General features: G+C 40.6%; 1 long non-coding RNA gene across 1 annotated transcript; it reads left to right on the top strand.

Moving 5' to 3' along the window:
• The first annotated feature begins 21,577 nt into the window (after positions 1–21,577).
• LOC135361695 (uncharacterized) lies at positions 21,578–36,870 on the top strand. The gene is made up of 3 exons (XR_010405377.1): positions 21,578–21,798; positions 33,704–33,946; positions 36,795–36,870. It is a non-coding gene; the product is annotated as an uncharacterized LOC135361695 (long non-coding RNA).
• Positions 36,871–72,089: the final 35,219 nt, after the last annotated feature.

The following is a 72,089-nucleotide window of genomic DNA, read 5'->3' on the forward strand; positions in this document are numbered from 1 at the left end:
CTCCCTACTCCCCGCTCCCCTATCTCCTGGCACTCACCACTCTGCTTTCTGTCTCTCTGATTCTGACTACTCTAGGTACCTCATGTAAGTGGAATCTACAGCATTTATCCCTTAGTGACTAGATTATTCATTCAGCACAGTGGCCTCAGGGGTTCTCCGTATTGTAGCATGTGTCAGACTGAATACTATTCGGCTGTTTGTAAAGAGCGTTTTGTTTATCCATTCATCTGTCAGTGGTCATTTGGGTTACTTCCTCCTTTAGGCTATTCTGAATAATGCTTCTATGAACGTGGGTGCACAGATATCTCTTCAAGTCCTGCTTTCAGTTCTTTGGGATATAGACTCAGAAGGGAATTGCTGGGTCATATGGTAATTCCATTTTTTTAAATTGAGATATAATTGACATATAACATTTCATTAGTTTCAGTTGTACAACATGATGATTTGGTATTTGAATCTATTGCAAAATGATCACCACAGTAAGTCTAGCTAACAATCATCACCACACCTAGTTATAACATTTTTTTCTTGTGATGAGAACTTCTAAGATCTGGGGCGCCTGGGTGGCTCAGTCATTCAGCGTCTGCCTTCGGCTCAGGTCATGATCCCAGGGTCCTGGGATTGAGCCCCGCATCGGGCTCCCTGCTCAGCAGGAAGCCTGCTTCTCCCTCTCCCACTGCCCCCTGCTTGTGTTCCCTCTCCGCTGTGTCTCTCTGTCAAATAAAATATCTTTTTTTAAAAAGAGAACTTTTAAGATCTACTCTCTCAGCAACTTTCAAATACCACTAGAGTATTATTAACCATAGTCACCATGCTGTACATTACATCCCTGAGATGACTTGTTTTATAGCTGGAAGTTTATACTTTTTAACCTGCTTCACACATTGTGACCACCCCCCCATGACATCCCCTGTCACTGCCTTTGGCAACCACCAATCTGTTCTCTGTATCTGTGAACTTGGTTTTTGGTTTTGGTTTGTTTTTTAGATTCCAGATAAAAGTGAGATCATACAGTATTTGTTTTTCTCTGACTTACTTCATTTAGCATAATGCCCTCAGGGTCTGTTTATATTGTCACAAATGGCAACATTTCCTCCTTTTTTAAGGCTGAATCATATTCCACTGTCTATATATGCCTCATTGGTTTTATCCATTCATCCATCCTTGGGCACTTAGGTTGCTTCCACATCATGGCTATTGTAAATAATGCTGCAATGAACATAGGGGTGCATGTATTTTTTTGAGTTAGTGTTTTTGTTTTCTTCAGATAATACCCAGAAGTGGAATTGCTGGATCATAGGGGAGTTCTATTTTGAATTTCTTGAGAAACCTCCATACTGTTTGCCATAGTGATTGCACCAATTTATATTCCCATTAACATTGCCCAAGGGTTCCCTTTTCTCCACATCCTTGCCAATACTTGTTATTTCTTGTCTTTTTGAAGATAGCCATTCTATGGCAATTCTGTTTTTAATTTTTTGAGGAAAAATCATACTTTTCCACAGTGGCTGCACCATTTCACATGCCCATCACCAATGCATAAGGGTTATGATTTCTTCACATCCTTGCCAACATTTGCTATTTTTTTAAAGATTTTATTTATTTGAGAGAGAGAGAGCGCACAAGCAGGGGGAGGGGCAGAGGGAGAGGGAGAAGCAGACTCCCTGCTGAGCAGGGAGCCCGACACAGGGCTCCATCCCAGGACCCTGGGATTGTGACCTGAGCCAAAGGCAGATGATTAACCGGCTGAGCCACCTAGGCGCCCCAACATTTGCTCTTTCTGTTTTCCGTTTGCTGTTGTTGTTTGTTTGTGTAGCGGCCATCCTGATGGGTGTGAGGTGGCCCCTTTGCTTTTGAGCCTAGCACTCAGCTTGCTGGGTAGCCGGAGTGGTGATATCTTCGATCTTATCAGAAGTTTGGTAAAACTCAGTTTACCTCAGGCTTCAAATAGCTTGAAGCTGAGTTTAGGCCCCTCCTTTAAGTAGAACACAGACCAAACACTATAAGAATTCTAGACCTCAGATCTGGTGGGCCTTGAAAATCTTAGACATTCTGATGACAAGATCAGGATTCAGCAACACTGGCAGTTGGCCAGACAGGGAGACCATGAAGACAGTAGGACAGGGGGCCACCAGTCTGCTGGACGCTGAGGTTGAGGGAACATGAAACCATGAGGCCACGAGACATGACAGTAGAAATAGTCACATTTCAAGATGGCAACAGGCTCTAGTGCAAGAACATAAGATTTCTTTTTGAGCACAACTCTACCCTTCACCTGTGTTTACTCATCAAAATTTCCAAGAACCTTACTTGGGTGAGGGAATCATCTTTGCATGTGTGGCTCCTCCTGATTCAAATTTAAGTGTTGGCCCACAGGTTCATCAAGTTTGGCTGTTTTCTATTTGTTCAAGCAAAACGAGCCCATCTCCAGCATGATTGCTCCTTCTACCTGTCCTGCCCTCCCTCAATCTTAACAGCTGGTCCCTGGAATGAAAACATCTGCTGACCTTGCTCACCTAGGAGGAGCTTAGCCCTCTGGAGTTTTGCTTCTAGATTTCTTTGTATCCACATCTATTTGACGGCTTTACATAAAAGTGTGACCTTTCTCCTTTATGTCTCCAGTGGTTTCTTTTTGAATGGCATAGAAGTCTTCCCTATCCTGCTCTGTTTTTGATTTGGTCTTGTTCGTTTGAAAGTAACAGAAATCCTTTCAAATTAGTTTTGGGGGAAAAAAAATGAATTTGTCATAGTACACCTAGCTGCGTCAGACTTCAAGGGAAAGGGAAACCTAGGTCTCCTGAGCAGCAAGAGTAAGGAACCAGAAAACCATCAAGAGGCAGGGAGGATGCTCGTTCTTATTTTTCTATCTCTCCTCGTGGTGGACTGAAATCATTTCCCAGCTTTTGTGCCCAAATTGAGCAACATTCTAATGCACCATTCCAGATCCTCAGGAAGCAGAATCTGATTAGCACGGTGTTGGCGAGGGGGCCACTCCTGGACCAATCTGTTATTTCCAGGAGGTCAGGGTCCTTTAGTATCACTGTGGCCACAGTGACTCACTCCTACTGTGAGATGGCTCTTTCCAGACCTGAAGGATGTGACATGTACCATCCAGATGCTCCTAAAGGTGATTAAAAATCAAGCCCTCGGGGTGCCCGGGTGGCTCAGTCAGTTGAGCGACTGCCTCTTGATTTCAGTCAGCTCAGGTCGTGATCTCAGGGTATGAGATTGAGCCCGGAGTCAGGCTCCACGCTCAGTGTGCAGTCTGCTTGAGATTCTCTCTCTCCCTCTCCCTCTGCCCGTTTCACTCATGCGCTCTCTCTCTCTCAAATAAATAAATAAATCTTTAAAAAAAAATTAAAAAATAAAAATCAAGCCCTCCAACCCATTTAGCTCCAACCACATGCCCCCTAGACAAGGACTTAATGTAAAGTCATATTTGGACATTATTGCAGGAAATAATAGCATGCACCTATGAAAAGCCTGACATCCATTGGTATACATATTAAATGTTGATCTTATTTTCAAAAATTAATTTGGAACTTTCTAACCAGTTATCTCCTCCAATAACCAAAAACGCCTCTTACTAATTTTATTGAATAATCAGAAAGCAATTCTCATTTATTGCCTAATGGTTAGATAATTAGACACAAGTGGCAGTGGTCTCTTCCCGTGTGTGCTTGTTGAGGTTATAACATTTTTCACTGGTGGATTTTTAATTAAGAAAACCGTGGAGAATCCATATGAAATTATTATTATAGGTATCTTGTTAGGGCCCCAGGGGCAGAGAACAAAGTATGTAAGGTGGAATGAATGGAGAGTGAGTGAGTGTATTCCTTGAAAGTCTCAATTTAAGTTTGGGAGGATCCATTTAATAATTTATTAATAAAGAAATTTGCCTAGATGTGGCTTTCATCCTCTGCTCATTCAATGGTCCAATACCTAGGGGTGAGATAGAAGGCCCTGTCTTCTCAGGGATAATCAACATAAATTACTTATCGGCTTACCTCCTCTCAGAACACTTGGCAACACTGAATCCATGGGGTTGGTAACTAGCTTAATGGTACCCTAATAAGCTCCCATACAAGAAGGAAGAGATTTATATCCACTTAATGCCAGGAGCAAAATAATGTGTCTCTTCAGTCAAATCCTTCTGGAATTGGGAAGTTTCCTTCTGGAATCTGGAATGCCCCATAAATCAACGCAAGGCCCCAAGCACTGAGGTCACTACAGAATTATTGGCAAAACTTTGCATTTGAATATAACGGAACACGAGCCACATGCATGTCCGTAAAATGGAGCCCCCATAGTTCAGCAGTTACAAGCCCAGAGTGCTACCCACCCAGTGACAGTTTTCAAGATGGAGAGCTGTATAACTCAATGAGGTACTAAATGTATCGAAGATTTAGAATTGATCTATAGTCCACCGAGGCCCTTTGATTACTCACTTATGTCAGCATCATTGGTGAATTGTGTGTCTGTGTGTTCCCCATGAATATAAATCCCAATCTCTCTGGTGTAGTTATATGTAGTTAGATCATTTATGTGATGACATTCCCCATGTGCTGAAGGGGAAAGGGAGACACTTTACAGTGTTTAAAAAACATGAACAGTTTTCTGGAACCAAGGAAATTATCAAGGGCCCAGAAAAACACAATGTGCTTTCTAACTCCTGTTAAAATTACAATATGTCAACTTAAACCCTAACAATAGTTTTATTTCAGATCATATTTGCCTTCCATGCTTCTCACCTTCTGCATCGCTTCTTGCTACATTTAGGGGGTAGTCTTTTTTTTTTTTCTTTTTTCTAAGTGTGCAAATACATTTCTTTTTTTTGTTATTGAGAATTTTTTATTGTTACGTTAATCACCATGCATTACATCATTAGTTTTTTTTTAATTTATTTTTTATTCTTATGTTAATCCCCATACATTACATCATTAGTTTTAGATGAAGTGTTCCATGATTCATTGTTTGTGCATAACACCCAGTGCTCCATGCAGAATGTGCCCTCCTCAATACCCACCACCAGGCTAACCCATCCTCCCACCCCCCTCCCCTCTAGAACCCTGTTTGTTTTTCAGAGTCCATCGTCTCTCATGGTTCGTCTACCCCTCTGATTTCCCCCGCTTCATTCTTCCCCTCCCGCTACCTTCTTCTTCTTTTTTTTTTTAACATATATTGCATTATTTGTTTCAGAGGTACAGATCTGAGATTCAACAGTCTTGCACAATTCACAGCGCTTACCAGAGCACATACCCTCCCCAGTGTCTATCACCCAGTCACCCCATCCCTCCCACCCCACCGCCCACTCCAACAACACTCAGTTTGTTTCCTGCGATTAAGAATTCCTCATATCAGTGAGATCATATGATACATGTCTTTCTCTGTTTGACTTATTTCACTCAACATAATACCCTCCAGTTCCATCCACGTCGTTGCAAATGGCAAGATCTCATTCCTTTGGATGGCTGCATAATATTCCATTGTATATATATACCACATCTTCTTTAGCCATTCATCTGTCGATGGACATCTTGGCTCTTTCCACAGTTTGGCTATTGTGGACATTGCTGCTATAAACATCGGGGTGCATGTACCCCTTCAGATCCCTACTTTTGTATCTTTGGGGTAAATACCCAGTAGTGCAATTGCTGGATCATATGGTAGCTCTATTTTCGACTTTTTGAGGAACCTCCATACAGTTTTCCAGAGTGGCTGCACCAGCTTGCATTCCCACCAACAGTGTAGGAGGGTTCCCCTTTCTCCGCATCCCTGCCGACATCTGTCCTTTCCTGACTTGTTAATTTTAGCCATTCTGACTGGTGTGAGGTGGTATCTCATTGAGGTTCTGATTTGGATTTCCCTGATGCTGAGAGATATTGAGCACTTTTTCATGTGTCTGTTGGCCATTTGGATGTCTTCTTTGGAAAAATGTCTGTTCATGTCTTCTGCCCATTTCTTGATTGGATTCTTTGTTCTTTGGGTGTTGAGTTTGATGAGTTCTTTATAGATTTTGGATACTAGCCCTTTATCTGATATGTCATTTGCAAATATCTTCTCCCATTCTGTCGGTTGTCTTTTGGTTTTGTTGACTGTTTCCTTTGCTTTGCAAAAGCTTTTTATCTTGATGAAGTCCCAATAGTTCATTTTTGCCCTTGCTTCCCTTGCCTTTGGCAATGTTTCTAGGAAGAAGTTGCTGCGGCTGAGGTCGAAGAGGTTGCTGCCTGTGTTCTCCTTTAGGATTTTGATGGACTCCTGTCTCACATTGAGGTCTTTCATCCATTTGGAGTCTATTTTTGTGTGTGGTGTAAGGAAATGGTCCAGTTTCATTCTTCTGCATGTGGCTTTCCAATTTTCCCAACACCATTTGTTTTTTGTTTTTTGTTTTTAAAGATTTTATTTATTTATTTGACAGAGAGAAACACAGCGAGAGAGGGAACACAAGCAGGGGAGTGGGAGAGGGAGAAGCAGGCTCCCTGCCGAGCAGAGAGCCCGATGTGGGGCTCGATCCCAGGACCCTGGGATCATGACCTGAGCCGAAGGCAGACGCTTAACAACTGAGCCACCCAGGCGCCCCCCAACACCATTTGTTGAAGAGACTGTCTTTGTTCCATTGGACATTCTTTCCTGCTTTGTCGAAGATTAGTTGGCCATAGAGTTGAGGGTCCATTTCTGGGCTCTCTATTCTGTTCCATTGATCGATGTGTCTCTTTTTGTGCCAGTACCATGCTGTCTTGATGATGACAGCTTTGTAATAGAGCTGGAAGTCCAGAATTGTGATGCCGCCGGCTTTGCTTTTCTTTTTCAACATTCCTCTGGCTATGCGGGGTCTTTTCTGGTTCCATACAAATTTTAGAATTATTTGTTCCATTTCTTTGAAAAAAGTGGATGGTATTTTGATAGGGATTGCATTGAATGTGTAGATTGCTCTAGGTAGCATTGACATCTTCACAATATTTGTTCTTCCAATCCATGAGCATGGAACGTTTTTCCATTTCTTTGTGTCTTCCTCAATTTCTTTCATGAGTATTTTATAGTTTTCTGAGTACAGATCCTTTGTCTCTTTGGTTAGATTTATTCCTAGGTATCTTATGGTTTTGGGTGCAATTGTAAATGGGATCGACTCCTTAAGTTCTCTTTCTTCTGTCTTGTTGTTGGTGTATAGGAATGCCACTGACTTCTGTGCACTGATTTTATATACTGCTCCTTTACTGTATGAGTTCTAGCAGTTTTGGGGTGGAGTCTTTTGGGTTTTCCACATAAAGTATCATATCATCTGCAAAGAGTGAGAGTTTGACTTCTTCTTTGCCAATTTGGATGCCTTTGATTTCTTTTTGTTGTCTGATTGCTGTGGCTAGGACTTCCAATACTATGTTGAATAGCAGTGGTGATAGTGGACATCCCTGCCATGTTCCTGACCTTAGGGGGAAAGCTCTCAGTTTTTCCCCATTGAGAATGATATTCGCTGTAGGTTTTTCATAGATGGCTTTTATGATATTGAGGTATGTACCCTCGATTCCTATACTCTGAAGAGTTTTGATCAAGAAAGGATGCTGTACTTTGTCAAAAGCTTTTTCTGCATCTCTTGAGAGGATTATATGGTTCTTGTTCTTTCTTTTGTTAATGTATTGTATCACATTGATTGATTTGCGGATGTTGAACCAACCTTGCAGCCCAGGGATAAATCCCACTTGGTCGTGGTGAATAATCCTTTTAATGTACTGTTGGATCCTACTGGCTAGTATTTTGGTGAGAATTTTTGCATCCATGTTCATCAGGGATATTGGTCTGTAATTCTCCTTTTTGATGGGGTCTTTGTCTGGTTTAGGGATCAAGGTAATGCTGGCCTCATAAAATGAGTTTGGAAGTTTTCCTTCCATTTCTATTTTTTGGAACAGTTTCAGAAGAATAGGTTTTAATTCTTCTTGAAATGTTTGGTAGAATTCCCCTGGGAAGCCATCTGGCCCTGGGCTTTTGTTTTTTGGGAGATTTTTGATGACTGCTTCAATTTCCTTAGTGGTTATAGGTCTGTTCAGGTTTTCTATTTCATCCTGGTTCAGTTTTGGTAGTTGATACATCTCTAGGAATGCATCCATCTCTTCCAGGTTATCTAATTTGCTGGCATAGAGTTGCTCATAATATGTTCTTAGAATTGTTTGTATTTCTTTGGTGTTGGTTGTGATCTCTCCTCTTTCATTCATGATTTTGTTGATTTGGGTCATTTCTCTTCTCTTTTTGATAAGTCTGGCCAGGGGGTTATCCATCTTGTTAATTCTTTCAAAGAACCAGCTCCTAGTTTCGTTGATCTGTTCTACTGTTCTTTTGGTTTCTATTTCATTGATTTCTGCTCTGATCTTTATGATTTCTCTTCTCCTGCTGGGTTTAGGCTTTATTTGCTGTTCTTTCTCCAGCTCCTTTAGGTGTAGGGTTAGGTTGTGTACTTGAGACCTTTCTTGTTTCTTGAGAAAGGCTTGTATTGCTATATACTTTCCTCTTAGGACTGCCTTTGCTGCATCCCAAAGATTTTGAACAGTTGTGTTCTCATTTTCATTGGTTTCCATGTATTTTTTAAATTCTTCTTTAAGTTCCTGGTTGACCCATTCATTCTTCAGTAGGATGCTCTTTAGCCTCCATGTATTTGAGTTCTTTCCGACTTTCCTCTTGTGATTGAGTTCTAGTTTCAAAGCATTGTGGTCTGAAAATAGGGAATGATCCCAATCTTTTGGTACCGGTTGAGACCTGATTTGTGACCTAGGATGTGATCTATTCTGGAGAATGTTCCATGGGCACTAGAGAAGAATGTGTATTCCGTTGCTTTGGGGTGGAATGTTCTGAATATGTCTGTGAAGTCCATTTGGTCCAGTGTGTCATTTAAAGTCTTTATTTCCTTGTTGATCTTTTGCTTAGACGATCTGTCCATTTCAGTGAGGGGGGGGTTAAAGTCCCCCACTATTATTGTGTTGTTGTCGATGTGTTTCTTTGCTTTTGTTATTAATTGCCTTATATAATTGGCTGCTCTCATGTTAGGGGCATAGATATTTACAATTGTTAGATCTTCTTGTTGGATAGACCCTTTAAGCAGGATATAGTGTCCTTCCTCATCTCTTATTACAGTCTTTGGTTTAAAATCTAATTTGTCTGATATAAGGATTGCCCCCCCAGCTTTCTTTTGGTGTCCATTAGCATGGTAAATGGTTTTCCACCCCCTCACTTCCAATCTGGGGGTGTCTTTGGTTCTAAAATGAGTCTCTTGCAGACAGCATATCGATGGGTCTTGTATTTTAATCCAATCTGATAGCCTGTGTCTTTTGATTGGGGCATTTAGCCCATTTACATTCAGGGTAACTATTGAAAGATAGGAATTTAGTGCCATAGTATTGTCTGTAAGGTGACTGTTACTGTATATTGTCTGTGTTCCTTTCTGGTCTATGTTGCTTTTAGGCTCTCTCTTTGCTTAGAAGACCCCTTTCAAGATTTCCTGTAGGGCTGGTTTTGTGTTTGCAAATTCCTTTAGTTTTTATTTGTCCTGGAAGCTTTTTATCTCTCCTTCAATTTTCAATGCCAGCCTAGCTGGGTATAGTATTCTTGGCTGCATATTTTTCTCATTTAGTGCTCTGAATATATCCTGCCAGTCCTTTCTGGCCTGCCAGGTCTCTGTGAATAGGTCTGTTGCCAATCTAATGTTTCTACCATTGTAGGTTACATATCTCTTCTCCCGAGCTGCTTTCAGGATTTTCTCTTTGTCTCTGAGACTCATAAGTTTTACTATTAGATGTCGGGGTGTTGACCTATTTTTATTGATTTTGAGAGGGGTTCTCTGTGCTTCCTGGATTTTCATGCCTGTTTCCTTCTCCAAATTAGGGAAGTTCTCTGCTATAATTTGCTCCATTATACCTTCTGCCCCTCTCTCTCTTTCTTCTTCTTCTGGGATCCCAGTTATTCTAATGTTTTTCGTCTTATGGTATCGCTTATCTCTCGAATTCTGCCCTCGTGATCCAGTAGTTGTTTATCTCTCTTTTTCTCAGCTTCTTTATTTTCCATCATTTGGTCTTCTATGTCACTGATTCTCTCTGCTGCCTCATGTATCCTAGCAGTTAGCGCCCCCATATTTGATTGCACCTCATTAATAGCCTTTTTTATTTCAACTTGGTTAGATTTTAGTTCTTTTATTTCTCCAGAAAGGGTTTCTCTAATAACTTCCATGCTTTTTTCAAGCCCAGCTGGTATCTTTAAAGTCATGATTCTGAACTCTAGATCCAACATCGTACTAATGTCTGTATTGAGTAGGTCCCTGGCAGTCGGTACTACCTCTTGTTCTTTTTGTTGAGGTGATTTTTTCCATCTTGTCATTTTGTCCAGAGGAGAATAGATGAATGAGAAAACAAACTGCTAACAGGGTAACAACGTCCCCAGAAAATATACTCTAAACAAATCAGAAAAGACCCGAAACCAGGGGAAAAGAAAGGGAAAGAAAGAAAAAAGAAAAAGAAAAAGAAAAAGATAAAAACAAACAAAAACAGAACAAAACAAAACGAAAAAACAGAATATGATCAAATATGATCAGGCTGGCACACACTAGATTTTGGGTGTATTTTGGTCTGTTTGAAGAAAGTGCCTCCCAAAATTTTAAAGAAAGAAAAACTTATATATGTACAGAAATAAGGGTTGATATGATGAAGGGATGGAATATGACTGTAAAGATGAAAATTATAAAAAATTTTATAAAAGGATGATAAGAAGTTGTTTGAAAAAAGAAAGAGGAGGATTTAAAAAAAAGAAAAAAAAGGGAGAGAATGTGATCAGGCAGGGGAGTAGCAAAAAACCATACACTAGAGATTTAGGGTATATTTTGATCTGTTAGAAGAAACTATCTCAAACTTTTAAAGAGAGAACAACTTATATATATATGCTAAAAATACGGGTAACTAATATGAGGAGATAGAATATGACTCAAAAATGAAAAATAAAAATGTTTTTTAAAAAAGGGATTGATATGATGTTGGTTGAAAAAGGGAAAAAGAAAAATTCAAAAAAAAAAAAGTTAAAAAAAATTAACTTTGAAAGACTACAGAATCATGGTAAAAAAGCCATGGATTCTATGTGCAGTATTCCCCTAGCGCTGGAGTTCTGCCATTCTCATTGATCGGTAAACTTGATCTTGGCTGGCTGTTCTCGCTGATCTTCTGGGGGAGGGGCCTGTTGCCATGGTTTTCAAATGTCTTTGCCGGAGGCAGAATTGCCCCACCCTTTACCCGTCCGGACTAAGTAATCTGCTCGGGTTTGCTCTTGGGAGATTTTGTTCCCTGCAAGCTTCCGTTCAGCCTTGGAGGCCGAGAGTGAAAATGGCGGCCTCCCAATCTCCGCCCCGGAGGAGCCGAGAACTCGGGGCCCTGCTCCTCAGTGCTCCCCCAGAGAAAAGCAGTCAGTCACTCCCGTCTCCCCGGTCTCCGGCCGCACTCCGTGCTCACCTGGCCTGTGACCAAATGTTTCTATCTCTGGCACCCGACCCTGGATGGAGTCTCCAAACCCAGCAGATCCCTGCGGTGCACTCCCGCGCAGCTCCTCCCGGGGGAGGAAGGTGAGTCTCCCCGGATCTGCTGCTTGTTGGGTCCCTGCTGCAGGAGCAGTGGCCCGACTGTGCCACGGATCACGGTTTATGGCAACCCTGAGCTGAGAGCCCGCGCCTGGGCTCCGCCTCTGCAGCCGGCTTCCCTGCTCCGTTACCTGGGAGCTCTGCCACACTCAGGCACCCCCGGTCTTCTTGTGACCCCGAGGGTCCTGAGACCACACTGTCCCATGAGGGTTCCACCCCCAGCTTAGCCACCGGAGCGATGTCCCTCAGCGGAGCCGACTTCTAAAAGTTCTGATTTTGTGCTCAGTGGCTCTATCACTTGCCAGAAGCGGCCGATGGAGGCCCCCTCCCCCACTGTCTATCCTCCCGAATATCGCCTCGGATTCACTTCTGTGCGCGTCCTACCTTCCAGAAAGTGGTCGCTTTTCTTTTCAGAGAGTTGTTGCTATTCTTTTCTTCGATCTCCTGTTGAGTTTGTAGGTGTTCAGAATGGTTTGTTCCCTATCCAGCTGAATTCCTGAGAGGAGACAAAATCCAGTTCTCCTACTGCTCTGCCATCTTGCCTTAGGGGGTAGTCTTAATCAAGATAGTTTGCTAGCAGTCTATTTGGAACGCCCTAGCTTACCAGTGTAGACAATTTAAACTCAAAATTAATTGATTTGTTTTTCTTTTCTATCTTTTAAAAAAATGGTATTGGTTAGGATCTGTATCAATCAGGGTTTCTCAGAGAAACAGAACCAGTGGGAGATAGATGATGGATGGATGGATGGATGGATGGATAGATACTTATTTCAAGGGACTGACTTTCATGATTACGAGGGCTGACGAGTCTGAAATTTGTACAGTAGGCCTGCAGACTAGAAATTCTGGGACTAATGGCTTGAATCTTGAGGCAGAGTTTCCTCTTTTGCAGGGAAACCTCAGTTTTGCTCTTAGGACCTTTCAACTGATTGGACGAGGTCCACCCAGATTGTCAAAGATGATGGTCTTTACTTGAAGTCAACTAATTGGAAATGCTAAGCACATCTACAGAATATCTTTATAGAAACACTCAGATTAATGTTTCATTGGATACCTGGTAACTAAAGCATGGCCACACTGATACATAACACTAACCACCACAGGATCTTTCATTGTAAGTTACAAGACAACTAATAAAACTAGCTTCATAGTTAGGCTATGAGGCACTGAGGGTTAGTTATAGGGCAGGCACTGAGGGTTAGTTATAGGGCAGGCACTTCTCTGACCCTTTATAAGTGTCTTCTCATTCCAGGGCCTCACAGCTTGTAGTGGCCGAGTGGGGCTTGAAATCAACTGGTTTTACTCCAGAGGTTAGACTTTGAACTGCTATACTACATTGACTTCAAATATTTCAAAAAAGAATTTATTGAATCATACACTTGGATGGTCAGAGGTTAACTCTAGCTTTAGGCACAGCTGGATCCAGGGCTCAGAGGATGTGATTAGAACTTCATCTCTTTCTCCATCTGCTTTGACTTTATTCTCAGGAAGGTCCTCTTTAAGGAAGTAACCCTCTGGGTTTTTATTGTCTGAGCTCAGTAATTCCAGTGGGAGGATAGAGAAGAGAACTTCCCTTTCTCAATAGTTCAGACGGAGGTCCCGAGATTCACTCTGAGATACTTGCTTGGGTCGTGTACTAATCCCTTAATGGATCCTCAAGGTGAGGAGAATGGAGTGTGCTGATGGACCAGGCCCGGGTCCTTGGTCTACCTCTGAGCTGAGCAGTGGTTCAGTGATACCACCTGCCTCACTTAGAATGAGTGTTGAAAAAGCTGGTTTTTCAAGAAAAATCAGGGCATCAAAATCAGAAGAGGAAATAGTGCTGGGTCAGCAAGAAAAATAGGTGTTCCTCCACATCTGCACTACAGATGAAATTTTTGCCACTACAGATTAAAAATGTCTTACTTTTATATTTTCATCAATTTTAGCAGTGCTCAAAGGATCCTTCTCAGTCTGAACCCAATTCCATCTGCAGTCTTATCGCCCACCAGTCTGTTAGTTTGCTCCCATCAGTGTGACTTCCTTCTCCTTGCTCCCCAATAAGCTGTGCCTTCTGGAAGTCTGGGCCTTTGCATTTGCCCCTGCCGGCAATGCTTTTCCCAGACCCACCATCTTCGTTTTTGCAGATACTGACTACCATCTCACCTCTTGAGTTGAAAGCCTCCACCATGCTTGCATTCATTGCCTGATTTATTCCTTCATTAATTCAGTCATGAGCACCTGTTATATTCCATGCTCTGTGAAGCATTGAGGACAGGGTGGGAAAACAGAACAGGCCTCTTCTCTCATGAAGCTCATCTTCTTTCATGCCACTGGATCATGAGCTTATCAAAGGTAGGGTCTGTGTCTGGTTCATGTTTGTATCTCTAAAACATAGAGTGTAGCCCCAAAGAAGAGGTAAGAGCATAGGATCCCGATTTAGGCAGCTGGATTCCATTTTAGTTCTGCTGTGTGAACTTTGATGAGTGGCTAGATGTCTCTGTTCTTCAGTGTCCTCATCTCTACCATGGCAATAATAATTCCTATCTTGTTAGCTGGCTTTGGATATTCAACAAGTTAGTGTATGTGAAGTGAGCATCATGGTATCTGTCATATCATAAGCACTCAATAAAATAATAAACAGCTATCATTGTAATAAATTCTCAACCTGTTGCTTCAATGAACCCAATTAAATGAACCATGTAATTGTCATGGCGCCACCTCTCCTGAGCTGGGAAGGGAAGAGCTTCCATGATGTTGCCTTCTTTCAAAGTGAAAGCCCTGAATTTTCACACAAAAATAAAAAAAAAAAAACAACCTTGAATTGCTATAATAACACTGTAATTTAAAGACATTAATTCTTATCCACATAAAGCACCCCCTTTAACAGGAGATGCTTGCAACTTCAGTGAATTTGATAGGAAATCTCACTGTATTTTGTGATTCAGTTTCTTTCCTTCGAGTCTGTTTTCCTTCACTAATGAAGTCAGGATCTATGACTCCTTTTGAGAATAGGTAAGGAAGAAAAGTTTAATATTTTCTCCCTTCAGCAATGTAATGGTTAATGGAATGTTTAACTGCCTTCTCAGATTATCAACCCATTTAGCCAAGGACTCAGTACCATTTTAATATGATTTCCTACTAAATGATGCATGCCGCCCAACGTCTGGAGACTTGGATTCAAATCCGAGCTGGAATTACAAACAAAAGTGGATTTAATTGTCTTAACCTAGCTCCTATCAGCAAATTCATCATAGGGTTGACAGTGCTGCCAAGGGAAGGCGGAGGTACTCCCAGGAAAGGGCAGAGGCGAAGTTCGCGAACAGAGGGGAAGAGCGTTAGAAGGAGAAAGTTGCCTGTGTTCCAGGAGATGAATGCAGAAATGTTCTTTGCTGCTGTTTGGCCTTGCTAAAGAAGTGAAACATCCTCATTTTCCATCAACGGGAACTGATGAGTAAACCACAGTGGATTTGTGCAGTGGATTATGCATCGGCAAATCTGCATGAGTTCTGCATTTACAACAAGGATAAATCTCAGCAATGTAATATTGAGCAAAAAAAATAAGTTTACAATTTATTTATTTTTCCATTTGTCTATATTTTTAAAGTACAGGAAACCATATTATATGTTCCTCAGGATATATATATATATATATGGAGATGTATAAAGTATGTGAAGGTGTGTGTGTATCAAAGTCTAAAAATATGTATAGTAATTATCTCTGGGGAAGGAAGGAGGGAAAAGATATGAAAAATAAGACAAATCTATCACTTATTTTCTTTATTTTTTCATTCATTTTCTTTAAAAGAGAAAGATAAAAAAATGTAAAGAAAATATAAAAATATATTAGCTACTATTAAATCTTGGTTGTGTGTATATGGTTATAAAAGTATTTTCTGAATACTCACCATTTTATAATTAAGACTTTTTAAAAAAAACCAGCAATTTGTAAGAGAATTTTGTGAATGCTGGAAGCTGAACACACATTATCATTTCAGAACTTCTGGAAAGTAGACAGTTGACCCTCAAACTTACTAATAACTGTCGTCATAACATGAAAGGACGTCCTGTAAGCTATTGAATTTTACATCCGCCATAAAAATAATTTCTGACCCAGCAGGGATTACAAATTAGAAATTAGGAGTAATCGTAAAGAAAAGCAGCTGCCAGTTCTCAAACCTCTCATCCCTCCTCTGCTTCACTACAAGCCCTGTGTGGGGTTGGGGGTGGGAGTCTCTACATCTCGGAGTGCTGGTAGACCCCTCTCTCTTCTCACCTCTGCTTCACTATCCTGCCTGGTAAACGAATATCCAAGTCTGGTCATTCCTCAAATTAGTTTGCCAGGTTGCCATAATAAAGGACCACAGACTGGGGGGTTGGGGGAGTGGCGGGTGGGGGGAGCTTAAACAACAGAACTGTGTTTTCTCATCGTCATGGAGGCTGGATGTCTGAAATGTAGGTGTCAGTGGGCTTGGTTTCTCCTGGATGTCTCTCCTTAGTGCATAGAGCCCTGTGTCCTCAGTGGTCTCTGCTCTGTGTCTGTCTGTGTCCTACTCTCCTCTTCTTATGAGGACACCAGTTGTATTGGATTAGAGCCCACTTGAATGACCTTATTTTTACTTCATTACCTCTCCAAAGACTGTGTCTTCAAATATATCCTAAGGTACTGAGGGTTAGGACTTCAATATGTGGATTTGGCGGTGGGCAGGGGGGACACAATTCAGCCCACAACATCTAGGTTTCTAGATTTTTTCCCTCTGTTTTTATCCTGCCATTCTTATCTTTTATCTTACCCCCTTTGCTCTCTGCTTATTTCTCCCTCTGTTTCCATCCAGTTCATGTTTTGGTGTTGTTTATTTCCCCAAAATACTGCTCTGATTTTGCAGTGATCCAAGGTGTGGTTCAATACTATCTGCATTTTGGATGTGTGACCTTGGGGATTTAATTACACCTTTCTAGGACTTTCCACCTGTAATTGGAATAATAACACTTTCTATGTAATAGGTTAGTCAGTGCATCATGGATGTTTACAAAATGATTTTTTAGGTGGAGTGTTTAGTTTTAATGTTTTTTAAAACTTCTGTTTATGGCTAAAGACCCTTGTTTTTTTTTCCCTTTATGGCGGTAATTCAAAATTTCCCTCACAAATAAAATAAGAGTCATTTAAAATGATTCTGACCTATGAAATGAATAATACACTACATGTTAATTTATTGAATGTAAGTAAAATTAAATTAAAAAAATGACTCTGCTTTCTGTGAGGGTGAAATATATACGTCAACTTGACTGGGGCCACAGGGTGTCCAGGTACTTTGTCAGACATTATGCTGAGTGTGTCTGTGAGTGTGTTTCAGGATGAGAGTAACATTCGAATCTGTAGGCTCAGTAGAGCAGATGGCCCTGCAAAATGTGGACGGACCTCACCAATCTGTTAAAAGTCTGAATAGAACAAAAATGCAGAATAAGAGAATTATCCTCTCTCTGCCTATCTTCAAGCTGAGACATCCATCTTTTCCAGCCTTTGGACTCAGGCTCAGACTGGAAGGTACACCATCACTTCTCCTGGTTCTCAGGCCTTGAACTTGGACTGGAGCTGGACCATTGGGTCTCCAGGGTCTCCAGCTTGCTGACTGTAGATCTTGGGGCTTCTAAGCCTCCATAATTGTGTGAGCCAATGCCAATATATTCCAATATATATTACATATTTCCTTATGATTGAGAGATAGATAGATCTCCAACTGGTTCTATTTCTCTGGAGAACCTAGATAGAGACAACAACCAGTTTCCCCCTCAGAGCTTCCAGAAGGAATCGGCCCTGCTGACACCCTGACTTTCTGCTTCTAGCCTCCGGAACTGGGAGAGAATGAATTTCTGTAGTCTCAAGCCACTTAGTTTGTAGTAATTTATCATGACAGTCCTAGGAAATTATCTATACATACAGATTTAAAAAACGAGATATTGTGTAGGATATACTGTTGTGTAGCTTATTTCTTTTAGTTAAGACATTTAATTCCTCATTCATTGTCATTTAATATTCTTCTGTAATGCAATTTCAAGTTTCATAATACTTCCTTTTATGGGTATACATTATTTTATTTATTGGTCTCTGATTATGGTTTTGGACTTTGAGGTTTTCCCCAGTTTTTCCTTGTTAAATATACTGTCATGGTATATGTTCTCATAACTAGATATTTGAGCCTAATATTCATAAAGTTTTCTTTAGGATAGAGTCTTAGATGTTAGATTCCAGTAAGAACTAGTTATGCGGGAGACTGGTCTTGTTTCCTGCTACATCCATCAAAAAGTGCTGGGCATGTACTAGGAGCATTGTCCATTCGCTTAGACTTGCTGAGTAAAGTAAAAGTGAAAGGGCATGTTCATTTTTACAGTTTCAGAAATATATTGTCAAACTGCATATCAGACAATTTTCAAGTGTCAAGTGAAGGGAACCTATTTCTCCTAGGAGGGCTCATGCAATCTGACTCCAGCTATTGGGTTTGTTTTCTCCTAAAGTCCTCTCACACGTAATGATTACTTTATGAATCCAGAAGTGGTTTGATATGCAAGCTTCCTGATGTAGTTATTTGAGACTAGCCATGATGTCATCAATTTTTTTTATTTTTTTATTTTGTATCTTCTCTTCTGGCACAAATCACACCTCATACCGTTCAATTAGCTCGGGGATTAGAAAATACGCCACAACTTGGCACTTGTTTTGATTTGAGTCATATTTATACTTTTAAAGGAATTATTATGGATCATGATTCAATGAATATTTATGTTATTAGAAATATTAGTAAGAGAGGCAGGAAGTTGTGTAGTAATAAGGATGAATTCATCACCAACTATTGAAAACTATTTTCAATGATTTTCATTTCTTCCCTCCCCAATAGCAGATGGCTTAATTCCTTCAACCAGCTGTTGAGGAAAGAAATATATTTGAATGATAAGGAGCATAAAATTAAGTTCACCCTTGTAACACATACAACAAGAAAAATCTTAGCAGTGCTTATATTTCTTTTTTGCTAAATTATCAGATATAAGAAAATAAAACCTAATCAGCAAAGCCCAAATGTGGACAAAATTCTTTGTATAATTTCTTAGTGGTTGTTCTAGGAATTGCAATATACATATATAAATTTTAGCAATCTACTTAAAATCAATTTTTACCACTTCACATGGAATGTAGAAATTTTTTTTTAAAGATTTTATTTATTTATTTGAGAGAGAGGGAATGAGAGAGAGCAAGCACATGAGAGGGGGGAGGGTCGGAGGGAGAAGCAGACTCCCCGCCGAGCAGGGAGCCCAATGCGGGACTCGATCCCGGGACTCCAGGATCATGACCTGAGCCGAAGGCAGTCGCTCAACCAACTGAGCCACCCAGACGCCCGGAATGTAGAAATTTTTAATAAGATTTTATTTATTTGTTTGAGAGAGATAGTGAGCACAAGCAGGGGGAGCGGGAGGGGTGGGGGGAGATGCAGGCTCCCACAGGGAGCCCGACACATGGAGCACCACGTGGGGCTCCATCCCAGGGCCCGAGATCCTGACCTGAGCTCAAGACTGACGCTTAGCCAACGAGCCACCTAGACGCCCCTAGAGCCACAGGTGTCAACCTGTACAGATAGGTTCCTGAAGCCTCTCCATTTTATGTTTTAGGTGCCTGATGTATAACATCATCAGACAGTGTTATAGTTTTTCTTCTCATCATTCAGACATACCTTAAAGAGCGTTAGAGGAAAAGAATAGGCAGTTATATTTCCCTAAATATTTACCATTTCTGTTCCTCTTTCCATAAAAAATGCACCATCAATAGATATTAAGAAGTTGGGAGGAGTTAAAGAGGTAACCCTCAAATGATATTGAGCAAGTATTAAGAGCTGTTATCATTCTGGCTTTTTAGTTGCAAGCAATAGAATTCATCACTTATTTGTTTTAACAGAAAAACGTTTACTAGGAGATACTGGGTAGCTCACAGAGTCCCTGGGAGGGTCAGAGAAACAGGGTTGGAGACTCTGCAGCCAGAAACAATGCCCCCCAAACTAGTGTTTTGGAGATATAGCTGTCATCGCTGCTTGGGCGGGAGTCTGTAGGACCAACGCCATCAGGGGTGGCCCTGGGATGCTGCAGCTAACTGCTAACGCCGCTCTTTGCTGCCCCCCCTGGAGGATGGCTGTTACTACTGCTCTTTAGCTCACTTGCCTTTCTTGCGTTAACACTTCCTTATACCGCTATCTTGGTTCAAAATTTGGAGTGGATGTGCTTGAATGGCAGAGCTTAGAGCAGGTGTTCTAGTATGTCTTAGCTGCAACAGAATCCGAGAAAGTGAGTATTTGGCATTTTCAGTGTCTATAAGAAAAAGAAAGCTCTGGCTCATAAGGTAGGGAATATTCCTGGAACAGAGGAACCGAAGCTAAAAAATATATGACAAATTTCATTAGATTCAAGCTTTGAGTCCAGATATCCTACTACTTACAATGTTTGTGGTCTTCGATGGATGAGTTTCTTCTCTACAAGTTTTTCTAAGCATCACCGTTCTATCAGAGGGTAAGTTTCACAATGAGTCAGCTACAATTAATTGAGATGAGGATTGTCAAACGTTTATTACAGAAACTTGCACAGAATAAGTAATTATATATTATTATTACATATCATCTAGTAGCATAATTGTTATTGAATGAGAAGTTATATCAGCAGGAAATGAAGGCTCTTTTGTGAGAATAATTATTAATTTGGTTTTGAGCCCACTGAGCTTGAAGTATCAGAAAATACAGAGATCAAAAATCTATTCCAAGAAGATGGTCACTATACTGGTCAGGGTCTCCAGAAAGTTCAAGACTAGAGATAGTAAATATAATTCTATACTTTGTGGAAATAGATAAACATATGGAGAAGATTCTGTGGAATTCAACCATTTCCCTTTTGCCTGAAAGGACGAAATCAACACTCAGCAAGGCCCTTTACTTCCTGATTAAGATTTAGATTCGATATAAAAGGGGAATGAAGATGATATATATTTTATGCCCTGGCCTCTTTGGTAGTGATTAATATTTTTTCATGTCCTGGGGATAAATCAGAAACCATTGTTTTATAAGCATTTTTACAGAAAGAATAAAGTACCCAAAACTGTAATAGATGGGCTATGTATGTTATGGTCAGTCTCTACCAAGTTTTCTTTGAGATCACCACAATTTATATCTATATCTATATCTATATCTATATCTATACATATCACATTTTATATTATATATTAAAATATGTATTATAGTTATTACACTATTTATATCAATATATTAATAAATAGAAATATATTTATATAAATATTAATATAAACAAGTATAAATTATTCATAGTATGAATATATATACCTTTGATATATGGAAAGTTATATGTGGACTTTCTTTTGGAGAATACTGTAAAATTTTCTTTTCAAACCTATTTATGTTTAAAACATGACAATTTAAAAAGAAGTCTCAGGGCACCTGGGTGGTGCAGTCGGTTGAGCGTCTGACTCTTGGTTTCGGCTCAGGTCATGATCTCAGGGTTATGAGATCAAGCCCCGCATTCAGCACAGAGTCTGCTTGGGATTCTTTCTCCCTCTCCTTCTTCCCCTCCCACTTATGTTCTCTCTCTCTCTAAAATAAATAAATAAAATCTTTAAAAAAATTAAGCCTCAAGCAATGTTACAGATAGAGTTTAGGTATGTCACAATGTTACAGATACAGTTTGGAGATATGGCAAAAGTTATCAAGGAGATACACTATAATTTAGTACTGTATGAACACAGCAAAAAGCTGCAAAGATAGTGTTCATATACTGACAGTAAGGAAAGCTGAACTGTATGGTAATCTCCAAGCTCCTTGGCCCTTGGCCATATCCCTAACTTCACTGTGGCAAAGCTACTCCCCACCTTTCTCCTCGGTAACAGAAACCCATCTTTTCCTTCCATCAGTTGACCATGCCCATGAGGGGAAGCTCGACTCTTCCAAACCAATGGCGATACGATGGTCTCGCTCCTTTTGCTGGATAACTACATTTAAGCAGCAGCGCATAACCCAGTGGACCCGGGGTTAGTCTACTTGGATGGTTCTTATCAATTTAGAGAAGTTCTGCTATTTTTCCCTGGATATAGATATGAAAGAAAGCAATGTGGTAGCTATCTTCAGATCAAGAAGTCTCAGGTCTGAGGACCAGTATCCTGAATGTGGCAATGCAGAAAGATGGTAAGAAACAGAGTCTTTGAAGACAGTTTTGGAACTTGAAGTTAACCATTCATGGAACTGCTCTACCTTCAGACTTCTGGTTCAGTGAAATAATAAATTCCTTATGTATGCCCCTTAGTTAGAATTTTCTCTTACTTGTGCTGAACGAAATGATTCACTCATCGCCTGTCTTCTCTTACCTCATGGTTCAGACTCCACAGAGACTCATCTGCTTGTCATTCCTCTTGCCCTTTAGTATGTTTCTGGCTTCTGAGGCTTTTGCCATGTGGCTTCCTCTACCTGGAATAGTATCCTCCTTCCTCCCACTGCACATGGCTAGGGTCTTTAAAAACTCAACTCAGGGGGCACTTGGGTGGCTCAGTAGAGTTAAGCATCTGCCTTTGGCTCAAGTCATGATCCCACGGTCCTGGGATCGAGCCCCACATCAGGCTCCCTGCTCAGTGGAGAGCCTGCTTCTCCCTCTCCCTCTGCCCCTCCCCCCTGCTTGTGTTCTCTCTCTCTCAAATAAATAAATAAAATCTTTAAAAAACAATCTCAGAAGTCACTGTAGGAGCTTTTGCTGATCCAGGTTAGGATACTCAGTTCTCACCATGGTCTTACCAGATTGGCTGTGATTTTCTATTTGTGTGCCTGTTTGCTCTGCTCCTCGAGGATAGAAATGATGGTCTATTTAACTTGGTGTCCCAAGATACCCATTATGTCTATGGGCAGAGCAGATTATTGGAAATATTTAACCAAAATTCATATCTTCATATCTGGAGCCTGTATTCTAATCCTGTTTCCGTTGTTTACTTGGTATTGAGCAAGGCACCACAGGTCTGAGATCCTTCATCTGGAAAATGGATGCAAAAATACCATTACCTCTTGTCTATTCAAATTATGTAATGATGCACATAAATTGCCTAGTTCATGGTAAATTCTGTCATCATTCATAGTTCATTAGCTTTCTCCCATGTGTTTAGGGATGTGTGCCTGGAGAGATGATAAACAGTTGCATACTTTTAAAAAATATTTGATTTATCTCTCTATCCAGCTCTTGTTGAAAGAATTAGAACCCCACAGCCCACTGACATTGTATTGTAGAACTTCAGTCGTAGCTTATTCAGTACATGCCTGTTATACTTGAGAAATAGGCCTCATCTGGTGTGTATGCAACAAATGCATACTTGTGTGTTTAAAATAAAGAACAAATGTTTGGGATGGTGGATGCATAATTTAACCTTTTCATCATTTTATATGAAGTCTAAATCCAAGAGCACAATATCAACATGAGGTAAAATGTTTGACCTTTAATGATGCTTCAGTATCTTGACATTCTTTATTCATTTTGAAACCTTTTGCTAATTTTAAGTGGCTCCCTCTAATGTATGTTCAAGAGGGCTTATTGAAGCATACTTTGAAAGGGCAAGAAGAAAGAAAAGAAAAGAAAGAAAGAGAAAAGAGAGAAAGAAAAGAGAGAGAAAGAAAGAAAGAAAGGAGAGAGAGGAAGGAAGGAGAAAGAGAGAGAGAAAGAAAGAACAAAGAAAAGAAAGAAAAAGGAAGGAGAAAAATCTAAATCTTCATTAATAAGTGAAACAATGTTTGCATAAATAATAAGACATCTTTATATGGAATATCATGCAAGTATTTAAAAGGGTGGTGTAGAGCTCTGTAGATTCACCTGAAGGTGTGTCCATGATATTTTAAATGACAAATACACGCTGCAGAGTAGTATGTATAGGATATGCTTATATATTTGCTATTTGTATGAGCTACAAATGTGTGGAAGGAGAGACACCAAACTGTGGAATAACATTGGTTACTTCAAAAGGGAAGGAGACAAAGATGTTCAGTGTTCTTACATATGTCTATATTACTTGACTTGTTGCAATGAGCACATATTTTTTAACATTATTGAGATATAATTTACCATAAAACCCAATGATTGAAGTATACAGTTAATTTGTTTATGAATCTATGCTATGATCACCATAATCAAGTTCAAAGACATGTTATCATCCCAGTAAAAAGCCTTGTGCCTGATTACAGTGTATTCCTATTCCTATCCTCAGCTCCCAAGCAACCACTAATCTACTTTCTGTCTCTACATAATGTCCATTTTCTGGACATTTAATATAAATAGAATCTCACACTTAGGTGGTCTTCTTTGTCTGGTGTCTGTCACTTAGAAGAATGCTTTTCAGATTCATCCATGTTGTAGCATGTACAAGTACTTTATTCCTTTCTATGGCCAGAGAGTAGTCTATTGTATGCTTAGAATACATTTTATCCATTCCCCAGTTAATGGACATTTGGGTAGGGTTGCCAGATTCAATGCAGAATGTCCAATTTAATTTGTTCCAAATAATTTAGTATATACTTATACTAAAAACATTTATCCAGTGTTTATCTGAAATTCGAATGGAACCACACATTTTATGCTTTTATTTACTAAATTTAGCAACTTTACATTTGGAGTTTCCACTTGTAGGCTATTATAATAATTATTATAATGCTGCTGTGAACATTTCCATGCAAGCATTTGGGGTGGATGCGCATGCATTCTGTAATTTGGAAAAACCTTTAAAAATTAAATAAAACCTCCTTTTCTAAATGGATGCCAATAGCATCAGAAATTTAAGTCCATACAATAGCTTAAGGTATTGTTAATGAATCTGTTGCAGAGAAAAAGCACATAAATATTGGCCTCTGTTTTAATTATATGCCAACATTTCCTACTATGGCAACTCTAGACTGCCTTGTATTGCTTTATTACTTGCTGGATTGCCTGTGGTTATTTAAGAGGATCATAAAACTGGGATACCAGACCTGCTTGACATCTAAATAATCTAAGTCCAGCTCATTAAAAGCTGAGATCAATAGCTTGGTGAATACTTTAGCACAGATTTCCTGTTTTTAGTTTAGGAACATTTTGGATTTCAGGAGAGAATGAGATTTGCTATCTTGCTGTCCGTACTATTGAATAAAGCTAAATATAGCCAGCACATTCCCACCTTATGCCTTTGCCCTTCCTGTTTCCTGGGCCTGGGAGACTATTGCCCTAATGTGGCATGACTCACTCTCTTATTTCATGCAGTGCTCTGTTCAAGTACGCCTCATCAGAGAAGCCTTCCATAACCGCTCTAATTTAAGCACTTCCCCCACTCAGGCTGACCCAGAACTTGACCTCTGCCCATCTTTCTTCGTAACTCAGATTGATAGATTTAGCAAATAAAAATACAGTTAATTCTGAATGTCAAAGAACAGATAATTTTTTAGTAAATGTATGTTCCATGCAATTTATTCGTTGTTTCTCTGATATTCAAATTTAACTCGGTGAGCTCAATTTTATCTGGCAACCCTGTTCATAACAGTATGACAGGACATTATAGAATACATTTATCTGCTTATTTATTTTATTGTTGGCCTCATCCTAAGAGAACATGGCCATAGTTGTTTCCTAGGGCTGTTAGGACTGATTGCCGCAAACTTGGTGGTTTGACACAACAGAAATGTACCCTCTCACAGTGGTGGGGGCCAGAAATCTGAGCTAAAGATGTCAGCAGAGCTGGGCTCTCTCCGAAGACTTTGGGGAGAATCTTTCCTTGTCTCTTATACCTTTTGGTGGTTCCCGGCATTTCCTGGTTTGTGGTCACATCCGTCCAATGTCTGCCTGTGTCATCACCTGGCCTCCTTCCCTGTATCTGCATATTTTTTTCTTTTCTGTCTCTTATAAGGATACCTGTCCCTGGACTCAGGGCCCATCCTAATCCAGGATGATCTTATCTTGAGATCTTTAACTTGATTACATCTGCAAAGATCCTTTTTCCAAATAGGGTCGCATTTCCAGGTTTGGGGTTGACACTTCTTTGAGGAGGCCATTATTCAGCCCACTCCAGTAGCACATTGGAGTTTGACAAATATCTGTTGAACAGGTGAATGGGAAAATCAGTGGAGGTGGGAATTTTGGGTTTCAGTTCTAGTCCACAAACATCTATGCAGAACCTATTGTGTACTGAACTTTCACAGTTCCTGGGGGACCTTCGGGTTGAGGTCTTCAAACACTGAGAAATCAAGTTTCGAGTTGTACCGCAGGCTCCCGCAGCATATGGATGATGGTCGAGGTATCTGAACCTGCATGTGAGAAAGCTGCAGAAAGTTCTGGGTGGGGGGATGCTGAAAATGTCACTCTAGCCAGCAGCAACCACACAAGAGTAAAGAGAGAAAGAGAGCCCACAGGCAGAGGTAAATCCATGTCCTCACATTACTTATTTCAATGCCAAGAGCCCATAGCCTCTGTATTCCCAGGCAGCGATCAACTCAACAACCAAGAGCTGTAAGCACAGAAGCCAAGAGAGTCAGCTTGTCAGGAAGCTTTACCTCCTGGTTTGGAAAAATTATTTTGATACTTGTTCAGGCCTGAGGAGTCCATAATCAAATTTTTCTGCTTCCTCTTATGAACTGGAAACCAAATGGAATTTGCAAGAGCCTAATTGCCATGAGAAGGCTGTGCCTGAAATCACTCCCAAATTTTTGCCAACACGGCCATAGTGCTAAGGAGAAAACACAGTGCAGAGCGTTACTAGGTGGACGCTTGCTGAATTTCTGATGAATGTTCCCAAACTAATAAGAGCATCATCCCTCCCAAATTAATCACCAGGAAAGGTTATATTTGTATTTCCAGGGCTGTCTTCATGGGAATGCAACGTGGGTGGTCACGTAGGCCTCATTCTTAGAAGGGCCTTGGAGCATTACCAAATGCTTGGTTTACTGCCCCATTGTCACCATCTTCAAGTTTTTCATCATTTCTTAACAAGGGACCGCTTTTTCATTTTGCACGGGGGCTCACAAATTACGTAGTCATGCTTGTTTTAACAATGTAAGATTTGTTCAAAATTATTTTGCTACTTCTCTTAGGAAACTGCTTCTAGGGGAGAGAATGAGCTTTGTAGGATGGGCAGGATTGTTAATATAAAGAATGCAGAGGCTGAGCCAGTGGGATTTGACTTCAAATCCCAGCATTGCTACTTACTAGCTGCCTCTCCTTTTGGATGAGTTTTCTCATCCATGGAATGTGACTAATATTTTTACCTCGTGTGGTTGCTGTGAAGATTAAAAATATGCACATGTGTAAACCCCTGGTTCTGTGCCTGATGTAGTAGGTGTTCAGTACATGGGTGTTGCTCTCAGATTCACAATCTGTCTGGAGAGGCCAGCCAAACAAAACCTTTAGGGACATGGGCATCTGACCTTTATTCAGGAGGTATTCATTGCTTGCCTGCTGTGCCCCACTTGAATAATCAGATTAAATCCCTGACTTAAAACAAGTATGCAAATAAGTAAATAACATAACTTCAGACAGTAATGAATGAGAGGAAGGAAAATCAAATAGCTTGCAGGGCTGGGGAAGCTCCTCTAGATACAGGGCTTGGGGAAGACCTCCTTAAGCATGTGATTTGGAGCAGAGACCTTATGATGTGATAGAAAGACCCAGTGGATCACATGGAGGGAAGATTCTTGTAAGCATAGGGAATCAGAGTAGAAATGTTAATGTTCAAATGAGTTTGGAAAATGTGGGCATCTCTCATTCATACTGTGGCCAGAATCTCAGCAGCAAAATATGCTCATGGGGGGGCGCCTGGGTGGCTCAGTCGTTAAGCGTCTGCCTTCGGCTCAGGTCATGATCCCAGAGTCCTGGGATCGAGCCCTGCATCAGGATCCTGCTCTGTGGGAGGCCTGCTTCTCCCTCTCCCCCTCCCTCTGCTTGTGTTCCCTCTCTCGCTGTGTCTCTGTCAAATGAATAAATAAAAATCTTTAAATAAAAAAAAAATATGCTCATGGGTGTAACAGTGAACTAGACCGAGGAAAGAGCTATGGAAACGAACCCCTAATAGTCATGTTCAGAGGAGTAGTAATATAATTGAGGAGACAAACATATATGAATAATTCCAGTGAACATAAAGGAGTGGTCTGGGGAGGGTAAAATAAAGTGCTTATTAATATCAATAGTTCAAATACAAATGTTTTCACTGGGGTGGAAGAGCTACTTTTAAGTCCTTTGAGGTTGACGAGATCACTTCCTCAAGGGTTTGAAGTAAACAAATTGGATAGAGAAAAACTCTCTAAAAATGCTGTCTTCTAACACCACCTTGCATAATTTCGGAGTGGGTGGAAGGAGATCAAAGATTAATGTATTCCAAAAATGTAAATGCAAATATGTGTAACCCAGAAGTCAATGGAAGTCACTGTGTTGCTTAAGATACAGATGAGATTGGCTCTTACACATGGTCATTCTGTGTTTTGGGAGAAGTTTGTGCTTGCTGCAGTATTTCTATAAATGGGGAGGTCTTGTGTTCCATGTTCACACCTGCACTTGACTCTTTTTTTCTACTAAAGTTCCCAGGAAGCCCTGTTTTTTTCAGTACCTGTATCAGCATTCTTCAGAGAAATGGAACCAATAGGATATATTTCTACTCCAGTCAGTTTTTAGTAAGATATTTCCCCAACCTATTCTCTCTCCCCCTCTGTGTGTGTATTTATGCTTCTTCCTATCTATAAGTTGTCCCTCATCATTTGTAATAGAACTGCTAGCATTGTTTGTGTGGAGTTCAGAAAAGCAAAAGGAAAGTTAGTCTTTAAACCAGGGTGTTTGTGTTACAGATTTTTATAATGTAATATGATAAAATTTTAAAATGTGAATGCATGAATATATCTATATTAATACATTGCTTCATCTTGCATTTTTTTCATAATTAGTCATCTTATGGCTTTTGATTTTTTATTTACTAAAAATTTTTGGATCATCCAGATATTAAATTTTTTACTTTCTTCTTTTGGGTGAACAAGGCTAATAAACAAAATGAAAATGCCATTGCTTATTGAACTACAGATATAAATCTCAACTCCTATGAGATTCTGGAATTAGAGATCTAGTTCAGAGATTATTTGCTCCAATAAACTTTTTCTGGAGATGCTATATGTAAATTTCTCTTCAGCACAGATTCAAAACATTTACTGCTCCAGGGAATAAACAGGCTGGTTTTTTTTTTTTAAATATTAAAAAGATATGATTCCAATAGCCAATAAGATTAACAAATGAGTTTGCAGTGATCTTGTTAAAAAAACAACCAGAATGACTTTGCAAGAACCTTGCCTTTGTAGAATCTAGAATCATTTTCAAATAAATATAATAAAACCATCATCCCTTAGCCACACATTTTTTTGTACTTTAGAGTAGTGATGGCCAAACACTATATTTATTTATGTTTATACCTATGTTTACTGCTGAAGAGGTCTAGATGTCTTGTCTAAAACGCCTCCTGTTTCTTAAAGGGAGCTAAATGATAACAATTCAGATCCCCCATCTCACTCAGAAATTTATCAGCATAGTAAGATATGTGTGTAGCAAAATTTTCTTTGACAATTCCTGTATTGACTTTATTATTGCATCATGTAGTCCACATGTCTGAATAATGTCTGTTATAATTTGTGATAACAGGATTTAAATTGTTAGATATAGTGAGATAGTTGATAGCTCTATCCTCCTGAAATTTTTTTTGAAGATTTTACTTATTTATTTGACAGAGAGAGAGACACAGAGAGAGAGGGAACACAAGCAGGGGGAGTGGGAGAGGGAGAAGCAGGCTTCCCGCCAAGCAGGGAGCCCAATGCGGGGTTCGATCCCAGGACCCTGGGACCATGACCGGAGCCAAAGGCAGACACTTAAAGATTGAGCCACCCAGGTGCCCCTATCCTCCTGAATTTAATGGAGAGGGATCATGTTTGTAAATGAGAAAACTCAATATTGTAAAGATGCAAATTCCCCCAAGTGAATCTATAAAATGACATGTTAGTTGGAATCACGCTGAACAGGGTTTTTCACATTGAACATGTTATAAAATTCATTTGGAATTTTACAAATAAAATTTATATATTTACATATTTATTAATATATTTATATATTTAATACATATTAAATATATTTAGCATATATTAAATTAATATATAATATATAAATAGAAAATATATAAAAATATATAAAATATATTAAATTAATGAATATTTTAATAATACATTTTACCTTATAAAAAAGTCCAAAACAATTTGACAAAGAATAAGAAGGAAAGCATTTCTCTTACTTGAAATCAATCCATGTTACAAGGTATAGTAATTAAATGGTTAAAACTAATAGCTTAATGGTCAGATTTTCCAAAATAGTTTTGGCATCTGATTTATGCCCCAGGTGCTATAAGGAATAGGAAGAGCAATGTGAGGGTTTGAGAACATGGGTAGATCAGGAAATACCTGGAGGGAGTGGACAGTTGAGGTAACCTTTAGCTCTCCCCTTATCCAAGGTCTTAGCTCCCAGAGGTATAAGAGGAACTTAAGCTTATCAATGCTGGAAGTGGATGTGCCATGTGTTGGGAGGGGTAAGGAAAATACGCCCTTTTCCCTCCATTAGTTAAGATTCTTGACTGTGAACAAGGATGCCCTTGGACAAATCCTTAGACTAGCTCTCCCTTTATCGCACTCAATAGAAAAAGAATCTTCCATGGGATCAGAGTTAGTTTTGCTCCTACAAAGGAGCCCCGCCCCTGGAAATTCTGCAGGAGCTGTACTCCCCTTCTCTGAGATCAGCAGCAGCAGCTCCGACCTGTCCAGCCTTTGACTTTGGCTGACAGTTCTGATGATGTGTTGAGCAGCACGCACCCTTGCTTGTTCCTGCACAGGTTTATTGGTTCTGCAAGTTTTAAAACTCATAAAAAATGTTTTATCAGTGAAAGAAGCCTACAGGGAACAGATGATTGTGTAAGAAGGCATCCTCTTCCGTGGTCTAATAACCATAACCAGTTTTAAATATTACACATCATAATATCAATAAAGCCTTGGTCATTTGTTATCTACTTTTCAAATCTTCTCCTTTCAGTAAAAGATATTAGAAAAGGTCAGAGCTCCTGTCAGACCCCAGTGATAAAGAGCAGGATGGTGCTTCGGAAAATGGTAGTTCTCACAGCGTTCAGGACTATAAACTTTTTAAATTGAATTGTAAAAGTTTATAACTAATAAAGAAACTCTTTTCGGTGATTTTAATGTTATTTGGTCGTTTGGAATATTCCACAGATGGAAATAGATGGTAAGGTCATGAAGTGGGTGAGCATTCAGCATCATAAAATGCAAATACATTTTCTCCACATTAAAGATGCAGCAGTGTAGTCGCACTAATGTTATAGGTCATTATCTGGTTTCTATGAAGATCAGGTACTTTAACATGGCAACATAAATAGAGAAGGGGCTGAGGCTTCTGCTGGCAGGAAAGGGGCTGAGAACAGACAACAGAGCTCCTTTTGGTAAAATAAATATATATTTCCTATTTTCTCCTTCAAATGACCTTGACCAATTCCTTTCTTGTGCTGGGTAAAGAACAATTCACCCTAGATGAGAATGGAAATTCATTTTCAGCAAAGGATAATTTTAATAAGAGGATTGGTTTCTAGGAAGGCAAATACACTATATTGTGGATTCCTTGAGGGTACATTCCTGGTGTTTGGTTTCAGGGTCATTCACTCATTCATTCAGCAAATAATTAGTGAACATCTACTCCATGCGAGGCATTTCTCTAGACACTTAGGATATATTAATGAACAAAATAGGAAAAAGAAGTCCCTTTATGGAATTTACATTTGAGCAGAATAGGTGGGGCAAAAAACAATACATAAAATAGTTAAGTAAATTAGTATGTTATTGTAAGCAAGATAGTATGTTCAAAAGTGAAAAGTGCAATAGGAAAAAGAAGAGTAAAGCAGATTTGATGTGATTAAGGTGGCTGGGATGAGGCATGAAGTCACCTAGAAAATAACTCCTACTATTTTAATATGCATCCTGCAGATTTTTATTTTACAGTGCCTACACATGCATGTATTTTGAACAATGATCGATTCTGATGAATACCCAGCATTGTTGCTTCCTTTTATTCAATCAACCCCATGTCATAAAAATTTTCCTTGTCAACGACTATTTTTCTTAATGTAAATAAAAAAACATGGTAGTTAGGGAGGTCCTCTTGGAGAAGGGGCTACTTGGGCAGTGACTGGAAGAGAATGAGCCAGAGACATGGGGAAGGGTGTGTGCCTGGCATGTCTGAGAGGCAGCAAGGAGGCTACTATGGCTGTAGAGACAAGAGCAAGCAGGCGAGAAGCAAAGGAAAGCAGAGAGGGAAGGGGTAGGTGGTGCTGAATCATTTAGGGCACTGAAGGCCATTGTCAGAGCTTTGGCTTTTGCTTTGAGTGAAATGGGGTGCCTTGCAGGCTTTTAAGTAGAGAAGTGACATGGCATAATTTATGACCTAAAAAGAACTCTCTTAAAAAGACATCTGCACCCCCATGTCACTGCATGGGCTATGTCTTAGCTATTGTAAATAGCTAAGACATGGACAACCGAAGTGTCCATCAACGGATGAATGGACAAAGAAGATGTGATATGTGTCACACATATTATTCACCTACAGAAAAGAAGGAAAACCTGCAGATGGATCTTGAGGGCATTATACCAAGTGAAATAAGTCAGACAGAGAAAGTCAAATACTGTATGATCTCACTTTAAGATGGAATCTAAAAACACCAAACTCATAGAAGCAGAACAGATTGGTAGTTGCCAGAGATGGGGGGTGGGAGTAAGGAAATGGGTGAGAGTGTTCAAAAGTTCTAAGTTAAAATTCTAAGGTAATTAAATGCTGGAGATTTAATGTACAGCATGGTGGCTATACTTAACACAACTGGATTGTACCTCACAAGAGAGTAGATCTTAAAAGTTCTTATCATAAGAAAAAAATTGTAATTGTGTGTGGTGGTGGATGTACCAGGAAACTTATTGGGTGACCATTTCATAATATATACATGTATCAAGTCATTATGCTGTACACCTAAAACAAATACAATGTTATATGGCAATTATTATCAATAAACTGGAAAGAAAAAGAACCCTCTGGAGACAGGTTGAAAGTACACTGTTAGAAGGCAGGAGGTGAAGCAGAAAGACCAGCAAGGAATCTATGTCAGCAATCCTGGAGAAATGAGGATACTCGGACCAAGTGGGGCATTGGAGATGGCGGGATGTGATCAGACTCACTATGTTTGACCCTAGAGCCAAGAAGAGTTCCTGCAGATTTTCTGTGCACTGTCTCAGAAAGGAGGAGCCAGGGAAAGTTCCAGCATTCTTGGCCTGACCAACTGAAGGACAAAGCTATCATTTCCCTAACGGTGGAAGGCTGCAGGAGGAAGTGGCTTCATTTCCACTTTGGACAAGTTGAGTTTGAGGTGTCTATTTAGTCATCCAAGTGGAGATGCCAAGTAGGTAGTTGGATATTTGGCAGAGTCACGAATTTGAGAGAGAGGTCTTGCTAGGGATATGAATTTGGAAGTGATCAACACATCTGATATTTAAATCTAAATATCATCTGATATCTGATATTTAAGCTCTGAGACTGGGTGAGATCCCTACAGGCGTGAGTGTAAAGAGAGAAACAAGAGGTCTCAGAAGTGACTTGTGACTAGCTCAGTGAAAGTGGAATGGATAAACAAATTAGATGAGTCATAACAGCAATTAGCACATTTCTCCACAAAATGGTAACTCAGATAAATAGCCTTAGATACGTAGTTTGTGAAAGCAACACTGTGAAATTATTTATAATTCGAAATGTGGCTTCTTCTAGGTCCAGGGTGGAAGTGGGGACCTGATGAAGAAGGTCACAGGGAGAGGAGTAATCACAACTGCGCCATATTTGTTCACTCATTCATGTATTCCTTCCTTCCAACAGATACATTTTAATGGCCTTGTATATGCCAGGCATTAATCGCTCATGTTGGGCACTTACAATGTTTTGCCACCCAGCATCAGTTTCTACTTTCTGACCACCTTAAATTTCTTTCAGGTATTACTGCTTCCAGCTGTGGGCCACCTTGCAGAGGCAGTTAACCCACAAGCCAATACGGCATGGGTACTTCCAGGAGCCCAGGCATATGACCTAAGCTTGGCCAACTAGACTCTCTACACCAGCATTTCGGCCTTTCAGCAAGGAAAGAAGAAATGACTAGTGGCCCACCAGAATATCATTCAAGTCACCATCGCAAGCCACACATACAACTTTAAATTTTCTAATAGCTACCAAAACAAGGTAAGAAACAGGTCTAGCTAATTTTAATTATATATCTTATTTGACCCCATATATCCAAAATATCAAGGTGTAATTATTATAAAAATTATTCACAAAGTTTTACACTATTTTCCTTGTACTAAGTCTTTGGAATCAGGTGTGCATTGTACATTTGCAGTGCATCTCTTTTTGGACCAGCCATGTTTCGGCACTCGTTCGTCACTCGATCGCCACATGTGGGGTGTCACTGTGTTGGAGAGGGTAGGATCCGAATTCATTCATTTCAGCAGCAGTTCACTAAGCAGACAGAACCTTCTTCAGGCTCTCAACAGCAGGGCTTGCTTCCTCACCCTCCAGAGCTTCCTCAGTCTTTGGGAAGCCCTCTCCACTGTGTCCCGCCTCCTGATAAGAGCAAGTCAGTAAATTTCCAGAAGCCTAGAATGCAGTTTCTTTTGCTTAGGTTGTTAGAGTAATTTCCTGTTACTTGCACTCAAAGAAACCTCACCGCTGTACTCCTTTTCCAATGGAAAACAAAGAAAGATGTGTGCTGGATCAAGACCTTTTCACAAGGGTAGTCAAGAAGATTAAACCTTCAAAAAGGATAACGTGAGTTTGCATGTGTTTAGATGGAAAAAAAAAAAATCTCCAAAATAGAGCTTTGGATGAAAAGACAAAGATGCATAAAATGTGTATAGTATGATCCTGTTTGTATAATTGCTTCAAAAACCACACATGTGTGTCTATTTGTGGGTAAATACACACATACAGTTATTACATGGAAAGGAACTTGTGGAACAGGGGTGACCTTTAGAGAACATGGATGGGCAATGGGCAATAGGTAGTTATGGGTTGAATTGTGTTCCCCAATCATGTGTTGAAGTCCTAACCTCAGTTCCTCAGAATGTGACCATGTTTGGAAAGGGGTCTTTGCAAAGGCAATTAAATTAAAATGAGGTCACTCGAGTGGCCCCTAATCCAATATGACTGGTGTCCTTGCAAGAATCCGCGGTTTGGATGCACCACATATGATAAAAGAAAGAGTTGGCAATGTGAAGAAACAATGGCCATCCCCAAGCCAAGGAGAGAGGCCTGGAGCAGATTCTTCTCTCATGGCCCTTAGAAGAGCCCACCCCTGCCAGCACCTGAGTCTCAGACTTCTAGTTTCTCTGTAACTGAGAGAAAATAAATTTCTGTTGTGGAAGCCACCTCGTCTGTGACCCTTTGCTGTGGCAACCCCAGAAAACTCATACCAGGGAGTGGTTAAAAAGAAAGGTGGACTTCTACTTATTCTAAAGGTTTCTGTTCTAATATTTTTACAACATGTACTTCTACATAAACATCAAGAAATGGAAATATTACAGAAAGAAGACTCAGGGTCCTCCCTGACCTTCCTGTATCCCTCTGCTTCCTTCTTGGTACACATTCCCTTCTTGAAATTTCACCACAAATGAAGCAAGCTTCTAGGACCATGACATCTCCAAAGGCAGGAAGGTAGAACTTAAGACTTAACTCTTCCTTGTTCAGCTATTGTACTTGCCTGCTTGTTTAATTGTGGGTACACAGTGATGGTCATTGGAATGATTATGGAGTCATCTTTGTTTTATTTCACTCTCTGTTCTTTTGTCAAGTTCATTATTATACTTTTATGAAGTTCCTCAACTAGAACTACTTAAGTTACAGGTCTTTGCTTGTAGGCAACAGGATGTATACCTTATAATCTTACGCAGAAAAAAAATCATTGAAAAGAAAGAAGGGACCTCACGGGTTCCAAAGGAAAGCTCTAGAAAGAGATTTGGAAACAAAACAAGAAGGCAACAGAGTTCATGGGGGGAGGGGAGTCATAGCCAGACTGATGGGCTCTTACTTTAGGATGCCACCAATGAAGTTAATCAGCCTATGCTAGTTCTTTTTTTGTTTGTTTGTTTGTTTCTGAATCATTTCCTTTGGGATTCCATACTCAAAGGAAAAAGTGTCTAATAAGCTTATGTTGGTTTATAGGCCCATCCCTTAATCAGGAAAGGAAGGTACTCTCTCCAGCAGGGAAAGTGCTCACTGCAAGGCAGATCCAATGTGCTTTTGCCAGAAGAAAGAGATCCCAAGTAGCAAAAATAACACAAGATTTCTCTTGGATGATCATTGATTTGTTTATTCCATGATATAAAAGTTATCTGACCAGGGGGCCATGTTGGGCAGGAAGATCTTTCCTACAGCATCATTTCCCAAAGGGCAGAGTTGGATTTATTGTTTTCTTATAAGACATCCAAGATGATGAGTGATTGATAGGTGTCTAGAATTATAATGTGAAATAAATTCCATTACATTCTACCTAGATAGCTTTCTTTCTACTTGTTGTGTGGGTCCCTTCCCTAGGTTTTGCCTCTTACTAGAAATTGGTCTCCCCTTTCAAGGCAATGATCACTGTGTTGGCCAGACCTTACCTCATTTTTCGGGTAATTGAAAAATCTATCCAACACCCTCATCAGTGGGCGGAAAAAATGTAGACTATTGAAATCTCTTCCTTTCATCCATGTATTTACAGACCCAGGGAACGTTTGAGTTAATCTCTTTATGAAACAAATTTTAGAAACACATTTCTTAAAGTTTAGAATTAAGTTATTCAAAGGTACATATAATTATGGCCCAAACACTTGATTTCATTAACTCCAGTAGCATATTACATGGATTTGGGTTATGGTTATGAAATCATGGATTTATTTTTACCTAGTTAAATGTTGAAGTTTAGGTCTAGTTTTTGATCATACTCCCCAAAAGTATGGTTGAGATTTTTGTAATGCAGTTGGAAACAACATGAGCTCCTGGAGTCGGGCAGACCTGTGTATGATAGGTGTAAAACCAGTTCTCATTCCAGGTGCGAAATCCGTACCGAATGCTAACTGCAATGTGTGGGCCTTCTGGAAGAGAACGTGTGGGCAACATTCAACAAATGTAAGTGCCTTTTCATTCATGCTCCTTTTTAAAAAAAATATACTTTTTTAAATTGAAGTGTAATTAATATACAACGTTATATTAGTTTCAGGTGTACAACATAGCCATTTCATGGCTTTATACATTACTCACTGCTCACCAAGATAAGTGTAGTCCCCGTCTGTCACCATACAGTGTGATTACAATATTATCGACTGAATTCCCTGTGCTGTATTTTCATCTCCATGACTTATTATTTGAGTGGCTATGCTAGGCAGAAGAGAAAGGGGCAAGACAGTTGCAGGCACATGATTTGAACTGGAACCTGAATTCAAATCTGAGATCTGCCCTATTCTAGCCACGTGACGGCAGGTAAGTTTCTTAAATTCACAGAGCCTTAGTTTCTTCATCTATAGAATGGGGCTAAAGTATCTATTTCTTACTGTGATCTTTAGGATCAGATGAGACACTTGAGGGCGTCTATTTCCTACACATTGAGTACTCAATAAACTGTAACCATTGTGATTTGGCTACTAACATTTTACATGACTGACTCATTTCTTCTCTCTAGAACAAACATTCTGTAACCCCTTTAAAGAAGCTTAATGATTACTGGTTTGTTTAATCTGTCTAGGTCTGTTTGGTTTGCATGAATACAGCAGTTGAGACCAGAAAGCAGAGCAAATCATATAACCTACAATTTCCTAAATGCTTCTAGAACACTAGACTGCTATATGATGTAACAAAATGGGTCATCAGGAACATGTTTTCTGTTCAAACAGAATTGGGAAAACCTTAATAAAAATCAAACTGATGTGTTTATTGCAGGACTTTTCAGAGCCTTTAATATACTATCATTCATTGTGACTTTCTAGATGCAAGTAGTGTAGCAGAATTTTCTAACTTACTTGACAAAAAAAAAAAAAACAACACAAAAAACATTAATATGAGGTTAAGATATTCAGAAAACACTGTGAAGAAGGGATGGCATAGCTGTGTTACCAGCCACTTGCCAAGTGGCACGAGAAGTATTCACGGCAGACAATCCAACTTGCCCAGAGCGGCCATTGGGAATGTAATCTAATTCCTCTTGAAAAGCAGAATTATCCCCCCCAAATTGAGTTGCAGCCTATAAGGGAGAAACAAAATTGCCAACCCACTGTTCACACTTCTGCCCTGTCTGTAAATGTTAGGAACTACCATAAAAAGACATTTGAATTCCTGTGACAATAAATATGCAAATACAGATTTTCTCCAAATATGGCTAGGGCATCATTTTCCCCCTTTTACCACCTCAGACTCCCTAAACAGGTTTGAATCTGTTGACAAAGCTTTTTAAAGCCATCTAGCTGACTTTTTCTTTTGTATGCTAGCAATCTGTTCACGGTATTCCCAGGGAACTCAGATGGAGCGCGCTCTCTCTCTCTTTCCCTCTCTCGCTTGCTCACTCTCTCTCTCTCTCTCCCTCCCCCTTCCTCCCTTACTCCCTCCTTCCCTGGATCTCCCCCTTTCCCCTTTCTTATTTCTTGGCCATCTTGCCACTGGATGGACCAAGTGAAACTCATTCTATCACTAGCACATCAAACACCAGAACTTAGTCAATCCCACTCTATGCCATTGGCTAAGTAATTACTTGAAATTTGTTATCTGTAGTTTAACTCTCTGTTCTCAGTCCACCATTGACATTAGAGGAGTTTTACCTGCAGAAGAATGAGGTCCTGTTCTTTATGTATGAAATGTTCTGGTTTTCTCCAGACTTCTGTGCCCGAGTGAATCTCAGGCAAATAAACAAATAAATAAATAAATAAATAAAGTTCCGCACATCCGTCAACATTTAGAAGTGCAGTGAAGTTTCCCTCTAAAGTGGAAGCTGGAGATTGAACATGAAAGAAAAAAAAAAATCTTGTGGCATATAAAGAATTGCTCGAAGCTTGCACTTAAGATCAAGGAGGACCATTTTCTAAGGTTTAGATGATGCTGCTTGGGCAAGATTTTCTTTAGCCTCTTGTACAGTTGCTAAATTAAATGATAATATGCACATTGTCAGGATCCTAATGGTGATGGGCATTAAGATGGGATGTAGTCATGTCTTCATATTTTTGGGGGGAGTAATTGGAGCTTTGCAAAAGTAAGGCAGAATTGGGGAACAATGCAGGCAGGATCGATGATGTAGAAGCAGGTTCTGCACCATAATGTGAATGTCTATCTGTGCTGCCCACCCGTGTATGTCCAGTGCGCACACAGTAAGCACTGAATAACGGCTTGTTTAAGGAACAAATAGTTATCTTCAAAGAGGTGGCTTCAGCCATGGACACTTGTCCCCTCGATTTATGAAGTTGTATTCATGGCTAAGTTATGTCATGACTAAGTGGCGTGGCATCATAATTAACACTGGCCTTGGAGTCAGAGAGCCTTGAGGGTTAAGAGCAGGGTCAGCCCTGTCCCATCTGTGTGGCTTTGTGCAAGTCACCTCAGTCTAAACCTCACCCTCCTCATCTCTACAGTGGAGACGGTGACCACTAAGACAGATTCAGAGCAAAGATTGATTAAGACAAGGTATGTCAAACACCTTTGCATTGCACCTGCATTTTGTAAGCATTCACTAAATATTAATATTAATATGATGATAAACTTCGTATCAAATCAGTTCAAATAGAATAAATCCTCAGGTAGAGTAGTATAGAACCAGATGCTATGCAGTGTAAGTTTTATGCAGGCATTGGGTCCCAAATGCAGATGTGGCACTACCTTTCATTGTCCACAAATCACTGTCCTTCATCCTCAGCCCCACCCAGCATCATTGGAAACATCAGGGCTATAGGTGCTTAGCACAGCCCATGAGCGCCATATAGATAATCAGTTCAAAATGTTGCTCTGGATCAATGGTTTTCGACCAGGGACAGGTTTGCCACCCACCCCAAACCTAAAGAACGCTCAGCAATATCTGGAGTCATTTTTGGTTGTCACAAATGTGGGGTCGAGGGCAACGGAGTACGCTATGGGCTTCTGGTGGGTGGGGGCCAGGGATGAGAATGATCGGTAGCATCCAAACTTTGGAATCTGGGTTTTAAAAATAGGTGACTTTTTAAAGGCTCCATCAGAGCAAACATTTCTTGAGGTTAAATGATTTGTAAAATTATTTTCAGAGTTTAGAAAAGGGTTCAGTCAAGTGGCTTGGTTTAGCTGTGAGGACTGGGGAGCCCAAATCTGTTGTACTTCTGGGGTCCACTGGCCAGACAGCAGGGCCAGCACAGAGAGGCACAGCCTTACGAAAATATGCCTTGAGCAAATATTCTGCTCAGGAATGTTTTTAATGAGTCGTCTTAAAACACTCGAATGCACCGACTAGTGACAAAGATCCTAATTAACCCAGATTCCACTAAAAATAGGAAGAGCCCATGGCATTTAGGAAGAGTTATTTCATGAGTTGGCAAAACAACCCTGCGAGGTAGGCAGAGAAAATAAACCCTGGGGAATAGTGATAGCAACAACAACATCTCTCGTTTATTAAGTGTGGGCACTGTGTTACATGCCGTGGTAGAGCAGGATGAGGAGGACTTTGGGTTCTACTTCAGACCTATCACCTACGAGCCGTGGGGGTCTGGGAAAGGTATTTTTCCTTTCTGCCACTCGTGTTTCAGTCTGTAAAATGGGAACCGTGATGATGTGTGCCGCACGGGGTGGTGGTGAGAGTTCAAAAGAATAAAGTCTTCACAACACTCAGCGCAGTGACTGATGCATATGCTTCCAGGGAATGTGAGGTAATTCTCTCTGGGATAATCCTCACGAAAACTGTGGGGAAGGGAGATCCTCGAAGATGAGAACATTGAGAAATGAGAAAACCGTGTCAGAAAGAGATGAAGTGAGGTGTCTAAGTTCCCGCCAAGTAGCGAGTAGCCCAGTAGGGCCCACTTGGTAACCCTGGTCCTGGAAGAGCGTCTGGCGTTTGTGAGGACCCAGCACATGTCTGTCGAAGAAAGCTCCCTGCGCTGTCTCCTCAGCGATCGACATTTTAAGCTGATTTTGCCATTTATTACACCGCCAGCCTTGCTGTCCTCATACAAATGGGTTCTCAGGTCGCCAGCAGGTGCATCAGGGTATTCAAATAACACAAATGGCGCGTGTCACACGTGGAGAATTGCCCTTGGAGAAATAGTGAAAGGCGTGTCGGTGTTTCCAGCAAGAACTAGTTGTCAGCAGACATCGCGATGCCTGGCTGCTCGGGTCGCGTTGCCTGGACCTTATCACTGTAGCTTCCTTCAGGTGTTCACTCTTCACTGGAAGAGGCCTTGAGGGAGGGACAAGTCTGCACGCTGCCCAGCAAAATTAGGAAGAGCACACAGCGTGTGTGTGTGTGTGTAGGTGCCCATGTGTGTATGTGTGTGTGAATGTGTGTGTCTGTGTGTATGTACCTGTGTGCCCATGTGTGAGTGTCTGGAGGTACCTGTGTGTGTACATGTGTATGTACCCATGTGTGTGTATGTGAGTGTGTGCATGTCCTTCTGTGTGCCCATTTGTGTACATATGTGTATGCACGCATGTGTATGTGCCTGTGTGTGTCTGTGTGTGTGCCCGTGTGAGTGTGTGCCCATGTGTGAGTATGTTCCCGTGTATATGTGTGTGTGTGAGTCTGTGTGTGCCTGTGCTTCTGTGTGTGTGTGCGCCTGTGTATGAATGTGTATATGTGTGCACGCGCGTGTGCGCGCACGCCTGTGGGTGTGGACTCCGGTCGCAGACCTGAAGCAACCTCGCCTCGCAGTCACCCTGAAAAACGCAGTGGCATCTGACGAGGCTGACACTGGAGTCATGCGAACAGCTTGGAGTTGGGCTCCTCCTAATTATATTTAATTGCACAGCCCTGGATCTGACACGGAGTTTGGTTTGAGATGGATGGTGTGAAGGGTTGACTGTGTCTTCCCGGCTTGACAGGACTGAGATGGAAACAGTAGCAGATGACTGTGGCCTCACCCACAGCCCTGATGACCTTCTGTGGGAGCCTCCCTGCACGGCCCAGGGTTCAAAATCGTGCTGCCACTCAGCTGTGGCAGCCTTGCACTCGGGACTCTGCCCACCCTGTTGCCTTCATTGCTTACACTTTTTTTGCCATTTGATTTTTTTCTGGCTTATTTTTTGGCCCAGTCATCTGATGATGGGTGAATTGAGGAAATAAATATCAGAAATGACTCCAGTTGTTACATTCATCAGGGTCCTCCCCCGGACAAGAATTCGACTGCATCGTTTGATGCAATTCTCTACACTGAGCACAGCTGGGGCCCCTCACCAACAACCATTATTTATATGTTCTAATGCCAAAAACTTTTCTCAGGCTCGCCCTGGTTTTAAAATATTTTAGATATCTCTAGTATTGATTCTTTGGAGGTTTTATATTCTGTAAATATACAACTATCTACCCTCTGAACTAGCAGTTCCTTTTCTAAGTATTTATTCTACTAATTTTTATTTTTTGCTCATGTTGTATAGTAGGATAGACTATAATGATGTCTATTTCATCATTATTTGTAACTTATTTGTTCATTTCATGCATTTTTTTCTTTTTTCTTTTTTTTAGTATTCACTGTGTTCAAAGCCTTAGGGAATCGGTTGTAAACAAACACTTAAATTTGTTTTTCTTTCCCTCATAGGGCTTATGCTCTTCTTGGGAAAGATAGGCCATAAACAGAATAAATAATTAAATAAATGATATTAAATTGTGAGGAGGGAATGGGCAATTTGCAGGGGGTATATGTGTAAATATTATAAATATGGTTGTAGGAAAGGCCTTAGTAAGAAGCAACATCTGAGCAAAGACCAGAAGGAGGTGAGGAAGGGGCTCATATGGAGGTCTGGGGGAGAGTGATCTCAGCAGAGGGAACAGCAAGTGCAAAGGCCCTGGGGTGGTACCCAGAATGTTCAAGGAACAGCAGGGAGGCCTGTGCAGCTGGAACAGAGAGAACCAGGGCAAAATGAGGAAGGAGGTAAGGTCAGAGTAGTGACAGGTGGGAGCAGGAACAGAATGCAGGGACTGACTGGTGGTGACCCTGGCTTTTACTTGGGGTGAGGTGAGAAAGAGAGGAGGGTTCTGAGCAGAGGAGTAACATGATGTGCCTGGTGTTTTAATCAGATCACTCAGGCTGCTGAGTGGGGATTGGACTGCATGGAGGCGAGGGCCAGAGCTGGGAGACCAGTGAAGAGGCCACTGTGAACCTCCAGCAGAGACAGAATAGCAGCCTGGATCAGGGTAGGAGAGCTGGAGGTGGGGAGAAACAGTCACAACTGGATATATCTGTGGGTAGAGACCACAGGGTTTACAAAGTACCTATTGTCTATCAGGAGGGTAATAGTTTTAAACAATTACATCATACCTGTTCAATAAAATAACGAGAATGAGTTCTAAGAATATTTCTATGTTACATAGTTGCATGAAAGCACCAAGATGAATAGCAATAGGAAAATTCCCACGTTATAAAAACGCACACACACACAAATATGCTATTTTCATTTTTTAAAAAAAATTTACATCAGATTAGAACAGTAGTTTCCTCTGAGAAGAGAAATTGTAGTTGGGGCATGAAAGGGAAGTTTCAGATTTTAACTCAGTTTTTCCATTTTCTTTGTTTCCGAGGGGGCATTCCATTCATTGCTTTTCATTAATTTTTTTGTAAAAGGAGAAGGGGGAAATACTCAGAAGAGGAAAATATTCACCTTCTCAAGCTTCTAAAGACCTTTTAATAAAGACCCTAACTAATCCCATGCCCCACCAAGCAGGCATCTATGTTCAGAAGGGTCATTGTCAAGGTTTGCTTCAGAATTTGGTTTCCTATTGCCAAATGTAGGATGTTCGGGGAAATGCAATCTTTTATCTCTATATTTGATCCAAAAATCTTCCCCTTCTCTGTGGCCACTGAAAACAAAATTGGGTGCTGTTGATTTGCAGTTAGCGCCTCATCCTTCAGGGGAGCAAATTCCAATAACTGTTCACCTGACAGCAGTCAGAATTGAGGTGGAAGATGAAATACTTTCAGGAACTCAGAAATTGCCCTTCTAGTGTATGTTAGGGGCCCTGTGAAATGAAATTGCACTTTCTCAGGTGTATTTATGTCTTCCGGTTTACATGCTCTGTCCTCCAAGGATTCACGGATGTCCCAGTGACAGCACATCAATGGATTAATGCAGTGTGATTAAGAAGAGATGATTGTCTACACATTCAGTGCAATCCCCATCAAAATACCATCCACTTTTTTCAAAGAAATGGAACAAATAATCCTAAAATTTGTATGGAACCAGAAAAGACCCCGCATAGCCAGAGGAATGTTGAAAAAGAAAAGCAAAGCCGGCGGCATCACAATTCTGGACTTCCAGCTCTATTACAAAGCTGTCATCATCAAGACAGTATGGTACTGGCACAAAAACAGACACATAGATCAGTGGAACAGAATAGAGAGCCCAGAAATGGACCCTTAACTCTATGGTCAACTCATCTTCGACAAAGCAGGAAAGAATGTCCAATGGAAAAAAGACAGTCTCTTCAACAAATGGTGTTGGGAAAATTGGACAGCCACATGCAGAAGAATGAAACTGGACCATATCCTTACACCACACACAAAAATAGACTCCAAATGGATGAAAGACCTAAATGTGAGACAGGAGTCCATCAAAATCCTAAAGGAGAACACAGGCAGCAACCTCTTCGACCTCAGCCGCAGCAACTTCTTCCTAGAAACATCGCCAAAGGCAAGGGAAGCAAGGGCAAAAATGAACTATTGGGACTTCATCAAGATAAAAAGCTTTTGCACAGCAAAAGAAACGGTCAACAAAACCAAAAGACAACCGAAAGAATGGGAGAATATATTTGCAAATGACATATCAGATAAAGGGCTAGTATCCAAAATCTATAAAGAACTTATCAAACTCAACACCCAAAGAACAAATGATCCAGTCAAGAAATGGGCAGAAGACATGAACAGACATTTTTCCAAAGAAGACATCCAAATGGCCAACAGACACATGAAAAAGTGCTCAACATCGCTCGGCATCAGGGAAATCCAAATCAGAACCTCAATGAGAGACCACCTCACACAAGTCAGAATGGCTAAAATTAACAAGTCAGGAAAGGACAGATGCTGGCAGGGATGCGGAGAAAGGGGAACCCTCTCCTACACTGTTGGTGGGAATGCAAGCTGGTGCAACCACTCTGGAAAACAGTATGGAGGTTCCTCAAAAAGTTGAAAATAGAGCTACCATATGATCCAGCAATTGCACTACTGGGTATTTACCCCAAAGATACAAATGTAGGGATCCGAAGGGGTATGTGCACCCCGATGTTTATAGCAGCAATGTCCACAATAGCCAAACTGTGGAAAGAGCCAAGATGTCCATTGACAGATGAATGGATAAAGAAGATGTGGTATATATATATATATATACAATGGAATATTATGCAGCCATCAAAAGGAATGAGATCTTGCCATTTGCAATGACGTGGATGGAACTGGAGGGTGTTATGCTGAGTGAAATAAGTCAATCAGAGAAAGACATGTATCATATCTCACTGATATGAGGAATTCTTAATTGCAGGAAACAAACTGAGGGTTGCTGGAGTGGGGGGTGGGGTGGGAGTGATGGGGTGGCTGGGTGATAGACGTTGGGGAGGGTGTGTGCTCTGGTAAGCGCTGTGAATTGTGCAAGACTGTTGAATCTCAGATCTGTACCTCTGAAACAAATAATGCAATGTATGTTAAGAAAAAGAAAAAAAAAGATAGGAGGGGAAGAATGAAGGGGGGGAAATCGGAGGGGGAGACGAACCATGAGAGATGATGGACTCTGAAGAACAAACTGAGGGTTCTAGAGGGGAGGGGGGTGGGAGGATGGGTTAGCCTGGTGATGGGTATTAAAGAGGGCACGTTCTGCGTGGAGCACTGGGTGTTATGCACAAACAATCATGGAACACTACATCAAAACTAATGATGTAATGTATGGTGATTAACATAACAATAAAAAATTTAAAAAACTAAAAAATAACAATAATTAAAGAAAGAAGAGATGATTGTGGGGCGCTTGGGTGGCTCAGTCAGTTAAGCATCTGCCTTTGGCTCAGGTCATGATCTCGGGGTCCTGGGTTTGAGGCCCCCGTTGGGCTGCCTGCTCAGTGGGGAGTCTGCTTCTCCCTCTGCCCCTCCCCCTGCTCTTGCTCGCTGTCTCTTTCTCTCTCAAATAAATAAAAAATTTTTTTTAAGATTTTATTTATTTATTTGACAGAGACAAAGCGAGAGAAGGAACATAAGCAGGGGGAGTGGAAGAGGGAGAAGCAGGCTTCCCGCCAATCAGGGAGCCCGATGCAGGACTCGATCCCAGGACCCTGGGATCATGACCTGAGCCGAAGGCAGACGCTTAATGACTGAGCCACCCAGGCACCCCAATAAATAAAATCTTAACAAAAAAAAAGAAGAGATGGTGTGTCAAAGACCTAATCCCCCAAATCTGATCCAATCTCCTGTAAAGTCCTGCCCACACCAAGAAGATAGGCATTTGATGTAGAAGAGTTTTATAATTTCGGGGAAATCTGTAATATCCAACGGCACATCTGGGCTTTATATTTGACATCTTCTACATATGAAGTTGACAAAGATAGTGGCAGTCCTACTATATGTAGCTCTCAAATAGTCAAAGATGATCTGTATAATGGAAGTGTCATATTTATCAGGAGTAGCAACAGTTACCATATAATTATTTGCCAACTGTGAGTCAACTATGACTGAGTCGTTTTTTAAAATACGTGAAATCAGACATTTGAGAGACTGTCACAAAATGCCACCAGTCTAAATTTTCTTTTGCTTAAGGGCACTAGTGAAAGGCATAGTGCCACATATGGATTTCTTTGGGTTTGGAGGTCTGCCATCAGCAGGGATAGGGCCACCCATGGATTTGCTGCTGGTGCAACAGATTGGGGAAAAAATTGAATTATAAAGAACGTTGTTCACAAATTGCACCTTCCATTGAAATGGTGACTACTTAAAACTTGTCAGGGCATTGAGTCCTTCGGCTTTTTCTTTTTTTTTTAACGCACTCTCCATTTGTACAGATTGAAACATCAAAGAGCACAAGTTAGCTGCAAGAAGACATTAACTACATTGGTATTCCCCAAAGGGGTTGAAACCAGGAAAGAGTTTAGATGTGTGGTTCTTAACCCAGTACAGTTTTTCCCACTCAGGGTATATGTGGTGATGTGTGAAGACATTTTTGCTTATCACAACTTGGGCAAGGTGGCCCACTGGAATCTAGGCCAGGGATGGTGCTAAGCATCTTCCAATGCATACGACAGCCTACCTACAATACAGAGGTGTCCTTCCCCATGGGTCCTTTGGATCCTGAATTTATCCTATATACTAGAGATGCCCATAGGAATACGTATTCACATAGCTAACTTAAGGCCGAATAATAATGTACTGTGTTAATTGGCTTGGGCTTCCATAACAAAATAGCATAGACTGAGTTGCTGAAGTAAGGGAAGCTTATTTTCTCATAGTTCTGGAGGCTGGAAGGCTGACAGCAGAATGCTAGCGTGGCTGGATTCTGGTGTGAGCTGTCCTGCTGGCTTGTTGATGGTTGCCTTCTTGCTGTGTGCTCACTCAGACTTTCCTGGGTGTGTGTACTCAGAGAGAAAGAGAGAGACAGAGATGGCAACCTCTCTGCTATCTCTTCTTATAAGGGTACTAATTCCATCATGAGGACCCCACCCTCATGACCTCATCTACCCCCAATTACCCCCTCAAAGGCTCCATCTGCAAATATCTTCACATTGGGGATTAGGGCTCTGCTATGGTCTGAATTGTTTGTGTCTCCCCCCCCAAATTCCTCTGTTGAAATCCTAACCCCCAAAGGTGATGATATTAGTAAGTGGTACCTTTGGGAATTGATTAGGTCATAAGGATCGAGCCCTCATGAGTGGAATTGGTCTCCTTATAAAAGAGACCCCACAGAGTTCCCTAGCCACATCCAGGGAACATAAATGGGTTCTAATCAAGGGAATCCCCTGTCTCCTGAGTGAGGAGCCCACACAACATGATCATTTGGATTTTAGAAAAATTACGGATAGTAACTGGTCTGTACTCTTCATTCCTGCATTTTTTTTTAGTAGAAAATGTGTACTATAGTTATCTTGTCCCCACCCATAAAAAGTGCAGTTATTTTTCAAAGAATGAAGGGCACTCACTCCTTGGCAGAGGAACGTCATTGTCTGGGTTGCAGTTTGTAAAGGTCCCTCTGATTTCTCTATGGGGAAAGTGCATGTGAGTAATCAAGAGTGAAAACACTGACAAGTCAGAAGACTCTCGCCACAATCCAGGTGGAAAAGGACAATGGTTTGAATTAGGGGACAGCTGTGGAGATGGAGAGAAGTAGAGGATTTCAAAGATACGTTTACAGATCAACACAATGGATGATAGAAAGGAATCAAGAATGCTATGACTGGCAGGTGAATAGAAGTTTCATTTAACAAGATGGGCGAAGTCTGGGGGAGGAAACGACCTTGAGTGTACATGTGATGCAGGACAGGGTAAGGGCTCGAATCAGAAACTGCCTTAGATGCACTAAGTGGAAGATAATAACTGGATGTCAAATAGTCATTAGGTATACAGATGTGTCTGGAGGTCAGAGTGGGGGCTGTGGGTAGGAGACTAGTATTTGGACATTGCAGAATAGAGATAATATTTAGGGATATGGCTTGGATAAGACCTTTCTAGGTAGAAAGCTGAAGAAGAGGGTTGGTGATAAAGTCCCAAGGCACTGCTGTGTTTGGAGGCCAGATAGAGGAAGAAATTGAGAAAAAAACACTAGAGAGAGAGTGAATGCAAGAAAATAGAAGTGAAGAAAGGAGAATGTCTTGGGAAGGATAGCATGGGCACACTGTGTCGACTGCTGCTGAAGGACAGAGAAGGGTCCAGAAGCTTTAGCAACATGGAAATCTTCAGTGAACTCGATCACACAATTTCTGTGGTGTCTTAGGGCAGGAACCCAGGTCAGCATTACGTGAAGACGAAATGAGACATGAGAGAGCTACCATATTTTGGGAAGCAGAGTGTTCAAGGGGACAGGCATATGGTTGGGCTGGAGAAGTATGCAGGGGCCAGATTATACAGGGATTTGTGGACTTACGTGGAAGATCTTGCCAAAGTTGCCTTCATGACTACGTCTTTGAAAAAGTGTTCTGGCATCGGACAGAAGTATTTCCTAGCACACATTTCTAGACAGTAGCTTAGTAATTTGTTTTTAAAAAAATTAAGACACATGCACACTTTAGACTAATAATTCCATTTCTAGGAATTTATGTTAAGTAACTTTCCACATGCACACATTTTGTCTATAAGAAAATTTGCTTGTATCTCTGAAATTCCTTGAATTCTACCCTTAAAGCCAGATTTTATGGCGTGCAAATTATACCTCATGAGAGCTGATGTTTTTTAAAGAAAAGAATGAATGATATAGCAAAATATTAAAAATAATGTAATGTTCATCAATATGAGATTGGCTAATACATTCTGATCAATCCACACGCTCCAATTATACAACCATAACTATTACTGATAATTTTACTGACATGAATAATACCTATGATATTTAGTATTAAGTAAAAATAAGTCAAACACAGTAAATGGAATTTCATTTTTATTTAAATTAGAAAGATAAACATATTCTATAGTTATACATAAAAACCCAATATTAATAGTCATTTTTCCTGAATGTTGGGATGATGGGTAATTTTTACTCATTTCATTATGTTTTCCTTTGTTATCACACATTTTTTGCTATAACCATGAAGTACTTTGTGATTGGAAAAAAAACACTGAGGTTATTACCATGTTTAAGCACAACAAACATTAATAGCAACAGAAAAAGATCTTTTCATGATTAAGTGCTAAAGCTTCGGGACATCTCTGGAGACCACTGAATCCAGCCCCCACCTCATCTCAGAAGAAATGAACGTTAGAATTAACATCAGCTGTGATGACCAACTGTTTTGGAAAACAGGCCAGATGGTGTTCATCGTCCGTCTCTGGTGTGCTTTGAGAGAGGGTATTATTGGACTTCTTAGAGCAGCAATTACAGAATATCTTTGCAGCTAGGTCATTCCAATTACCTTCTAGCAAAGATTCAAGATATTTTAAAAATTTCTCACTATCCCACAGTTTGTCTTGGCCATACAGAATGCATTTGTCCAAAGGAGTTCTTGTTTATATCCTTGAATTTTTCTTAAATAAGATGCATTGAATTATGCAACCACATCCTTCCTCATTTGAGTAGCTGATCATGCGGGGAACAGAGCATGATTAACCTGCAGTTTGCACAGATGAATCTTGTGATTACATATGTCCATAGGCAGTTTAACTACATGGTCGATGGCACAACCAGGATAGATTAGTAACGAAAATTGCATTACAAGGCAAATAGCATTTCCAAAGTTTCCTAAGAAACCAGTCTACTGGAGGGGCACCACATGTTCAGACTTTTAATTGGCCAAACTTGAGTACTCATTTTTATTTTTAGAGCCAAATGGAAAAGTCCATAGCAAAAACCTCATTCCAATATGTATTACCTTGCATTTTTATTGTAAAGCTAAAAACAGCACCCAAGCCAATGTAGATCAGTAGTCTTTCCTCAATGCTTCATCTTCCCTGCATGGATTATTCTTATCGGGGATTGTCCCTGCCACACATGTTCTCAATATTGGAGGCCCGACATGGTTTTTGATTGGCAACAGTTCAACAAGTATGTTTCAAACAGCTACCTATTAAAGTGGTCTTCAGTTACTCAAGTTCAGGGCATGCTTCCTAAATCCTGGAATTCGGTGTGGCATAGATGAAAGGATTAAGAGTTAAATTCCAGTTCATCTTTAAAGGAAGTTTCAGGACATTTTGCAAATGTGCGGGTATTGCAATACAGTGGACTCACATCTTAGTTGGGGGTCCTGTTCTGTGGTCTGTGCTAAGGGGGAAATCACGTTTCTCAAAGCACAGTTTCTCTCTTCTCTAGGATTCCACAAATCTACCTGTGGAGCAGGCATGGGGCTTTCCTTTGGGGACCCCTAACATCCTAGAGACTTCTTGTTCGTTCCACTTTAATTTCTCCCTTCCTCCAGCCGAAAGAATTTTTTTCTAGGAATGCCTGGGTGGCTCAGTCAGGTGAGCGTCCGACTTTGGGTTTTGGCTCAGGTCATGATCTCAGGATCATGGGATTGAGCCCCACATCCAGCTCTGCGCTGATCGAGGAGCCTGCTTAATATTCTCTCTCTCCCTCTCTCTCAGCCCCTCCCCACCTCTCTCTCTTTCTCTGGGGGGGAAAGAAAAGAAGTATTTTCTTCTCTGCCGGGTAGGGAGGCGGTCCTTTTATTTATCACTTATTTCCTCAAGTTTGTGGCCCCAGCTCTGAGTCTTCACTATTTTCCAAAGGACTTAATTTTTGAAATTCCTGAACAAGGAAGAGATCATTTTCTCTGTTCTCTGCTGCCACATATCTTCCCTGAGCAGTGACAGCAAACCAGCCTGGTTCAGTGATCATCACAGTGGGAGTACCTACATCATAACGGGGCCCGGGGGTGCTGGGCAGGTGGCAGAGGAAAGCGTACAGCTTTTATTTATACTTAGGTTTATGCATGGAGGAATTGATCTTTACCAATAATGATTATAGAAATCACCTTCAGCATCTTCACCTAGTTCTTATGCTTGGCAGTCATTCCTCAAGCACTCCATGCATGGCAAAGGGAGGAAGAGGGAGGGAAGTCCTCCATTCAGAGTGTCCATATCAGTGCCTGGGCTCTTGGGTCACTGCTGAGGGAATGCAGATTCCACGGACACTGTGAAGTGATCTATAGACGATGCTACCCATTTTCAGTAAACTCACTCTCACAAAATTGCAAAAGACTGAATAAGATTCCTGCAAAGAAAATACAGCTTGAAAATAGCAAATAATTATGCAAGCACAAGCACCTAGCAAGAAAATGCCAGCACTATACCATCATACCTCTAGGATCTACAATTTCAAGGTTAAGTGAAATCTGATGGAAACTGTCCCACTCCCTACCCTCCACAACGTTCCATGGGTGTGAGGGAAATTTAAAGTGTCCATTCAAGATAATGGTGATGTTTAAAAAAAAAAAAAAAAAGATAATGGTGATGTTTTAACAGTGAGAAGAAATGCACTTTTCAAGAGAAACTTGTAGCAAAGGCCTTTTAAAAATGGATCTGGGGGTGGGTGGTTGGGACTTGAAAAATAAATAACAATAAAACCATGGAGACAGAATTTCTATCATGTGAAAAAGTATTTCTGAGGAAGATCTTTGTTGGGTTTGTGAACCCATTTGCTTAAAAATAAAAAGATGTCTGCCATTTAATTTATAGAACTAGTCAACTGATATCAGGAAAGCAGGATTTTTTTTTTTTAATTTACAAAATTGGCAGTTGCACCTGAAAATGAACATCAACATTTAGGATAGATGGCCACTGGTGTCCCTCTTCTGTTTGGATCCACGTATCTTTTTGAGATGTCTTTGTAACCCTTGACTGACACGGAAAGCCAACATTTAGCTTAGAACCATACTTTTAAGTCATTGTTCAGTATGCATTTTTAAAAAAATAGTAAAGCATATTCAATCATATTTTCCCCCAAAAATATTTATAATAACTTTTATAGAATAAAAGAAGTGTTTTACCACGAAAATATGGAATTAAATTTACAGCTATTAAGATGTTCAGTTCTTTAAAAAGTTCTATTTATAAAGTTCTATTTTTAATTCAGGTGGTACAACATACATAATACAGTATAGTATAGTATATATTAAATAATATAAAATAAATGATTATACACATTGAGACATGCTCACAATGTTTTAACTGAGAGGAGTGCATGGATTTTTATTTTTTTTAATGGGGGTTGGGCTTGGCAACTAGTGACATAGTAATTATATTTGAAGAAGAGTCAAGGTATAAAGCAAAAGTTCTGATAAGGTAGAGAAGATAGCATTTACTATTTTGCAGCTGTTTTCTAGCTCATCACACACAGTATTTGCCCTTAAAGGACTTGCAAACTCAAGGGAATGCCGGCTTGCACATTCCATAGCCTGCGCCAAGGGAGGGGTGCCCTATTGTCTGGCCCTGGCCTTCGCCTTTGTGCTCCAGGCCATCACTGCTTTTGTTCAGACAGGTCCCACCACCTGGACTGCCACCCTCCCTTGATCTAACCTCACCTACAAAGACCTCCTTGACCGTGTCTGGTGGAAATGAGATTCTGCCTCCTCTGAAATCCCAGAGCAGTGATTCATGGACTGGGGCAGGTCTGGATGTCTCATGGTGATCATGTTAGCTCTTTAAAAATTTGGTTTTCTGGGCTTTCCCCACAAAGAGCCTGACTCAGGGGATTCAGGAAGGGATGATCTTGGGCATTGCTTGGGAATCTGTATTTCTGGAAGGTCTCCAGTTGGTTTGAGTGGTCAGTGTTGCTCAAAAATCAGTATCCGAGGGGCACCTGGGTGGCTCAGTCGTTCAGCGTCTGCCTTTGGCTCAGGTCATGATCCCAGGAACCTGGGATCCAGCCCTGCATCGGGCTCTCTGTTCAGCGGGAGGCCTGCTTCTCCCTCTCCCACTCCCCCTGCTTGTGTTACCTCTCTCGCTGTCTCTCTCTCTCCGTCAAATAAATAAAAAAAAAATCTTTTTAAAAAATCAGTATCCGAGACATCTTGTTTATTGGATATTTAGCACATGCCCCTTTGTGGTATCCATTACCTTGTTTTAGAAATTGTCTCATCTTTCCTATTAGCTTGTAAATAATTCAGAGGCAGGGATTATTATTGTTATTGTTTTACCAGAGCGGGTAAGCCAGACATCATTTATTCATTATATAGTAAGGATTGATAGATGGATCTTAGTGCACTAAACTCTTTTTAGAATGACTCTACGACACCTTGTAAAATGCTAATGAAATTAATGGAATCCTATGGAAAAAGTGGTGACAGCAATAATTGAACCACTTGAATGCCAATAGGTAGGTTTTAATTTTCATTCTCAAATTTTTATTAAAAAAAAAGGTTTTTCTGCAATGCTTCCATGTGTTCTTCCAATCAAAGCAAATGATCTTTTAAAAACTTAAAACTAGGGCGCCTGGGTGGCTCAGTCGTTAAGCGTCTACCTTCGGCTCAGGTCATGATCCCAGGGTCCTGGGATCGAGCCCCGCTTCGGGCTCCCTGCTCGGCGGGAAGCCTGCTTCTCCCTCTCCCACTCCCCCTGCTTGTGTCCCTGCTCTCGCTGTCTCTCTCTCTGTCAAATAAATAAATAAAATCTTTAAAAAAAAAAAAAACTTAAAACTATTTCTACAAATTTCTCTCCAGTTATCTCTAACCAAATAAATTCAAAGGATTTTATTTTTAATGAGGGGAGCTGTGAATCAGAAAACAAATATGCAGAAACCTATTAACAGGCCAGTAATTTAGAATGAAAAGAAAGAAATTTTCTACTATTAAAAGAGGGCTCTAATTTACATGCAAATGTGTGGAGGAAAAAAAAATGTATGCTGGAATTTATTTTTAATAGATAGCAGATCTAGATAAGAAACAAGAGGTAAAAATTGATGGCCTCTCACACCCACCACTGGTTAGAACTGCAAAGAAATGGGGTAGTGTCCTTAAGGATGAACTATTTTAATAATAATCTTGCACTTGAGAAAAATTATTAATTCATCCAATTAACATTAGTATGTAAATTATTCATTACTGCAACTATCAGAACAAAATTAGAATTTCTGGGTTCATAAATTGTCCATGCTTCTGTCTTCTCTAGTGTGAAAGATGCTGCATTTTGGAAGAATAGTGACTACTTTAATGAAATATAATTACAGATGGTAGAAAAATAAGGGCATTGAGTGTTATTATAAATTTGGTCTTAGCAAACAACTGTGTTTAGTTATTCTGGCATTAATAAAGGACTAGACCCCTTGGTGATTTATTTGTGATTTTAAAAGTTTCCCTAGTGTAGTGGTAATTAGTTGGTGGTTTTGATACTTGTTAATTAGAGATGTTTTTTTCTTTCATAAGTGGGACTCTGCTAGACCTCTTACCCCCTGAAGCTCAAGATCCAGCATTCATTATGGAAACCAGATGAATGGGATCAAAAGATTTCTCATCTCTGTTCTTCCTCAATTTGGCATCACCAAACTTTATCCATTGACAACTTCAGATTTTGCTGTCAGTTTAGGAAGAAGTACATTGGCAGGCAGTATTTATGAAAGCCTGCAGCAGCTAAGGGATGGCGACCTGACCTGGGAATAATTTTCCCTGAAAATCTCTTGCTCCAAAGCAGGTTCACCTGTCATGGCATGGGAAGGTGTAGCCCCAAAGCATTTTCCAACCTAATTATCTCAAACTAGCAAATCAACTCGTTTTCATTCTTGGAAAATCACAATACTTGTTTCAACAAAAGAAGCTTGAGAAGTGTATCTGTCAGGGCCGTGATACATCCTGTGTGCTTTGTAAAGTAAGTCCTTTGTTCTGGTTGATCTTCAGCTCATGCTATTCTCTTACTCAAAACCCTTCCTGACGTCATAACCCCTTGAGAATCAAACCCAAAGTCCCCACCATGACCTACCACACAGATAAGAGGGCTTCCTCCTTGTCTGTTAACTCCAGTGTTCCACTCGAGCTTTTCTGTGCCTGACTCCAGCCACAGTGGTCTTTTTTTTTTTTTTTTTTTTCTTGTCCTTAAACTCAACAAGCTTGTTCATTTTAGAATTTTTGATCTTTGGTTTCTCTGCCTGGAGTGATGCTCTCCCTCCTGATCTTTGTATGGCTGCCTCCTTTTTAAAATCCAGCTCTTATCTGAAATATCACCTCTTAGTGAGAGAGAGATGGTCCTAGAGAGATCTTTGCTTGTGTCTCTAAAGGAGCTACCTTGGAGCTCTATCTTAGTGGTCCTCAACCCTGATCACACATCACCTCACCTGGAGTGCTTGGTAGAGACTACCCTATACCCAGAGTTTCTGATGCACTTGGGTCTGGGATGAGGCACAAGAGTTACCATTTCTAAGAAGTTCCTAGCTGCTTCTGATCTGGAGATCACTCTTCGAGAACTACTGCTCAACCATGTTATCTGATTTTAATTCTCTTCACCATACCTATACTATCTGATATTTTTTTTCTTGTTCGTATAAATATCTGTCTGTTGTTTGTCATCCCTACTCAAATGTAGGGTCTGAATTCATTACTATTTCTCTAGTAACTAACATAGAGTGAACACTCAATAAATGTTTGTTGACTTATTCATTCAACCAACTATTTTGCATACCCATTTTATGTCTGGGTGAGGAGACAGGGGTACCAAGATTAATAAGCATGGTCCTGTCTCTGAAGGCTCATAAACTGTGGAGGAATACCACCCCCAGCATATGCACAGCCTTTACTATAATGTGATAATTGCCATAACAAACCCATTGTTACCTGACAACACAGAGGATTGTGGTTAAGGGGTTTTCTAGCATTTGGATGGAAGTGAGTGAGTTTATGGAAACTAGATTGGGGGTTTCATAACCTTTTAAAATTGTGTGTGTGCCTCTGGATATAAACATGGCCTTCATAACTGGGAAATGCTAAAGAGTTATTTGATTGGCAGTCTCTCGACAGAGCACATTAAGAATTAGCTGTTTTAAAATGACTTTGGATGGAAAAATAGGGGAAATTTTCTCTTGTTTGCATTTATGAAGTCTGGCAGAAACAGGTTTTTGAGTATTTCATTGTCAGTAATAGGTCTTTCTAAGTTAATTATTAAAAAAAAAAATACTGATTGAAGCCAAAAAAAAAAAAAAGAATAAAAAACGGGGTCGGGAACCTTACCATGTGACCAAGGAAAACAGAGATTTTTAGACACAATAAAGTTAGAATATCTAGTTGGTTAAGTTTCATCAGTTTCAAGGGAAAAATATAAATACCGAGTCAAATCTATATTGCCCTTTTCCTTAAAGATCAATTACAGTTGAAGCTTGGTTCCCTGTCTCCACTGGGTAGGACAGGTCTCCTCTTTGGGTGAGCAATTACCTACCTTCTTTCAGCCTATAAAGAAGCATTTTATTTGCTGCTCAGGAAAGGAAGACAGATCATTCTGTAAACAAGCCAAAAGAAGCCTGATTTTTCAGTTCTCAGACTAAGACTCTGTTTTACCATTAGTTCTCATAAGAATAAACAAGTTGTAAAGTGCATCAGAGGTTTTGAGTGCATCAGAGGTAAATAAAACCAAACCATATTACAAAATAAATCGCTGGAAAGATGCCTTTGTATTTCATAGCAATTAGCTGCATGATTGGTTATTGTTTTGCCTTGAGTTTTACACTTGAAAATCAAATTTGAAAATTAGGTTGGGAATAATGCAAGGCATTTATTACCAATTACTTTTTGGAGGCTGTACTTATGCATATTTGAATTTTAATGTCGTGAGGAAAATTCCTGACGTGGAAAATTTCATTTAAAATTTTAACCTGAGGAAGAAATTCATTAGTTGTCTATTATAACTTTGGGTTGTTGTAATGAGAAAGTGGCATTAAAAAATTATTTGTCAAGCAATTGCTTTTCAAGGCCTTTGGTGTTTACAAAGCGTAAAAGATGCATATGTTTTATGAAAGATGGTTCATTGGAGATCAATTTAGGCACTCATATATTCATAGCTTCTGTGTTTTGAAAATTCTAATTGCCAACTCCAAATTAAAGTCATCGATGTTTTAAAAAATGTTCCTACATTTTATTATTGCAGTGTTCTGCATATGGGGTTATAAATATTATATACCTAGGTGGAATTATATCTCTTAGAGGCTCCATAAAGTAGATACATAGAAAAGAAGAATGTTTTCAGAAAGCAGAAAAAAAACAAAAAAAATCCCCCCACCACCAAACCCCCCAAACCAAAAAACAAACAAAAACCACTACCAAGGACCAGTCCTTTGCACTCTTTTTTCTCTGTAGCATTTTCCTTTCCCAGCTCCATGGAACCTCCAGAAGGGAAAAACGGACAAAGCAAATTTTAAGAAAGCAGTACAAAGTCTTCAGCTTTGCTCAGTAATAAGTTGTGCGTAGTATCACGGAGATCTGACTTGAAAACCAACTTTCAGAAACATCAAAACGGATGTTATGCTGTGTCATTCCTAGGGCTAATATTTCCACTCCTGTAATGATTATTGCTTATGAATGTTGCATGTTAATTATCTGACCTGACTCACTCCTTTAATTAAGTACCTCAGAAAACTGCCAGATTTCCACTTCACTTTGGGCCAGATTGATCTATTTGGTGCAAATCTAGATGATGTGTTTCTGGGGGGTGAGGGTATGGGATTCATCCTTTGTAAAGCTGTTGTTTTACTTCATCCAGGGAAAAGCTCATTAAGAGGCTTTATCTCTTGCTGAGACTTATAACAATGGCAGCAGCAACCATACAAATGGCTTCTACCATTTATATGGTGTTCACTGGGTGCCAGGGACTACCTATGTCGTCTCATTTCATCTCTGCCCCTTCCTGATGTCCTACTTCATTGATACCCCTATTTTAGGAATGAGGACATTCGGACTCAAAGGAGGTATAAAACTCGCTCCAGTTTCCATAGCTATTAAGTGGTGTTGCCATTATTTCAACACAGATTTTAATTTCAGACCTTGAGCTTTACACACTCCACAACCTATGACCTTAAACGATTTTATACCATCCACTGGTATGAGTGAACCATTCACATGTTAGGTCCATGTATATTCTTCTCTTTGTAAAGGAGAGATTAAATCACAGTCGCATAACTTGACCTCAACTCAATCATATATTCATAGTTTGGCGCTGAGTTGGAGCAATAGTATTCAGAGGCATGGTAACTGGTACACACATGACCACCACTTTGCAGTTCCTGCCCCCTTCCTGAAACAGAGAGGAAGACTACATGTTCCCCAGTGCATGAAACTAGGTGTGATGGGCTTTGCTTTGGCCGGTGAAATAGGAGCAGAAGCAGTAAGAGCCAGTGCCCGGCACTCCCAGGTCCTCTTTCCCAGCTGCAGTCACTGGGGGACACATTTTGACATTTCCATTGACTGAAGCAGACTCCCTCGCTGAGCCAAGTCATAGTCCTGCACAGAGAAATAAACACTGATTGGATTAATCACTGTGATTTTTGGAGCTATTTGTTATATCGGTATAACTTAATCTAACCTGACTAATGCAGAAGTCATCCGCATAATCCAGAACATACTATATTAAGAAAGGGTGTTATTATTTAAATGAAAACATGAAATTTAAAAGGTTACTTGGGGACATTTTCAACATCCCAGTATGTTCTTAAGGCTTCCACAGTGTCCTCAGTCTGCAGTTTGTAAACCATTAATCTCTACAGAGTATTGCTCCTTCTCTTGTAAATGACATTTTCTGATACCACCTGGATATAGTTGCCATTTTATTTAAAATTCTCTGAGCAGTTATGCTCGGTCCCAGGAAATTGCTTGCTGGTCCTAAATAGATTGGGTCAAAGAAAATCCAATTTCCTGGCTGGCTGCATCAGCCTAATTCACCTAGAAAATCCTTTTGTGTCTAGAACTTAAGAATGTGAAGAAACAGATAGCTACCAGGTGGAGTGCATATACTATTTCATGCTTGAGTTAAGTGTTTGTGGCCAGCACCACTCTCTAATTTGGTGGATCCAGTACCTGTTTCAACCCACTCCTTTACAGAGGCTGGGAAAGCTAAGTACCCACATTCATAGCCTATATACAGCTATCTGTGACCCTGTGATGCAGTCTGGCCCATAAGTTCTAATCTGAAGTTTGGGTGGGTTCTCCAGTAGCTGTTACTTTACTAATAAAAGTGATAGTTTGGTCTGGCTCTTCTCCACTTCATTTGCTGTGAATACAGGTGTAATAGCTGGAACCACAGCAGCCGTGTTTGGGGTCTGAGGGAAAAACCAAGAGACCTTCCCATGTGGAGTCATTGGGATGACACCAGCAACTTCTTACTTCCAGACTGCTATTACCTGCAACTGATAAACTTCAAATTAGGCTTTTTCTGTTACTCATAGCTGAATGCAATCCCAACTGAAATGTACATGAATTTCCTCTCTGAAACCTCACAGAATGCAGAAATGGCAGTAGTAAGATTATACCTGTCCTAAAGTTCAGAAAAAGAAAGTCCAGATAGGTAAGTTAATTTTCCTATATACTGTCTTCCTAGCAAGTATCCCATTCAATAGTTTATAGTTGAAGCTCCATGAAGAGGAGGACTTGTTCATCATTGTCTGTCATATTCACAAAAATTCAATTCACAAAAATTCATCACCATTATATCTGGTGCTATATCTGTGATATGCTCAAAAATCTGTTAGATGAATTAATAAAGGTCATACAGAGTTAAGGAAGAATTCCAGTCCAGGATACTTCCACGCTCTTAACCCCATTATGCCAACATGAATGCCAGGCTCCCTATTAGAAGCCCACTCTTAATTCCCTTTTTGTCAAAATGAGAGTTGTTGTACAGAATATATTATGGGATTTTCTCTTTCAGGAAAAAAAAATACCTCTTAGGAAAAATCTACTCTACAAAGACTCTCTCAAAATCACAAAAGCCATCACCCAACACTAAGATATTCTAATTAGCAAATTCCTCCTGGCATCATGCAAAAACCCAAAGGAAAGAGAAGAGCCAAAGATGTTTGGAAAATTTTCTTAGGTGCTCCTAGGGGAGAAGGTTGGGGAGGAGGAGGAATCTCAGTCTGCTAATTAAAAGAATGAAGTTGAGCTAAAGAGCCATGTGGGACTGTTGTTGTAGTAACACGATCCAAGTCAGAAAGCATTTCTCTGAGTTGTTATTCCAAAAAAACAAAACAAAAGAAAAAAAACAACACACAAAATAGCCCCTCTTGGTCTGGAAGGTGTGGCTTGTGATGCAAGATGCCAAGTTTCAGGCCTAAACTTGGAAGATTTTGAAACATTTATCCCACGTCAGTCACACTAATCCCCAGATACAGGGAAGATTGTTTATAATGTTATGCCAGTAATAGCCAGGGGAGAGAAACACAAGGTAATCTCCAAGCATCATTTGTTAATGTTATTAAATGTCATCGAAAAGAAAATAATTGGAAAGATTCATTCCAACAGTCCTATCTTCTCTCATTTCTTTTGAATTAAGAAAACTTCCAATTTAAATAAATATGTCATATTAAATCACTTCATTAGAATGCATTAAATATTATCAGTTATATAATGTGTGTGTGTATATATGTGTGATATATATATATGTATGTGTGCGTGTGTGTGTGTGTGTGTGTATCAGTTAGCTACTGCTGTGTAACAACTCCCCTCCCCCAAATGCACTGACTCAGTGAGCATTCATTATTGATTGTGAGTCTATGGGTCGGCTTGGTGGTTCTGCTGATCCATGCGGGATTTGGCTGATCTCAGCTGAGCTTATGGCTATGTCACCTCCAGACCAAGTGAGTGGCTCTGCTGATGATATGGGCTCCTTCAGATGGACAGGGGTTTGTTAGCTATCCACTGGTCCAAAAGAGCGTTGGCCAGAACAGTTGGGCTCTCTTCCATGCAATCTCTCATCTGTCAGGAGTCTGGTCCAGGCTTGTTCACCTGATGGAGGCAGGGCTTCTAGAAAGAGCAGAGGTGTCGAGGGCCTCTGGAGTTAGCTTTTATTCATCGTACAGCTACTAGCCATTCTTTGCTCAGCCTTGTAGAGTTGTGCTCTACACATGCCCAGCTTCTTATTCAGAAGAGACTAATGGGAGTGCTCTGCAGACATCTGGAGTTCTTTTTCTCCATACCTGCCGCTTTTCTGGAGCCCTATCCATTATCTTCCAGAAGCCTCAGCTCCTTTCTATCTTCTCAACCCTGTGAGATCACCAGGCCCTTCTCTGCATTTTCCTTCTTGGACTTCAGTCTAGAGTGTGCCACAAGGCTGGGACAACAAGCCACAGAGCTGGGACAACAACAGGGCTCACTATTTTGTATTTAGGAATCAATCCTTCACTGACTATTGACAGCATCTGAAACAGTGGTTTCATATATTTTCCCCGGTTTTCTAGTTTATGGGTAATTCCAGTGCTGGGTACTCCATTATGACCAAAGATAGATGCCATTTTGAGCCAGAATCCTCATCTAGTGAACTATCTACAATCAGTGTCTGCTCCTGGGATATTTTAAACTAGTCTCCTCCTTAGCATCTCTCCCAAACAACTAGCCAGATTGTGGTAGAAAAGCATGCTCATTTTAATAATTGATTAAGCATCTTAAATATCCAAAACATTATTACAAAAAGAAACCTGAATGAGGTCCAACCTCTACAAAAATCATTTCATTCTATTGCCTTTTGAATCAGATTATTCTTACTGCTCTATTGGCAGAGATGATTGAGATTCTTTTCAGTAAATATCCTGGATCAGACTCACATCATCACTCATTTTTGCATCATTGAGAAGTCATTCAAATGCACTGCCTTTTTAAAAGTCAGAGTTCACCGTGGTAGGAGCAAATACGTAATTTCATTTTATTAGGGTATTGTTATTTTATTATATTTCAATTAGGAAAGGGGTTTACCTTAAACTTTTTTTTCCTTATGAATTTTCTTGCATTTGGATTAGAAATACTGTAAGTTTGAAATTTCTTTTGGTGCCTGTGTGTCCTTGCCAATTTCTTCCTCGTCATGGTGCCTGCCACAGGGATTGCACCTGTGAGACCTTCCAAAGCAGTGTGTTGATGATAGCTCATGTGCTCATAGCTCCTGGAAGAGCGCCACACACACAGAACTGGAAGACCCAGGGAGGATGAAAAAGCAGTGTCTGCTTTTTCTCAATTTCATGTTTGGGTTAAATCTTTAATAGAAGTCTTCATTAATAAAGGTCTCAATGGAAGTCAGCGTAAATATTTAGATAAACTTTGATTTTTTTCCCCCTTAACTCATGGCAGATTTAAAAATAATGTTCATGACCCCAGGCTCAATTTTTATGAACATTTTTCAATTCTTGGTCCAGTGGAACAGAAATATAAATCATTTACCACATCAGTGCTCTAACAAAATGTTACATCACTAAATTGCCCAGAAACAGCCCCTGTGCTCACTCATGGAACAGCACGCTCACACACACACACACACACACACACACACACACACACACACACTACCTGTACACTAAGGCAGAAATCTAAGCCCAACCCTTAATCAAGTCCTATTTCCCCTTTCTGAAGAAGACATCTTCTTGGGCCTTATGGACAACCAAAGCAAGTGACAACTTGTGGTGTGGTAGCAATTTCAGATTAATGGCCTACTCATGCGTGAAGACTTAAAGAAATGATGGTCATTTACAAGTATTAATCATTTCTTGACAACCTGCCCTAATGGGACCATTTTTATAGCTCTGTGGTAAATTCTGTTTTCAGACTGAAATCATTCAGTTATATATCATCCATGTTTGTAACAGCTCTCCTACTTTTCAGTACAAAATCCAGCACCAAGAGGGTGGTTGGGAGAGAAGAGGTGTCTGGGTGATAGATTTCCAACAAATCGAGAGCTTTCCTGCCAGCTCTGATTTTGAGTTAAATGCAAACACAATGATATGAAAAACACAATCAGAGCATTGCCTTTGAAGTTAGAGATAAAAAGCACATGCGAAGTAAGAGATAAGCTCCCTTTCTCAATGATAACGCCATCTCAATGCTATGAAATATAAATATAAATGGGATTTTTGCCCTGTGGCTCATTTGATCTAGCAATATATTTCTTGATGGCATGTGTTTATTCTAAACACTGTAATAATGGGTGGACATCAAGAGGGCTCATTTGAGGAAATTGCAAATATGTGTTTGGAATCACAAATGGTCATTCCGACCACAACACCCTTAATTAAAAGGATAGTTAATACCTTTTTGTGTGAAGCCTCTCAACACATTTCTGTGCTTCCCTCTATTCTTTCAACCTCGTTCCATTGTCACCCGCTCTCAACACAATACAGAGCCCCTCTGCTTGGGTCAAAGTCAGATTGTGCTGCTCTTCTGTTCAAGCCTCCTGTTCCTTCCCATCTTAGAGCGAAAGCTAAAGCTTTCTTCAGACCCACAAGGCTCCGATGATAGGGTTTGGCGAGCTACTCCCTGAGAGCCAGAACTAGCCCACTGCCTATTTTTGCATGGCCAGTGAGCTAAAAAAAGGTTGCATTTTTTTTCTTTTTTTTACATTTTTAAATGGTTAAAAAAATTAAAAAAGAATATTTTGTGTCATGTGGAAATTATATGAAACTTACATTTCAGGGTCCATAGGTAAAGATTTATTTGAAAACAGCCATAACCATCTGCTTAAATATTATCTGTGACCATTGGTTGTAACAGAGACAGCATAGCGCCCACAAATCCAAAATTATTTACCATGTGGCCCTTTGCAGAAAAAAATGTGCTTTCCTCTGCCCTATATCTGCTCAGGGCCCTTGCATTACTCCTTCTTTGGCTTAACATGGTTTTCCCCTGCAAACATCTTTGTGGCTTTCTGCCTCATTTGCTTCTGGTCTGTCTAGGCAGAGGTTACCTTCTCCCTAAGGCTGACAGAGTCATCCTATTTAAAAGGGCAACGCTGCTTTCTCCTCTTGTGCTGAATTTGCTTCCAAAATGTGTCTCCATCTAACAAGCTCAGATTCTTAGTTAATTCTTTTGTTTATTGTTTGTCTCCACACTCTAGAATGCAAGTTCTAGGAGGTCAGAACATTTCTATGGTTTCCTGGCCCATAGCAGACACTTGGAATATCTATATATTTATTATAGTTGTTGCATCCATACCTGGATATACATTAAACACACATGCACACATTGTGATTGTGTCATCGATTTACTATCTATGCGGAGAGACTGTTGGTAGGTACTCTCATTTTAGAGGACTTAATTGATGAGGATAATGTCTTTGGTGTTAAATTTGTCTTCACCATGATTCTTATAGATTCTGCCTTTCCAGGAGTTTTCCCTTCCCCTTCTTCCAGGCTCAGAACGACTTCCAGCTCTCTTGGCAAGATCATTTCTGTCTGAGGTTTGGTTAGTCCTGGTGTAGACAGAGCTTTCTAGCAAAAGCACCTGGAAGTTCTCTAGACTCTGTTCATTGAACCAGCCCTGCACTAGGCTCTCCTTTGTCTGGGCTCATCATCCTGAGTGTAGTTCTTTAAATTCTGTTCCCCCCATAACAATACTTATAAAAACCCACCTTGACTGAATGCTTTTTTGTACCAGGCTTTCTACATAGGCACAGACTTATTTACCCCTGAGGGAAGCATGTGAGTGCAAGCAGTGTCTTTGGGATTGATCCCCGGATGCACAGGGCAGAGGAGACAGGAGAGCTGGAGGGCAAGAATGGACAGACAGTGTGCACTGAAGTCTGGTCACTGCTGTGGGCGACTGGGGCTCCATCCTGCTGGGCTGCCATGGGAGACCTCCCCAGGGCTTTCCCGGAGAGGGGAGGAAGCAGGAGTATCATTCGAGAGTGGTTCCTGGGGAGTTTCTCCTGGTTATTCTGATGCTTCTGATGTGTCTGCCGTAGGTGCGTATCACAAAAGCCTCCAGGGGCCTGTGGTGTAGCCCAGGTGACGCGGGCAGGGCATGGATAACATCTGTTCTGGCACTTTCCATCATTCTCTTCATCTTCCCAGTGGCTATATGAGATCTGCCTGTTGCCCCCATTTTAGAGACAAACAAACCGAGACTGGGAAATGACATGGCAGAGCCATGACTCAAGGGTGAGGCTGTCTGATTCCTAAGCTGCTCTCTTCATTTGCTCCAGGTCTTTATGCAGATATTACCTTCTTACTAATGCCTTCAGAATGTCCTCTTTAAAAGCAGGACCCTCCTGCCTCCACCCCTTTGCCTGTACCGTAGGCCAGACAGGGCTTGGACTGAAAGCATGGGTTTTGGGATTGGAATCTTCTGGGGTGAAGCGGTGCAGATAGCCCCCCCTCCCTGTTCCCCCTTGAAGCCCTTGCATTGTTTCCTGCAGGCCTGCATGTCCTCTCCCCACCACACCCCAAATCTCCAAATCCACCTCTTGCCACAAATTGCATGACTTCTGAGTACTTTTCTTTTCTTTTTTCAGTGCTGTGCGCTCCCTCCTGCCACAGGGCCTTTCCACACACCCATCCCTCTGAAATACTCTTCTCCTTCCCCATCCTTCAGTCCTACCTCCAGCATCACTTCCTCAAGGAAATCTTTCCTGACACCTCTGTACCCACCACTCCTAGTCTGCGTCAGGTTCCATTTTTACAGATTTCCGGAATCTTCTTTTCTTCAAGATATTTCTCTCACTTTGATGCCAAGCTTTCATTAACATGATTCTATGATTATCATATCTATTCTTCCTAAATGGCAAGCTGTGCTCAGCATATTGTCCTCTTCATCGCTGTCATCTTGCCATCCTGGCTGATGCCCAGCTTGGTACCCGCTTCTTGGTCACTGGTCATTCGATGGTATTGATGCTGCCTGAACCGTCCAAACATCTATACACACATCTTTCAGTTGAGGTCACCCCCAGATGTTCATATCCAAACCACAGAAGATTTGTAGAGAATTTCTGTTTTGTTTTTCAGTAAGATATTTTCTCAGCAGAGCTGAGCTAATTTGTTTGATCAGGGCCTCAACTGCACCCATCAGTAGTTAAGTGAAGTATCTCACAGACTGAAAATCTTTGGATTTTCTTTTTAATTCCTAGAGGCGGAGACATTTAGTGAAACAGTTGAGTAAAAGTCATTTATCCTTCAAAGCTGAATTTCAGAGGGACTTTGAATGAGCATCTACAAGATTGCCAAGACGAATAATGTATTTGGGGAGGTAGGGTGATTGGATTCATATCCCCAAATTGTACATAATGCACTTAACATCTTACAGAACAAAATATAAGTTGAAAAATAAATTCAGTTTTCCTTGTAGGACATGAGATATTGTCACAAGGTGAATATTTTTTCACCAAGGCTTTCTATGGCCTTACTAAAATAATAGCTGTATTAGTCAAGACAAGTGATGTTATGCTACAGTAACAAATACTCCTCATCCCAAGTCTTGGTGACTTAACACAATGCAAGTGTATGTGTTACTCATGTCATAGTCGAATGCCAATCAGGCAGCCTTACTCCCTCTGGACCATGGGATCTCCAAGGTTGCTGAGCCAGAGAAAGAGGGAGATGGAGGGGGCACACTGGCTCTGACCTACGTTGGCCTGGCAACTCTCGACATTACTTCTACTCTTACCCCAACCCAACTCCAAGGATCATGCCTTCAGTTTTAACAGGATCATGTATACTGCTGTGGGGGCCAAGGATGGAAACAGGTAACTAACTAGGAAGCTACTGCTCTTTTTAAGGTAGATATGATGGTGATAGAAGATTTGATCTATAATCAATGCCCCAGACTTTTCATGGCTGGTTGATTTCCCTTGCCAGGAGCACCATTTTCACTTTTTCCTGAGATTAATGCTAATTGCTATCCTCCTTGGCCTCATTCCCTGCCTCTTCCCCCTCCCCAAGTCCCTACACGTAACTTGGACTATGTAGTTATCCCTTACTGAGAACCTCCATTGACCATTTCCAGAAGAGGTCTTATTTTGTATCTGCAGAATGGACAGGAAGTACATATCCCACATTTAAATTCAACAGCACAAATGCTCTTTGCTCCAAATCTGCATTATACGTGTGCATAATGGGTTATGTTACATTGAACACATACGCTGACTGTAATTTGAAGAGCCATGTGTTTACCTATCATGTCTGAAGTCAAGCTGTTATCATCTTTATGATAGCTCAAAATGATTTGGCATTAAATCAATCCTCCCATATGTTTCTGGTAATAAAACTCTCTTGGAATCATGCAGTATTTCAGTCTCACCCATGAAGAATTCCTGCTGTGGCTGCTGGGCACTGAGAATGAGAGAGGTTTCTTGTGTATGTTCTGCTCCCAAAGCAGGAAGCCTTGCCTGTCAGCTGCACACCCCGTTGAACGTCCAGCTTTTGTTTGTGTTGAGAGCCAAATCAATAGTTACAAGTGATTAAATACAGCATGGAGATGCCAGTCATGGGTCAATTCATTAAAGAGGGAGCCCCAGAGAAGGCAGCTTTAGAAAAATACAAAGGAAACATTAGTCTGAGAATAAAGACCAGGCCTCCAGTTCTTGTTGCGTGCCTCTGTGACTTTATTCTCTCTGCTCCTCCATTTTCTCACCTGTATTATATGGAGATTAATCTGGTACATTCTAAGGTTTATTAACTTATTTTTAGAGAGATGAAGAGAGAGAGCACACGCAAGGCGGGTGAGGGGTGGAGGGAGAGGGAGAGAATCTCCAGCGGACTCCCCGCTGAGTGCGGAGCACAACTTGGGGCTCGATCTCCTGACCCTGAGATCATGACCTGGGCCGAAATCAAGAGTCAGATGTTTAACCTACTGAGCCACCCAGGTGCCCCTAATCTGGCAAATTCTAAAGCTCCTTTCATCACTATAATCCTGCTATTATATACTATTTTTTTTAAAGATTTTATGTATTTATTTGAGAGAGAGACAGAGATAGCGAGAGAGAGGAAAAAGCTGGGAGGAGAGGGAGAAGCAGACACGCGGTAAGCAGAGAACCTGACGTAGGGCTCGATCCAGGGACCCTAGGATCATGATCTGAGCCAGAAGCAGACGCTTAACCGACTAAGCCACCCAGGCACCCCCTGCTATTATAAACTGTTTATAAAACATAGTGGGAGATCAACCAGCTCTGCTAAAGTGTCCTAAAGGAAGTAGGTGGAATTACTTTTCATGAAATATTATGCAGCCACTGAAAGAGGTGTTTTAAAAGAATAATTAATAGCATGCAGGATTATAATTAATAATTAGTTAATAATTGATCATCGTATAGGAAAGAATTCTAAAAAGAATATAACCCCAACTTCAAAAAAAAAGAAAACATGTGGGTAGGTAAAGAGAGATTAAAAAAATGAACAATGCTTATTTCTGGATGATTACCTTATGGATGATTCGTATTTTATTCCTAATATTTTTCTGTATTTTTCCAAATTTCTAATATCTGTCAAAATTTCTCTGATTCTTTCTCATCGCCTGTCAGATTTGAATCTTTGACAAGTGTCCAAGCCTTGATCTCCCCTGTAGTTTGCAGCCATACAGATCCAAGTCCCTCTCTACCTTTTTATAACAAATATTTGTAAAATATTTTTAATTATGAAATTAAATTCATAAATAATATAACCTAACTATATACATAAGATAGATATAATGCGGTAACTATAATTTAAAAAGATGTCAAAGCAAAGTAAATTGCAATAAAATAATATGTTTTTTAAAACACAAATGCTTGAACTTAACTACATGGGATGTCACAGTGAAATCTCTTAACGCTTGTGCCACAGATGGGAGTGTCTTGGATTTGGCAGCTTCTGGTACAGGCTGATCCAGGTGTGTGCCCAGCAGTTCAAACCCCGTGATCCACACGGTCATCCAAGATGGGATTTTGCAAAAGAGAACAAGGTGGTAACAATCTCACAAGACAAAGTGGAGACCTCCCTTAATTTACCTAGTAGTTTCACATTTGTGAAAGTCATTGAATATTGCATTGTGTTCCTATGTAAATGGCATTTAGGTTCTATTCTCAGCTCATTGTGAACAGGTGTTTCACTGTGAATGGTGGCTGAAAGGTAGGCAGAAGGCGAGACGGATGGTGTTTCCATGGGCAGGACCATCTTACACACAAGACACTGGCATCTCAATCTGCCTCCCGTCTTCACTAAATGCTGATAGAATCCCCCCTATTGGGACAACCGAGAAATGTCCTCTGTACTTCCCCTTTCCTTCGGGGAAGCACCAGGGCTTCTTAGGATGCCCCGCTGTCCCCTGATTCTGCATTTATAGTTTCAGCTCTTGCCATGTCCACCAATCCCCTCAGTCAATTCCTATTCCTTGAGAACAGCGTGCATGCCTCTGTACTTTTTACACACGCTGGTTCATCTATCTGGGGTGTCCCACCTCCTGAGCTTCCTGCCAACATGTCATCACACTTCATCAAATCCGAGACGCCTTTGACATCTATGAAACACCATTATTTCTGTGCCACCAGGAAAGAAGGAATGTTGCCAAGAAATCTGTGGCATGCTATTGAATATAAGCTGCATCTCAATTTTGAAACTATAAAATGGGAAGAAAAATGTGCATTTAGAATTGATGAAATCTGGTCTTTGCTGTTCCAAGTCAGACTGCCTTAGGGGGATGGTATGCCTAAGTAAATACACATCCAGAGTCAGAGCCAGCAACCTAGCTCAAACACTGACTGCAGTGGTACCCACCCCCCTTCTTAATTCTTTTTTTTGTTTTTTTTTTTTTTGAGAGTGTGCACCAGCAGTGGGTGGTGGGGAAGGGGCAGAGGAAGATGGAGAGGGAGAGAGAGAATCCCCTGCTGGGGAGTCCATGCTCAGCCTGGAGCCCTATGCAAGGCTTGATCTCACAACCCTAAGACCATGACCTGAGCCAAAGTCAAGAGTAGGACGCTTAACCGACTGAGCCACCCAGGCACCCCTCACCTTTCTGAATTCTTAAAATGGGGTGGGTGATTAGGTATTGGGATAATTAAACAAGATAATTCATGTAAAGCACCAAGCTCGATGTCTGGCCCATGGTTAGCCCTCAATGATTGCTGTTATTCATCATTATTAATAACAGACAGTTATCATGTCACCATGTCCATGAATTTGTCCTGAATTTTCTTAATCAGAAGTACCCCTTCCTTTTAGTGACCCTTTCCAACCATTCATATTGAAATTCTCTTGTTTCTTTGTTTCCTCGCTTGGGTGTGAACAGGGTAAGAACAAGGCTGGGACCCGCCACCTCAGAGACAATGCCTGCTAAGGAGGCTGGCACACAGTGGGTCTGCAATCAGCCTTCAAAGGCATGAGCAGCATGATCAAGCAGAGAAAATACAGACTTTGGATTTGCAAGCTCCCCCGCCCTCTGCCGCCTTCTTTGAATCTTCAGCAGAAGCCTAGCTTGTAGAAGCATGAAAGAAGAGCAGTTTTAGTTGACGGTCTTGGGAGCCTCACATCCCCCCAACCTTTCTAGCCATTAAGAGGTTCACCACTATCGCTCAGAGTGTTCAGGACTCATATGGAAAGTAACGTTGACACATGCATGTATGTGCACCCCACCCCCAAACACACACAGAATGAAGCCCTAAAAAGAAAAATAACTTGCTCAATTTCTCAAATAGTGGTTAACATTTACTCCGTGTTGACACTGGGCCAGGCACTGTACCAGCACTTTCCAGGCATGATCTTCTTTAATCCTTATGACAACCCTATAAGGCAGCCATAGAGTATTTTTAATCCTCAGAGGAAGAAACTTCAGATTAGCTCACATGGCTGATGTGCCGGAGCCGGGCTATTACCCCAGGGTCTCTGATTCTAAAGCCCCACACTGAATGTATGATACATCTTGGGTTCATTAAATCAGTGTCGGAAGCAAGTCCATAATCAGCTGGCTTGTCTTTCAAGTTTGTGTGTCTTCACAATAACCCTACTAGAAGGTTTACCTAATGATCTTTCACATTCAGGGATTTTAAATACAGCAAAATTTGGTCATTTTTCAGCAGCTTCATTGTACCGCATAAAGCAGTGTATGAAAGAAAAGATTTTCTTTCTGTAATTTCAGTCCCAAATATCGAGCCAGATAGAGAAGAGAGAGGGAAAGGAGGTGAGATTTCATTAATGCATCCAGCCCAGCTCTGTATTAGGATGAGTTTCTGAAAAGAAAAGTAAAATAACATTCTGATAAAGCAAGCATCGTTATGGGAGACATGTGGCTCCTTCAGATAAATAACCTAGCTCTGATTTCTCTCCAAGGAGCAATACAATAGTACAGTTTTACATTTGCTGGCTTGAAGTCAGAGCACCAAATGCTAGATTTTTGTTGGGGCTTCATGGATTCAGCCCCTTTATTCTTTTCCCTCCCTGGTGATTCATGGTCCTGAAAACTGAGCAAAGATGATGAAAATTGTAACCAACAGCTTAGTAAATATGCAGTTCATTTTTCCTTCTTATTTTCTTTGAAAAGATGGCATTGTAAATTTGCCAACTCATTTTTTTTTTTTGAAGGCAGTGAAGGCAGATTTATTTGTTAAGAAATGTGTGGAGCTGCCAAAACCCTGCTGAGCAGAGCCCCCAACATCTGGAACTCAAACAGCTGCAAATGTGGGGAGTA

The sequence above is a fragment of the Mirounga angustirostris genome, unplaced genomic scaffold (genome assembly GCF_029215605.1).
Source record: "Mirounga angustirostris isolate CCGP_5_RB_7025 unplaced genomic scaffold, mMirAng1.0.hap1 SCAF_10, whole genome shotgun sequence".
NCBI lineage: Eukaryota > Metazoa > Chordata > Mammalia > Carnivora > Phocidae > Mirounga > Mirounga angustirostris.